Source organism: Oncorhynchus mykiss, chromosome 28 (assembly GCF_013265735.2).
Source record: "Oncorhynchus mykiss isolate Arlee chromosome 28, USDA_OmykA_1.1, whole genome shotgun sequence".
Lineage (NCBI taxonomy): Eukaryota > Metazoa > Chordata > Actinopteri > Salmoniformes > Salmonidae > Oncorhynchus > Oncorhynchus mykiss.
In genome coordinates, this window is record NC_048592.1 from 42,455,147 (window position 1) to 42,527,235 (window position 72,089).

At 45.5% G+C, this 72,089-nt stretch overlaps 2 protein-coding genes across 4 annotated transcripts; both read right to left on the reverse strand.

Annotated features, from left to right (window-relative positions):
- Nucleotides 1-16,744: 16,744 nt before the first annotated feature.
- On the reverse strand, nucleotides 16,745-38,691 carry LOC110509174 (protein THEM6). The gene is made up of 4 exons (XM_036965943.1): nucleotides 38,119-38,691; nucleotides 29,865-30,089; nucleotides 20,874-21,153; nucleotides 16,745-19,896 (listed from the first exon to the last, which is right to left on the reverse strand). Exons 2-4 carry the CDS (start codon nucleotides 30,083-30,085, stop codon nucleotides 19,768-19,770), a joined length of 630 nt encoding a protein of 209 aa, XP_036821838.1. The 5' UTR covers nucleotides 30,086-30,089; nucleotides 38,119-38,691; the 3' UTR covers nucleotides 16,745-19,767.
- A 4,445-nt stretch (nucleotides 38,692-43,136) lies between these two features.
- them6 (thioesterase superfamily member 6) lies at nucleotides 43,137-53,059 on the reverse strand. Of its 3 annotated transcripts, none has more exons than XM_021590154.2 (6): nucleotides 52,910-53,059; nucleotides 52,665-52,749; nucleotides 49,091-49,312; nucleotides 45,854-46,042; nucleotides 45,247-45,337; nucleotides 43,593-44,103 (listed from the first exon to the last, which is right to left on the reverse strand). In XM_021590154.2, the coding sequence occupies exons 3-6, from the start codon at nucleotides 49,306-49,308 to the stop codon at nucleotides 43,975-43,977; spliced, it is 627 nt and encodes a 208-aa protein (XP_021445829.1). In that variant the 5' UTR covers nucleotides 49,309-49,312; nucleotides 52,665-52,749; nucleotides 52,910-53,059; the 3' UTR covers nucleotides 43,593-43,974. The 3 variants fall into 3 exon arrangements, with proteins under 3 accessions (XP_036821840.1, XP_021445829.1, XP_036821839.1); XM_036965944.1 differs by having other exon boundaries at nucleotides 52,919-53,004; XM_036965945.1 differs by having other exon boundaries at nucleotides 43,137-44,103; nucleotides 52,665-52,986.
- Nucleotides 53,060-72,089: the final 19,030 nt, after the last annotated feature.

The following is a 72,089-nucleotide window of genomic DNA, read 5'->3' on the forward strand; positions in this document are numbered from 1 at the left end:
GTAACACCCCTCTCCTCCTCTTTAATAATAGTAACACCCCTCGCCTCCTCTTTAATAATAGTAACACCCCTCTTTAATAATAGTAATACCCCTCTTTAATAATAGTAACACCCCTCTCCTCCTCTTTAATAATAGTAATACCCCTCTCCTCCTCTTTAATAATAGTAACACCCCTCTCCTCCTCTTTAATAATAGTAACACCCCTCTCCTCCTCTTTAATAATAGTAATACCCCTCTCCTCTTCTTTAATAATAGTAACACCCCTCTTTAATAATAGTAACACCCCTCTCCTCCTCTTTAATAATAGTAACACCCCTCTCCTCCTCTTTAATAATAGTAATACCCCTCTCCTCTTCTTTAATAATAGTAACACCCCTCTTTAATAATAGTAACACCCCTCTCCTCCTCTTTAATAATAGTAACACCCCTCGCCTCCTCTTTAATAATAGTAACACCCCTCTCCTCCTCTTTAATAATAGTAATACCCCTCTCCTCTTCTTTAATAATAGTAACACCCCTCTTTAATAATAGTAACACCCCTCTCCTCCTCTTTAATAATAGTAACACCCCTCTCCTCCTCTTTAATAATAGTAACACCCCTCTCCTCCTCTTTAATAATAGTAACACCCCTCTCCTCCTCTTTAATAATAGTAACACCGCTGCGTTAATAAAGAGATAGCAGATTTCTGTAATAAGGCTTTCTGTGGAACTGTTTTTGTCTAGATGGTGTGGGGTGATGTTCCTTTCTACAGTGACGCAAGCATCGTCAAAGCAACCCTCTACTTTCCACGTGGAATATCCAGAGGTGAGCGTGTGTGTAGCGACCTTAAAGACTATCTGCTCCTGGAGACTACTTACACTGACCCTAAACACATCCAACCCTTACAAACAAGCACACAACACACACACACACACGGTCAACGCTGCTGTTCTATTCTTTACTACTGATTAAACTGCGAGACCAAGACACTATCCACTTTGTTGGTAAATACAGTCATATTTGACACATTCATCATCTATACAGTATACTATATTGTATAGATGTCAGTTCATTACTAGGCTCCCTTCTAAGTACCTCATATTTTATTTACTTCTTTAAAAAATGTATTTATTTAAAAATATTTTTAAATATCGATATTGATTATTGTAGTGCAATGTTGAGCTAGCACACAAGCATTTCACCTTATATGCATATTGTCTACTGTGTGACAAATAACATGTTGTTTGATTTAGATTTTTGTTGTGTGTCTCTGTGTAACGAAGTTAGGTTTGTGAACCGAATTTACGTGTTAAACTCGCCTGACGACTCAATGCCTAGGCTTTAGTTTAACGGGCTAAAACACTTCACCTGCATGTGTTATGAGACTGACATGACGTCACCATTTTGTGTTGCAGATTGCCGTCACCTGATTCGCCGGTGCCTCGCTGTCAGTCCAGACGACCGGCCAACCCTGGAGCAGATACAGCAGCATCCCTGGATGCGATAGAATAGACTATATTTCATCTATAAATGTCCTAAATAAACATGGTCAGCATTCCTATTCATGTCATCCCTGACTGATAGTAGATAAAACGATAAGCAAGGGGATTCAAATCTTACCCTACGAGGTTCAGATTACTGCTGGTTTTCTACCTGATAATGAATTACACACAGCTGGTGTCACAGGTTAAAATCAGGGGTAAAATGGGAAAAGAAATCAGTGGAACTGGTTAGAGGTCCAGAGTTGAATTTGAGGGGTATATGGTATTGATGAATAGGGGAGTTCGTTATTTATCGTCTTTTTGAGGCATCAGAGTCCACCCAGCGCTATTTTTACAGGAACATCACACTGCGCACGGCTCGCACGCGCTGAAGGTTGAACGGAGCTTTACACGAGAGGTGAGTTGTAGCTGTGCACAGACCAACCAGGACATCCCAGATTGTACCTTTATGGCTGGTATCAGGATTAGCGTCTACCTAGCTAGCAAGAACAAACTAACAACGTGGCAAGCTCTAATAACAGGTCTGTGATCTGCATTCAAGTGCACTCAACCACGATCACGAGGATGATCATAACACACCTCTTCTTGTAATTAATTGTAGGCTAGGCTATTTGCTGGCAGATTATTTAAAATATTATTTTAACAGTAGGCCTACCAACACAATAACCTCATATGGGGTTACTGACCCCCATCCATTGAATTCATAATAAGAAGTGGTGATTATCTGGCCTTGGGGAGAGACAGCACATGGAAGAAAACACAGCGCTGCAAGAAGGGCTGCAGATTAAGTGAAATATAAATTACATTTACTTTTCATTAGCCTATGCTATTGGTTGTATTCAAAACATGGGTCGTTGGTTTTATTGATCTCAGTATGTAAATATCAGAGTAGCTGGTCATTTGTTGTAATATTATTGTAATGTCTGCAGTCATGTAAAATTTAGAAAAACATCCCCCCTTTTTTTTAGGACCCACAAAACCTCAGCCCCTGGTATTCAAGACTGAACCCTGAAACACCTCAGCCCCTGGTATTCAAGACGGAACTCTGAAACACCTCAGCCCCTGGTATTCAAGACTGAACCCTGAAACACCTCAGCCCCTGGTATTCAAGACTGAACCCTGAAACACCTCGACCCCTGGTATTCAAGAGTGAACCCTGAAACACCTCGACCCCTGGTATTCAAGACTGAACCCTGAAACACCTCAGCCGCTGGTATTCAAGACTGAACCCTGAAACACCTCAGCCCCTGGTATTCAAGAGTGAACCCTGAAACACCTCAGCCCCTGGTATTCAAGAGTGAACCCTGAAACACCTCAGCCCCTGGTATTCAAGAGTGAACCCTGAAACACCTCAGCCCCTGGTATTCAAGAGTGAACCCTGAAACACCTCAGCCCCTGGTATTCAAGAGTGAACCCTGAAACACCTCGGCCCCTGGTATTCAAGAGTGAACCCTGAAACACCTCGGCCCCTGGTATTCAAGACTGAACCCTGAAACACCTCAGCCCCTGGTATTCAAGACTGAACCCTGAAACACCTCAGCCCCTGGTATTCAAGAGTGAACCCTGAAACACCTCAGCCCCTGGTATTCAAGAGTGAACCCTGAAACACCTCAGCCCCTGGTATTCAAGAGTGAACCCTGAAACACCTCAGCCCCTGGTATTCAAGAGTGAACCCTGAAACACCTCAGCCCCTGGTATTCAAGAGTGAACCCTGAAACACCTCGGCCCCTGGTATTCAAGAGTGAACCCTGAAACACCTCGGCCCCTGGTATTCAAGAGTGAACCCTGAAACACCTCAGCCACTGGTATTCAAGAGTGAACCCTGAAACACCTCAGCCCCTGGTATTCAAGACTGAACCCTGAAACACCTCGACCCCTGGTATTCAAGACTGAACCCTGAAACACCTCGACCCCTGGTATTCAAGAGTGAACCCTGAAACACCTCAGGCCCTGGTATTCAAGACTGAACCCTGAAACACCTCGGCCCCTGGTATTCAAGAGTGAACCCTGAAACACCTCGGCCCCTGGTATTCAAGACTGAACCCTGAAACACCTCAGCCCCTGGTATTCAAGACTGAACCCTGAAACACCTCAGCCCCTGGTATTCAAGAGTGAACCCTGAAACACCTCAGCCCCTGGTATTCAAGAGTGAACCCTGAAACACCTCAGCCCCTGGTATTCAAGAGTGAACCCTGAAACACCTCAGCCCCTGGTATTCAAGAGTGAACCCTGAAACACCTCAGCCCCTGGTATTCAAGAGTGAACCCTGAAACACCTCAGCCCCTGGTATTCAAGAGTGAACCCTGAAACACCTCGGCCCCTGGTATTCAAGAGTGAACCCTGAAACACCTCGGCCCCTGGTATTCAAGAGTGAACCCTGAAACACCTCAGCCCCTGGTATTCAAGAGTGAACCCTGAAACACCTCAGCCCCTGGTATTCAAGACTGAACCCTGAAACACCTCGACCCCTGGTATTCAAGACTGAACCCTGAAACACCTCGACCCCTGGTATTCAAGAGTGAACCCTGAAACACCTCAGGCCCTGGTATTCAAGACTGAACCCTGAAACACCTCAGCCCCTGGTATTCAAGACTGAACCCTGAAACACCTCAGCCCCTGGTATTCAAGAGTGAACCCTGAAACACCTCAGCCCCTGGTATTCAAGAGTGAACCCTGAAACACCTCAGGCCCTGGTATTCAAGAGTGAACCCTGAAACACCTCAGCCCCTGGTATTCAAGACTGAACCCTGAAACACCTCGACCCCTGGTATTCAAGAGTGAACCCTGAAACACCTCGACCCCTGGTATTCAAGACTGAACCCTGAAACACCTCAGCCCCTGGTATTCAAGAGTGAACCCTGAAACACCTCAGCCCCTGGTATTCAAGAGTGAACCCTGAAACACCTCAGCCCCTGGTATTCAAGACTGAACCCTGAAACACCTCAGCCCCTGGTATTCAAGAGTGAACCCTGAAACACCTCAGGCCCTGGTATTCAAGAGTGAACCCTGAAACACCTCAGCCCCTGGTATTCAAGACTGAACCCTGAAACACCTCAGCCCCTGGTATTCAAGAGTGAACCCTGAAACACCTCAGCCCCTGGTATTCAAGACTGAACCCTGAAACACCTCGACCCCTGGTATTCAAGAGTGAACCCTGAAACACCTCAGCCCCTGGTATTCAAGAGTGAACCCTGAAACACCTCAGCCCCTGGTATTCAAGACTGAACCCTGAAACACCTCAGCCCCTGGTATTCAAGACTGAACCCTGAAACACCTCAGCCCCTGGTATTCAAGAGTGAACCCTGAAACACCTCAGCCCCTGGTATTCAAGACTGAACCCTGAAACACCTCAGCCCCTGGTATTCAAGAGTGAACCCTGAAACACCTCAGGCCCTGGTATTCAAGAGTGAACCCTGAAACACCTCGACCCCTGGTATTCAAGAGTGAACCCTGAAACACCTCAGCCCCTGGTATTCAAGACTGAACCCTGAAACACCTCAGCCCCTGGTATTCAAGACTGAACCCTGAAACACCTCAGCCCCTGGTATTCAAGAGTGAACCCTGAAACACCTCAGCCCCTGGTATTCAAGACTGAACCCTGAAACACCTCAGCCCCTGGTATTCAAGAGTGAACCCTGAAACACCTCAGCCCCTGGTATTCAAGACTGAACCCTGAAACACCTCAGCCCCTGGTATTCAAGAGTGAACCCTGAAACACCTCAGGCCCTGGTATTCAAGACTGAACCCTGAAACACCTCGACCCCTGGTATTCAAGAGTGAACCCTGAAACACCTCGACCCCTGGTATTCAAGAGTGAACCCTGAAACACCTCAGCCCCTGGTATTCAAGAGTGAACCCTGAAACACCTCAGCCCCTGGTATTCAAGACGGAACCCTGAAACACCTCAGCCCCTGGTATTCAAGAGTGAACCCTGAAACACCTTGGCCCCTGGTATTCAAGACTGAACCCTGAAACACCTCGACCCCTGGTATTCAAGACTGAACCCTGAAACACCTCGGCCCCTGGTATTCAAGACTGAACCCTGAAACACCTCGGCCCCTGGTATTCAAGACTGAACCCTGGTATGCATTCCTGTCTCAATACTACAACACTGAGTCATGATACACATTCCTGCTGCACTAAACTGTACAGTCAAGAACATGAAGCCTATAATTCTGGCACTTTTTGATGGCTCTGCAGTTTGAGACGGGTTGTTTGAAAATGCTATTTTTGAAATGTTTTATCATGTGATAAAACATCTAATACAGATGCACCAGGCACCAGGGCAATATGAAATGAAATGATTGAATTCAACTAAGGGCAGACGGACAGCTGTGTCACCATAGGACAGATGGATGCTTGTGTAGGCATACAGTTGGAGCATGTTGTTCTAGAGCCAATTCATCCAAACACTGGTTTACGTTGTAAAGATGAGACATGTGGGCTGTTAATGTTTGTGTTCCAGGCGCAGCCGTTGCATGCACGCGGCTGTAAACCCATCCTACTGATGGGAGGGCAGACCAGGAAGAGTAATGAGCAGTGGGGGATTGACATTGTCACAGCCATGGGGTCAGTTCAAGTGGGCCCACACAAACAAGTTTTAAAGAAGATGGTCTATCTCGGAGTACCTCCTGGAAAGTAAAAAATATTAATCTGTATATTGCAATTAAAGAAATCCGAGTTTAACGTCCTGCTTTTAAAAAAGTACAATTATTGGTGAAGGACTAGAGGTGATTTACTGCCAGGTCAATAATTACACAGCCCTTAATCAAATGTAATTTAGCACATGCAAATGATGGGGTTCACCTTGGGGTCATGAGAGGGGCTGCACCAAACGATTGATGTATTATAATAATTGATTATTCTTATGTTGTATTAATAGAAGGGGAAGGGCTATAAGACCCTCCCCCACTACATTTATAGGGTCCTAGACCACAGATTAGCAATATATGCATTCATTATAAGGTTTAATACTATTCCACAGTTCTTTACTAGTGTCTGCCTCTTATAAAGAAACGGTCTGAGCAGATGTGTGAGCCATTGCAGTCAAAACAGGGTGTCTGTGAGAAAACGCCTCAAGGCTAAAAGAGATTCATAGACACAGAACCCTGCAGGGGAGTGAAAGAGATAAGAGACGAGTCAGACATAACACTATGAAGCAACTTGGGGACATTTACTGCTGAGCACTGGAACTATTGTTTTCTCCTGCAGGTTTGTATAACTGTATATGCATGGGCTTGGTCTAATGAGTAGAAGGTATTGTTGTAGGCAGTCACATCACTAGGGGTTGACTGCAAGCATATTACATCAACTTGGACCCTTTCCTATTTTGCAGAACTTACTCTGAAACATGCGTGCTGTGTTCCCGTCGTCAACTTCTGTCTGCAATTACAATAATAAGGTTTTTGATTGATTTTCTTAAAGATATTGCCTGATTGCTGATTTCACCAACAAGTAAATGATTGACAAGTAACAAGGAACCTACCCCAACACGACAAATACAACACCGTGAAATGCTTACTGACAAGCCCTTAACCAACAATGTGGTTCAAGAAATATTAGTTAAGAAAATATTTACTAATTATTTAGAGACATCAGTATCAAACCGATCTCGACAAACCATTTCTGTATGGACCTCGCTTTGTGCACGGGTGCACTGTCATGTTGAAACAATCACTCTATTGAGACATATTGCAGACTGGTTGAAAAAGATGTTGGACATCTACTTAAAAACAAACAGGAGTCCAAATATTTCCATAATTTACCTCAGGATGAAAAACAAGCTTTGCTTGATTTACAATCCGATACGTCAGTCCTTACCCGTAAAGGACACCAGCAGTAGGGTCTCAGAACAGCTCCCCTCCTAAAGGACACCAGCAGTATGGTCTCAGAACAGCTCCCCTCCTTTGTAAAGGACACCAGCAGTATGGTCTCAGAACAGCTCCCCTCCTAAAGGACACCAGCAGTCTGGTCTCAGAACAGCTCCCCTCCTAAAGGACACCAGCAGTCTGGTCTCAGACCAGCTCCCCTCCTTTGTAAAGGACACCAGCAGTCTGGTCTCAGACCAGCTCCCCTCCTTTGTAAAGGACACCAGCAGTCTGGTCTCAGAACAGCTCCCCTCCTAAAGGACACCAGCAGTATGGTCTCAGACCAGCTCCCCTCCTAAAGGACACCAGCAGTATGGTCTCAGAACAGCTCCCCTCCTAAAGGACACCAGCAGTATGGTCTCAGAACAGCTCCCCTCCTAAAGGACACCAACAGTATGGTCTCAGAACAGTTCCCCTCCTTTGTAAAGGACACCAGCAGTATGGTCTCAGAACAGCTCCCCTCCTAAAGGACACCAGCAGTCTGGTCTCAGAACAGCTCCCCTCCTAAAGGACACCAGCAGTATGATCTCAGAACAGCTCCCCTCCTAAAGGACACCAGCAGTCTGGTCTCAGAACAGCTCCCCTCCTAAAGGACACCAGCAGTATGGTCTCAGAACAGCTCCCCTCCTAAAGGACACCAGCAGTATGGTCTCAGAACAGCTCCCCTCCTTTGTAAAGGACACCAGCAGTATGGTCTCAGAACAGCTCCCCTCCTAAAGGACACCAGCAGTATGGTCTCAGAACAGCTCCCCTCCTAAAGGACACCAGCAGTATGGTCTCAGAACAGCTCCCCTCCTAAAGGACACCAGCAGTATGGTCTCAGAACAGCTCCCCTCCTAAAGGACACCAGCAGTATGGTCTCAGAACAGCTCCCCTCCTAAAGGACACAAGCAGTATGGTCTCAGAACAGCTCCCCTCCTAAAGGACACCAGCAGTATGATCTCAGAACAGCTCCCCTCCTAAAGGACGCCAGCAGTATGGTATCAGAACAGCTCCCCTCCTAAAGGACACCAGCAGTATGGGCTCAGAACAGCTCCCCTCCTAAAGGACACCAGCAGTATGGTCTCAGAACAGCTCCCCTCCTTTGTAAAGGACACCAGCAGTCTGGTCTCAGAACAGCTCCCCTCCTTTGTAAAGGACACCAGCAGTATGGTCTCAGAACAGCTCTCCTCCTAAAGGACACCAGCAGTATGGTCTCAGAACAGCTCCCCTCCTAAAGGACACCAGCAGTATGGGCTCAGAACAGCTCCCCTCCTAAAGGACACCAGCAGTATGGTCTCAGAACAGCTCCCCTCCTTTGTAAAGGACACCAGCAGTCTGGTCTCAGAACAGCTCCCCTCCTAAAGGACACCAGCAGTATGGTCTCAGAACAGCTCCCCTCCTTTGTAAAGGACACCAGCAGTATGGTCTCAGAACAGCTCCCCTCCTAAAGGACACCAGCAGTCTGGTCTCAGAACAGCTCCCCTCCTAAAGGACACCAGCAGTATGGTCTCAGAACAGCTCCCCTCCTAAAGGACACCAGCAGTATGGTCTCAGAACAGCTCCCCTCCTAAAGGACATCAGCAGTATGGTCTCAGAACAGCTCCCCTCCTTTGTAAAGGACACCAGCAGTATGGTCTCAGAACAGCTCTCCTCCTAAAGGACACCAGCAGTATGGTCTCAGAACAGCTCCCCTCCTAAAGGACACCAGCAGTCTGGTCTCAGAACAGCTCCCCTCCTAAAGGACACCAGCAGTCTGGTCTCAGAACATCTCCCCTCCTTTGTAAAGGACACCAGCAGTATGGTCTCAGAACAGCTCCCCTCCTAAAGGACACCAGCAGTATGGTCTCAGAACAGCTCCCCTCCTAAAGGACACCAGCAGTATGGTCTCAGAACAGCTCCCCTCCTAAAGGACACCAGCAGTATGGTCTCAGAACAGCTCTCCTCCTAAAGGACACCAGCAGTCTGGTCTCAGAACATCTCCCCTCCTTTGTAAAGGACACCAGCAGTATGGTCTCAGAACAGCTCCCCTCCTAAAGGACACCAGCAGTATGGTCTCTATTATTGAATCGTTTGATCCTCTCCCTGAGAATACTTTGTTAGTTACTTTTGATGTTGATTCGTTATGGGATTTTTTTATGAAATGACTAAATGAGGTATACGGGCAAGAAATCTACCCTGTCTTTCTTGTCGTGTTAAATAATGTTTGTTCATTAGGAAGGGGTTATATGGCATGTACCTAGGAAGAAAGGAATGTACGTGGAGATAAGAGAGGACAGGGAGAGCCCCTCCAGAGCTCTAGTATCTGGGGGGGGGGGGGCTAGAACTGTCAGCTGAGGGGTTATAAACTGTGGTGAGACTCATGAGAAAATCCCTATGTTGGTGTGTTTGTATGTGCGTAGGTTAGGATGGTATAAGAAGGAATGTATTTGTGAAAACTGGAGAGCTCTCACAAATAAATCGGGATCTGATGAATTGTGAGCTGGGAACTCTGTCTGTTTTATTGAAGACCAGGACTTTACAACCTCTGGATATCAGACAGATAAACATAAATTGGAATTTGAACATTGATTACAAAATTACTTAAGTCGTCATACACAAATACTCCACACGAGGGCGGTATTGACGCTATGGAACATCTTCTTCTGCAACGTGACCCTAATGAACTACCTTCCAGTGCATGCATTATAACATTGTCTGAAATCGTACTCACAGACACAACTACTTCATGTTTCTAAATTATGTATTTATTCAGGTGAAGGGTACTGCTATGGGATCCCCTATGGCTCTTAACTATGCTAATGTGTATGTGGGTTACATGGAGTAACAGTCTATTTTCAATCCTCTGCAAAATGTTTTCTTGCCTCACATCATTATTTGGAAACGGTATATTGATGATATTTTTGTTCTATGGAGGAGTGATGCAAAACAGCTCCAGGCGTTCCATGCTTTTCTTAACTGCTGTTCTGAGCATCTGAGATTTACTAGGCAATCTGACACACAAATCAAATCAGCCTCCTTGATCTTCTGATCTTGTGTCAGGATAATGTTCTATACACTGATCTTTACAGGAAACCTACTGATCGTAACAGTTTGTTGAGGGCTGACAGTTGGCACCCACTTCCCTTGAAAAACAGTTTGCCCTACAGACAATTCTGTCGAATCAAAAGAATTTGCAAAAAAAAGAATCCGATTTTGACAGAAATATGGCTGAGATGCAAATAAAATTCAAGGAGAGGGGTACAAAAAATGGTCAGACTAATACAGCCGTTGAGAAAATTCAAAACAAACCGAGACGTGATCTTTTTCAAGGACAGTCACACAAAAAGCAGCCTTCTAACTACTCACTATTCAAAGTGCTCTGAACAAGTCAAGGGAATCGACCACAAACAATGGCACATTCTAAGATCCGATGGTCAGTAATGTGTTGTCTGACCTTCCCTTGGTCGTATTCTCACGGGGCAGAAACCTCAGAGATGAATTGGTACACTCTGATTTACCACCCCAAGATATCCCTGCACAACGTCTATCAAAGCCAGCAGCATAACACCATGCATACCACTGCTGGCTTGCTTCTGAAGCTAAGCAATGTTGGTCCTGGTCGGTCCCTGGATGGGAGACCAGATGCTGCTGGAAGTGGTTTTGGAGGGCCAGTAGGAGGCACTCTTTCCTCTGGTCTAAAAAAATATCCCAATGACCCAGGGTAGTGATTGGGGACACTGCCCTGTGTAGGGTGCCGTATTTCGGATGGGATGTTAAACGGGAGTCCTGACTCTCTGAGGTTATTAAAGATCCCATGGCACTTATCGTAAGAGTAGGGGCGTTAACCCCCGGTGTCCTGGCTAAATTCCCAATTTGGCCCTCAAACCATCACAGTCACCTAGTAATCCCCAGTTTACAATTGGCTCTTTCATCCCCCTCCTCTCCCCTGTAACTATTCCCCAGGTCGTTGCTGCAAATGAGAATGTGTTCTCAGTCAACTTACCTGCTGAAATAATGGATAAAAAATGTTTTGCGCCCCTAGTGGATGGAAACTACAAATGTAACGGCTGTGCTCAATGTATTGGCACTTATAAATGTAGATCCTTCAAACACCCTCAATCAAAGGTGTTTCCACGTGCTCCACTAAGGCAGTTATTTATCTTATAACTTGTCCTTCTGGTAAACATAATGTGGGTAAAACGAAGAGTGAATGAAAAGTACATATCTCAGAGGACCGTAGCACCATTAGGTGCAAAAACTCGACTTACCCAGTTGTGGCCCACTTTTTGGAAGCGAACCCCTCGATTTCGTCCCTGCGTTATATCGGCATCAAACATGTCACCCTCCCTAGGAGAGGGGGTGACCTTGATAATTTATTGTTAAAACGAGAGGCTGCCTGGATCTTTCATTTAAAGACCCCTTGCTCCCTTTGGTCTCAACGTAGACTTTGATCTGAAGCCATTCTTGTGATGACTGTGATTTTGCTATTCATTGTAAATGTTTGTAAGCTTGTGTACTTTACTGTATGTTATTTCATAGTTTTGATGTCTTCACTATTATTCTACAATGTAGAAAATAGTAAAAATAAAGAAAAACCCTTGAATGAGTAGATGTCTAAACCTTTGACTGGCACTGTAGGTTTAGGTCGGCCCTGTTCAAGTTTGTGTGTCAGATATCACCTATCCCTCACTGCCATTGGTAATGGAACAGTGACTATGTGTTCACAGAAACAGAAGCACATGAAGACTTGCAGGCTTGATACTGATGTCTCTGAATGGAGAGATACCAGACAGGCTTGATACTGATGTCTCTGAATGGAGAGAGACCAGACAGGCTTGATACTGATGTCTCTGAATGGACAGAGACCAGACACTCTGACAGACAGGCTTGATACTGATGTCTCTGAATCGACAGAGACCTGGCACTCTGACAGACAGGCTTGATACTAATGTCTCTGAATGGAGAGAGACCAGGCACTCTGACAGACAGGCTTGATACTGATGTCTCTGAATGGAGAGAGACCAGACACTCTGACAGACAGGCTTGATACTGATGTCTCTGAATGGAGAGAGACCAGACAGGCTTGATACTGATGTCTCTGAATGGACAGAGACCAGACACTCTGACAGACAGGCTTGATACTGATGTCTCTGAATGGACACAGACCTGGCACTCTGCAGACATGTTACTAGACCACTTTTCCTTGTATTGTCTTTATTTATTTGAATGGTATCAGTCAATATGGGGATGGAGAAACCCTGTGTATTCTGGACCAGGATCAGTCAATATGGGAGGGAGAAACCCTGTGTATTCTGGACCAGGATCAGGTATCAGTCAATATGAGGAGGGAGAAACCCTGTGTATTCTGGACCAGGATCAGGTATCAGTCAATATGGGGAGGGAGAAACCCTGTGTATTCTGTACCAGGATCAGTCAATATGGGGAGGGAGAAACCCTGTGTATTCTGGACCAGGATCAGGTATCAGTCAATATGAGGAGGGAGAAACCCTGTGTATTCTGGACCAGGATCAGTCAATATGGGGAGGGAGAAACCCTGTGTATTCTGGACCAGGATCAGGTATCAGTCAATATGGGGAGGGAGAAACCCTGGGTATTCTGGACCAGGATCAGTCAATATGGGGAGGGAGAAACCCTGTGTATTCTGAACCAGGATCAGTCAATATGAGGGAGAAACCCTGTGTATTCTGGACCAGGATCAGTCAATATGAGGAGGGAGAAACCCTGTGTATTCTGGACCAGGATCAGGTATCAGTCAATATGGGGAGGGAGAAACCCTGTGTATTCTGGACCAGGATCAGGTATCAGTCAATATGGGAGGGAGAAACCCTGGGTATTCTGGACCAGGATCAGGTATCAGTCAATATGGGAGGGAGAAACCCTGGGTATTCTGAACCAGGATCAGTCAATATGGGGAGGGAGAAACCCTGTGTATTCTGGACCAGGATCAGTCAATATGAGGGAGAAACCCTGTGTATTCTGAACCAGGATCAGTCAATATGAGGGAGAAACCCTGTGTATTCTGGACCAGGATTAGTCAATATGAGGAGGGAGAAACCCTGTGTATTCTCCCAATATGAGGGAGAAACCCTGTGTATTCTGGACCAGGATCAGGTATCAGTCAATATGGGAGGGAGAAACCCTGTGTATTCTGGACCAGGATCAGTCAATATGAGGGAGAAACCCTGTGTATTCTGGACCAGGATCAGGTATCAGTCAATATGGGGAGGGAGAAACCCTGTGTATTCTGGACCAGGATCAGGTATCAGTCAATATGGGAGGGAGAAACCCTGTGTATTCTGAACCAGGATCAGTCAATATGGGAGGGAGAAACCCTGTGTATTCTGAACCAGGATCAGTCAATATGGGAGGGAGAAACCCTGTGTATTCTGAACCAGGATCACTCAATATGAGGGAGAAACCCTGTGTATTCTGGACCAGGATCAGGTATCAGTCAATATGGGGAGGGAGAAACCCTGTGTATTCTGAACCAGGATCAGTCAATATGGGGAGGGAGAAACCCTGTGTATTCTGAACCAGGATGGGAGGGAGAAACCCTGTTTATTCTGGACCAGGACCAGGATCAGTCAATATGGGAGGGAGAAACCCTGTGTATTCTGAACCAGTCAATGAGGGAGAAATCCTGTGTATTCTGGACCAGGACCAGGATCAGTCAATATGGGAGGGAGAAACCCTGTGTATTCTGTACCAGGATCAGTCAATATGGGGAGGGAGAAACCCTGTGTGTTCTGGACCAGGATCAGGGAACTCCTGTTCTATATGGGACACCACACTGACATGTTACCATTGTACCCATTACCACCAGACAGGAAGGTATTTATTTGTATTTGTACCTTTTACCTTTGTACCTTTGTACCTTTGTACCTTTGTACCTTTTACCTTTGTACCTTTGTACCTTTGTACCTTTTACCTAGGCAAGTCAGTTAAGAACAAATTCTTATTTTCAATGACAGCCTAGTGGGTTAACTGCCTGTTCAGGGGCAGAACAGATTTGTACCATGTCAGCTCGGGGGTTTGAACTTGCAACCTTCTGGTTACTAGTCCAACGCTCTAACCATTAGGCTACCCTGCCGCCCCATTATGACCACTGACATGTTACCATGGTAACCCCATTACCACCAGACGGGAAGGTATGACCACTGACATGTTACCAAGGTAACCCCATTACCACCAGACAGGAAGGTACGACCACTGACATGTTACCAAGGTAACCCCATTACCACCAGACAGGAAGGTATGACCACTGACATGTTACCAAGGTAACCCCATTACCACCAGACAGGAAGGTATGACCACTCTGGCATGTTACCAAGGTAACTTCCTGTCTGGTGGTAATGGGGTGAGGATCACTCTGACATGTTACCATGGTAACCCAATGTTACCACACAGGGTTTCTCCCTCCCATATTGACTGATCCCTGATCCTGGTTTCTCCCTCCACATACTGACTGATACCTGATCCTGGTCCAGAATACACAGGGTTTCTCCCTCCTCATATTGACTGATACCTGATCCTGGTCCAGAATACACAGGGTTTCTCCCTCCTCATATTGACCGAAAGCCTTCCACAGGGATGCTGGCCCATGTTCACTCCAATGCTTCCCACAGGGATGCTGGCCCATGTTCACTCCAATGCTTCCCACAGGGATGCTGGTTTGCGTCGGACTGTCGTCTAGTGTTGAACACCGTAAATCAATGCAGTCAGGACTAAAAGTAACCAGGAGGTCGCATATGTGTTTTATTCAAAATTGCATTCAAAATAATTGACATTCAATTCCAATCATGATATACTCTGCATCCAATTCAATATTTAAAATCTACAGACAGCAACATAAATAATGTAAAAAATAAATAGACAATGAACATCATCATCAATAAATTATAGAAACACTAAATTGTAATAAAAACACAGAATGGAGAAGCTTTGGTGCATAATAGATAATAATAATAATAATTTATACACAAGATAGAGTTCCCTAACGTAAGGTTACCTGCGTAACCACGGTTCTCTGATATTACAAGTGAGACGTCTCACCGTGGAATTCACCAGAATCTCCTAAATAGCTCGGGGGAACCAATCATACACATCTGTCAGGGACAGTCTCAATTAGCAACCCTCAGATGCTCTCTGAAGCCAGGCAGTCTTCAATTACCATCCCTCAGATGCTCTCTGAACCTAAGCAGTCTTCAATATCATCCCTCAGATGCTCTCTGAAGCCAGGCAGTCTTCAATACCATCCCTCAGATGCCCCACCACCGAGGACAGTGTGTGCCAATGAAAGCGGAGTGACGTCTGGTTGGTAGAACCTCATAAATATATGAGGGGATGCCCAACAAGCCACATGGCAGATCTCCTGTTAGGAGATGCCCTTCAGCAGTGTCCAAGAGGTAGTGAGCCCTCTGGCCCTCCGGAGGCTGAAACTCCTTACTATTGAAGGCCAATATAAAAGCTTCCCCATCCAATGAGACAACCGTTGAGCCCTTGCAGGGGGGGCACCCAGGACAAAGAGTTGGTTGCGCTTGTGCAAAGCTGTCGTCCAATCCAATTATACGCACAGCGCGAGTACTGGACAGAAATGGGGTAGCCTATCCTCTTCCATAGAAGGGCCAGTCAGCATGTGGAAAACCACAAGCTACAAGGCCAGATGGCATGTGGAAAACCACAAGCTCCATGGACAGTCAGCATGTGGAAAACCACAAGCTCCATGGACAGACATTTGTAATTGCAGCCAACCTTGATTATAAAGGTGGGGTTGAGCAACAAGGTGACCTTGGAAAAGCCCAAGGCAAACTACAGACAGGAATGGAGAACTGACAGGGGATGTAGCTCACTGGCTCTACAGACAGGAATGGAGAACTGACAGGGGATGTAGCTCACTGGCTCTACAGACAGGAATGGAGAACTGACAGGGGATGTAGCTCACTGGCTCTACAGACAGGAATGGAGAACTGACAGGGGATGTAGCTCACTGGCTCTACAGACAGGAATGGAGAACTGACAGGGGATGTAGCTCACTGGCTCTACAGACAGGAATGGAGAACTGACAGGGGATGTAGCTCACTGGCTCTACAGACTTAAGGGGACCAGTAAAGAGGAGAGATAATGGATCTCCATGCTCTGCAACAGCTTAAAGTCTGCTGTGAAATAACCTCGAGCACAATAGACAAACCCCATGACGGGACTAACGGCTTGGGAACTGGACGTAAGTGACATGAAATAGGTATTTTCTCACCGTGTTATCGTCAAAGGTTATATGACAGGCAGAGAAAGCAACTAAATAGACCTTAACAGTAGAGAAAGCCTTGCTTCTGTCCAAAAGGTCCTGCAGGAAGCGTAAAACCTCAGATACAGAACATTGGTAAGGAATGATCTGTTTTTAGGTCACCATTTAAAAAAAAAACACCACTTGTTTCCATACAGTGAGCGTGTAGAATGAGCCCTAGCACTCTGGATAGACTCAATAGTCCACATTTAACCTCTCAAGGGCCAGAGGGCCATGGCTTCCGGGTGAGGGACAGTCTCTCAGTTCGCTTTGGTCAGCTGATCTCTGCGTAACAGGAGTTGCCCAGGCTTGTTGTACAGCGGGTGAATGATCTCCGCTATCCACAGCTTGCCTTGCCACCAAGGGGCTACAACGTTACTTTTATGCGGAATAAAGTCATCCCGTATAAAATATATGGTAGCCCAGCATGGGCACAGGCCTTGTTCGGTAAATCTTGGGCCGAGTTAGCATGTTCCATGGCTCCAAAAAAAGGCTAATTCGAGAACAAAGTAAAACGATGGTAGGCTAGCGTGGTAGGCTAGCGTGGTAGGCTAGCGTGGTAGGCTAGCGAGTGTGGTAGGCTAGCGAGTGTGGTAGGCTAGCGAGGTAGGCTAGCGAGTGTGGTAGGCTAGCGAGTGTGGTAGGCTAGTGAGTTAGCACAGTGCTGGCCGGAGAAGCCAATCCCTTTAACAATGTGAGCGCAGCTAGCGTTCGTCACAAGGGCTAGTAGCATGGCTAGCCAACGGCTAGCCAACGTTATGTTGGTCTTGTGATGAACAACAGTGTGCTTCTCGATCGATAAGCAGTGACGCTAGGATGGTCGGTCTGGTCAACATCGGTAGTGGGTTGAACTAAACGAGAGTTCAAACTTCCAGGTAGAAGAGCTAGTCGGTAGGGGAGCTGGCCTTGCAGCTAAGCTAGCCAAGTCTCCTTAGCTAGCTGTTTTACGCTAGCTGTTTTACGCTAGCTACAACAGGAGACGAATGAAGAAAAAGCAGTGAAGCGAAAACGTTCATTCTGCATTTTAGTAATTTAGCAAAAACTCTTATCCAGAGCGACTTACAGGGAGCAATTAGGGTTAAGTGCCTTGCCCAAGGTCACCCAACACAAAAGACGAATAACCCATCGCTCGGCTGTGTAACCGTTAAACCTGTGAACAGGAAAACAGATCTAGTGGTGCTGAGGAGAGCTGAGTAGAACTCCTCTGTGTGGAAGAGAGGTGAGAATGATCAGAGGGCAGGTGACTGGCTCTTTAGTATGATGGGAGGGGCTCCGTCATTCGCCACTCGACCCGTCAGTCTCCGACAGACATTTATGATTGGTCCTTCGAGCTACTTAGGTAATTCTGGTGAATCCCACAGATGTCGAAATGAATAATTGAAAGAGACTATCTCGAGATACATGCACACGTAACTAAAACTATTATGGTAAGAGTTTCATGTCAATGGGAAAAGGTTTTGCATCTTAGGTTAGGATGAATCCCTTAACAACACGATGGTCCTCTATCCTGCAGGCCAATGACCAAAGTGCTCTCTAGTGGCCTCATGGGTGAAATGTTTTTCATAATTAAGAAACATATATATATATTTTTAATGTAGAAATCCGGTGTTTCTATGTCAAGCAGTTTTGTTATATTTCAGTCTTCTGTGATGTATATAAAGTGTAATATTGGGATGCAAACTAAACATGTTATACATTTCAGCTCCATATCTGACATGGTACAGGTGTCTTTGTTTAAGCCCATAACCATGTGTGTGAGATGTATTCTTTTGTTTCAATGTAGATCTGTTTAAGACTACCCAGAATCACTCTGTGACCCTGATTTAGCCCACTGCAGTACAAGGTTAAAGCCACTTGGTCTGTAGTAGCTGTACTGATCTAGGATCAGTTTTGTATTTTAAAATCATAATGAATAAGTTCCTGTATTCGGAGGGAGGTGTCAGTCATGTCAGTTTAGTTCCTGTATTCTGAGGGAGCTGTCAGTCATGTCAGTTTAGTTCCTGTATTCTGAGGGAGCTGTCAGTCATGTCAGTTTAGTTCCTGTATTCTGAGGGAGGTGTCAGTCATGTCAGTTTAGTTCCTGTATTCTGAGGGAGGTGTCAGTCATGTCAGTTTAGTTCCTGTATTCTGAGGGAGGTGTCAGTCATGTCAGTTTAGTTCCTGTATTCTGAGGGAGCTGTCAGTCATGTCAGTTTAGTTCCTGTATTCTGAGGGAGGTGTCAGTCATGTCAGTTTAGTTCCTGTATTCTGAGGGAGGTGTCAGTCATGTCAGTTTAGTTCCTGTATTCTGAGGGAGGTGTCAGTCATGTCAGTTTAGTTCCTGTATTCTGAGGGAGCTGTCAGTCATGTCAGTTTAGTTCCTGTATTCTGAGGGAGGTGTCAGTCATGTCAGTTTAGTTCCTGTATTCTGAGGGAGGTGTCAGTCATGTCAGTTTAGTTCCTGTATTCTGAGGGAGGTGTCAGTCATGTCAGTTTATTTCCTGTATTCTGAGGGAGCTGTCAGTCATGTCAGTTTAGTTCCTGTATTCTGAGGGAGGTGTCAGTCATGTCAGTTTAGTTCCTGTATTCTGAGGGAGCTGTCAGTCATGTCAGTTTAGTTCCTGTATTCTGAGGGAGCTGTCAGTCATGTCAGTTTAGTTCCTGTATTCTGAGGGAGGTGTCAGTCATGTCAGTTTAGTTCCTGTATTCTGAGGGAGGTGTCAGTCATGTCAGTTTAGTTCCTGTATTCTGAGGGAGCTGTCAGTCATGTCAGTTTAGTTCCTGTATTCTGAGGGAGGTGTCAGTCATGTCAGTTTAGTTCCTGTATTCTGAGGGAGCTGTCAGTCATGTCAGTTTAGTTCCTGTATTCTGAGGGAGCTGTCAGTCATGTCAGTTTAGTTCCTGTATTCTGAGGGAGCTGTCAGTCATGTCAGTTTAGTTCCTGTATTCTGAGGGAGGTGTCAGTCATGTCAGTTTAGTTCCTGTATTCTGAGGGAGCTGTCAGTCATGTCAGTTTAGTTCCTGTATACTGAGGGAGCTGTCAGTCATGTCAGTTCTAGGCCCTCACCTGATTCAACTAATCAACAGCTGAATTATAAGCAGATTCGTTGAATCAGGTGTGCTTGGGGCCGGGCTACAACAATGTGTAATGTTAGGGCTCCTCAAGGAATGTGTGTATCACTTGTCTTTGTCTTCCTGCGCTCCAGTCTTGTCCTCTAGTCCACTCTGGGCTCTCAGGGCCTGGCTGCTGGCTGAGATGAAGCTGATCCAGTGCTGCAGATCCTCAGGGTAGTCGGGACACTCCACCTGAACACACAGAGAGAAGAGGACTGAGTCGGGACACTCCACCTGAACACACAGAGAGAAGAGGAATGAGTCGGGACACTCCACCTGAACACACAGAGAGAAGAGGACTGAGTCGGGACACTCCACCTGAACACACAGAGAGAAGAGGAATGAGTCGGGACACTCCACCTGAACACACAGAGAGAAGAGGACTGAGTCGGGACACTCCACCTGAACACACAGAGAGAAGAGGAATGAGTCGGGACACTCCACCTGAACACACAGAGAGAAGAGGACTGAGTCGGGACACTCCGCCTGAACACACAGAGAGAAGAGGACTGAGTCGGGACACTCCACCTGAACACACAGAGAGGAGAGGACTGTGGTCGGGACACTCCACCTGAACACACAGAGAGAAGAGGACTGTGGTCGGGACACTCCACCTGAACACACAGAGAGAAGAGGAATGAGTCGGGACACTCCACCTGAACACACAGAGAGAAGAGGACTGAGTCGGGACACTCCACCTGAACACACAGAGAGAAGAGGACTGAGTCGGGACACTCCACCTGAACACACAGAGAGAAGAGGACTGAGTCGGGACACTCCACCTGAACACACAGAGAGAAGAGGACTGAGTCGGGACACTCCACCTGAACACACAGAGAGAAGAGGACTGAGTCGGGACACTCCACCTGAACACACAGAGAGAAGAGGACTGAGTCGGGACACTCCACCTGAACACACAGAGAGGAGAGGACTGAGTCGGGACACTCCACCTGAACACACATAGAGAAGAGGAATGAGTCAGGACACTCCACCTGAACACACAGAGAGGAGAGGACTGAGTCGGGACACTCCACCTGAACACACAGAGAAGAGGACCGAGTGATATCCCATGCATCAAAGGCCCCCTCTCCTCCCTCTCATCCCTCCCTTCCTCTCATCCCTCCCCTCCACACCCTCTCATCCCTTCCTCTCCTTCATTCCTCTCCTACCTTCCTCTTGCAGAGCAGCTGTAGGATGCTCTCAGGGTTGCTACGGAGAACATTCTGTCTGCATAGCATCACCGCGGAGATGAACCCGTCGCCCTGGGAGACAAACCGCTGCTCCACGTAGAATGACTTGTCGTCCCATGCCACGATGCGAGTGCGCAAGTCAAATGCTTCCCCGAAGGCCAGCGAGCGTCGGTAGCGAATAGTGGAGGCCCCCACCACCATGGTGGCCTTCAGGGTCCGTAGGGCCTTAAAGATCCCGTTCCGCATGTAATGGTGGAACCTGGAGGAGGATAAGGAACCAGTACAGACATTACCTAATGCCTTACGTCTGTCTGAGTGATTCTCACAAAACCAGTTTCAAAATGTCTGTAGCAAATTTGAGTTACAGAACCATGATGCATCTGCAAAAAATCAACTGTCATTCTGAGAACTAAGAAGTCTTAGGTGTCATTCTGAGAACTAAGAAGTCTTAGGTGTCATTCTGAGAACTAAGAGGTCTTAGGTGTCATTCTGAGAACTAAGAAGTCTTAGGTGTCATTCTGAGAACTAAGAGGTCTTAGGTGTCATTCTGAGAACTAGGATGTCTTAGGTGTCATTCTGAGAACTAAGAGGTCTTAGGTGTCATTCTGAGAACTAAGAGGTCTTAGGTGTCATTCTGAGAACTAAGAGGTCTTAGGTGTCATTCTGAGAACTAAGAGGTCTTAGGTGTCATTCTGAGAACTAAGATGTCTTAGGTGTCATTCTGAGAACTAAGATGTCTTAGGTGTCATTCTGAGAACTAAGAGGTGTTAGGTGTCATTCTGAGAACTAAGAGGTGTTAGGTGTCATTCTGAGAACTAAGAGGTCTTAGGTGTCATTCTGAGAACTAAGATGTCTTAGGTGTCATTCTGAGAACTAAGATGTCTTAGGTGTCATTCTGAGAACTAAGAGGTCTTAGGTGTCATTCTGAGAACTAAGAGGTCTTAGGTGTCATTCTGAGAACTAAGAGGTCTTAGGTGTCATTCTGAGAACTAAGAGGTCTTAGGTGTCATTCTGAGAACTAAGAGGTCTTAGGTGTCATTCTGAGAACTAAGATGTCTTAGGTGTCATTCTGAGAACTAAGAGGTCTTAGGTGTCATTCTGAGAACTAAGAGGTCTTAGGTGTCATTCTGAGAACTAAGAGGTCTTAGGTGTCATTCTGAGAACTAAGAGGTCTTAGGTGTCATTCTGAGAACTAAGAGGTCTTAGGTGTCATTCTGAGAACTAAGAGGTCTTAGGTGTCATTCTGAGAACTAAGATGTCTTAGGTGTCATTCTGAGAACTAAGATGTCTTAGGTGTCATTCTGAGAACTAAGAGGTGTTAGGTGTCATTCTGAGAACTAAGAGGTGTTAGGTGTCATTCTGAGAACTAAGAGGTCTTAGGTGTCATTCTGAGAACTAAGAGGTGTTAGGTGTCATTCTGAGAACTAAGAGCTGTTAGGTGTCATTCTGAGAACTAGGATGTCTTAGGTGTCATTCTGAGAACTAAGATGTCTTAGGTGTCATTCTGAGAACTAAGAGGTCTTAGGTGTCATTCTGAGAACTAAGATGTCTTAGGTGTCATTCTGAGAACTAAGAGGTCTTAGGTGTCATTCTGAGAACTAAGAGGTCTTAGGTGTCATTCTGAGAACTAAGAGGTCTTAGGTGTCATTCTGAGAACTAAGAGGTCTTAGGTGTCATTCTGAGAACTAAGAGGTCTTAGGTGTCATTCTGAGAACTAAGAGGTCTTAGGTGTCATTCTGAGAACTAAGAGGTCTTAGGTGTCATTCTGAGAACTAACAGGTCTTAGGTGTCATTCTGAGAACTAAGAGGTCTTAGGTGTCATTCTGAGAACTAAGAGGTCTTAGGTGTCATTCTGAGAACTAAGAGGTCTTAGGTGTCATTCTGAGAACTAAGAGGTCTTAGGTGTAGGGGAAGTGTCTTCATTTAAATAAATTTGCCAGATCATGTTTTTGTTTTTTACAATTTTCACCACAAATTCTCATTTCCGTAATATATCCAGATTCAAAGGAGTTATTTTATTCAATTTGACTTTACAAAAACCTAACTTATTTGAATACAAAATATGTTGCTTTAGTTTGTCCATAAATCATAAAAATGGTATACTAGGTGAAGTTGACATTAAAATAAGTTTATTACATAAAAGCACACCCAGGATGCATCATCTACATCAGGGGTTCTTAAACTATTTCAGCTCCAGACCCGAGACATTGACCGTCCCCCCGTGACCCAAATGAGACATTGACCGTCCTCCCGTGATCCAAATGAGACATTGACCGCCCCCCCCCCCCCCCCCGTGACCCAAATGAGACATTGACCGCCCCCCCCCCGTGACCCAAATGAGACATTGACCGTCCTCCCGTGATCCAATTGAGACATTGACCGCCCCCCCCGTGACCCAAATGAGACATTGACCGCCCCCCCCCCCCCCCCCGTGACCCAAATGAGACATTGACCGCCCCCCCCCGTGACCCAAATGAGACATTGACCGTCCTCCCGTGATCCAATTGAGACATTGACCGCCCCCCCCGTGACCCAAATGAGACATTGACCCCCCCCGTGACCCAAATGAGACATTGACCGCCCCCCCCCCATGACCCAAATGAGACATTGACCGCCCCCCCCCCCCCCCCCCCCCCCGTGACCCAAATGAGACATTGACCGCCCCCCCTCCCCGTGACCCAAATGAGACATTGACCGCCCCCCCCCCCCCCCCGTGACCCAAATGAGACATTGACCGTCCACCCATGAAATGAGACATTGACCGTCCTCCTGTGACCCAAATGAGACATTGACCGTCCTCCCGTGACCCAAATGAGACATTGACCGTCCACCCATGAAATGAGACATTGACCGTCCACCCATGAAATGAGACATTGTCCGTCCACCCATGAAATGAGACATTGACCGTCCACCCATGAAATGAGACATTGACCGTCCTCCCGTGACCCAAATGAGACATTGACCGTCCTCCCGTGACCCAAATGAGACATTGACCGTCCCCCCGTGACCCAAATGAGACATTGACCGTCCCCCCGTGACCCAAATTAGACATTGACCGTCCCCCCGTGACCCAAATGAGACATTGACCGCCCCCCCCCGTGACCCAAATGAGACATTGACCGTCAATCCCGTGACCCAAATGAGACATTGACCGTCCTCCCGTGACCCAAATGAGACATTGACCGTCCTCCCGTGACCCAAATGAGACATTGACTGTCCTCCCGTGACCCAAATGAGACATTGTCCGTCCTCCCGTGACCCAAATTGTCCTCCATTAACCCAAAGAAGAAAGTGTGTGAATATAGATGTATTCTCAGGACTCACCTGCCCAGGGTCACTCTGGGAAACCTGGTCTAGAGTAGTCCTCAGGTCAAGTTAACCTTCCGAATGAGGAGCTCATTCTCTAAACACCCCCTTTAACTCACTTGGCCTTCTCATTACCGAAACGGCTAAAAAGCTAAATTGGGAAAAAGTCAGAGAGCCATTACCTTACCAACATGGAGGCATGAATGGGTTTCAGTGATGTGGTCAATTATTTGCAGATTCAAATTGGCTGTCTCCTTTTACACTGCTTAAAAAAATAAAGGGAACACTTAAACAACACAATGTAACTCAAAGTCAATCACACTTCTGTGAAATCAAACTGTCCACTTAGGAAGCAACACTGATTGACAATAAATTTCACATGATGTTGTGCAAATGGAATAGACAACAGGTGGAAATTATAGGCAATTAGCAAGACACCCCCAATAAAGGAGTGGTTCTGCAGGTGGTGACCACAGACCACTTCTCAGTTCCTATGCTTCCTGGCTGATGTTTTGGTCACTTTTGAATGCTGCCGGTGCTTTCACTCTAGTGGTAGCATGAGACGAGTCTACAACCCACACAAGTGGCTCAGGTAGTGCAGCTCATCCAGGATGGCACATCAATGCGAGCTGTGGCAAGAAGGTTTGCTGTGTCTGTCAGCGTAGTGTCCAGAGCATGGAGGTGCTACCAGGAGACAGGCCAGTACATCAGGAGACGTGGAGGAGGCCGTAGGAGGGCAACAACCCAGCAGCTACCTCCGCCTTTGTGCAAGGAGGAGCACTGCCAGAGCCCTGCAAAATGACCTCCAGCAGGCCACAAATGTGCATGTGTCTGCTCAAACGGTCAGAAACAGACTCCATGAGGGTGGTATGAGGGCCCGACATCCACAGGTGTGGGGTGTGCTTACAGCCCAACACCATGCAGGACGTTTTGCATTTGCCAGAGAACACCAAGATTGGCAAATTCGCCACTGGCGCCCTGTGCTCTTCACAGATGAAAGCAGGTTCACACTGAGCACATGTGACAGACGTGACAGAGTCTGGAGACGCCGTGGAGAACGTTCTGCTGCCTGCAACATCCTCCAGCATGACCGGTTTGGTGGTGGGTCAGTCATGGTGTGGGGTGGCATTTCTTTGGGGGGCCGCACAGCCCTCCATGTGCTCGCCAGAGGTAGCCTTACTGGCATTAGGTACCGAGATGAGATCCTCAGACCCCTTGTGAGACCATATGCTGGTGCGGTTGGCCCTGGGTTCATCCTAATGCAAGACAATGTTAGACCTCATGTGGCTGGAGTGTGTCAGCAGTTCCTGCAAGAGGAAGGCATTGATGCTATGTACTGGCCCGCCCGTTCCCCAGACCTAAATTCAATTGAGCACATCTGGGACATCATGTCTCGCTCCATCCACCAACAGCTCCGTCTGTTGCACCACAGACTGTCCAGGAGTTGGCGGATGCTTTAGTCCACGTCTGGGAGGAGATCCCTCAGGAGACCATCCGCCACCTCATCAGGAGCATGCCCAGGCGTTGTAGGGAGGTCATACAGGCACGTGGAGGCCACACACACTACTGAGCCTCATTTTGACTTGCTTTAAGGACATTACATCAAAGTTGGATCAGCCTGTAGTGTGGTTTTCCACTTTTGAGTGTGACTCCAAATCCAGACCCTCATGGGTTGATAAATTTGATTTCCATTGATAATTTTTGTGTGATTTTGTTGTCAGCACATTCAACTATGTAAAGAAAAAAGTATTTAATAAGAATATTTCATTCATTCAGATCAAGGATGTGTTATTTTAGTGTTCCCTTTGTTGTTTTGAGCAGTGTATTTGATTGATTGAGCCTCATTAAAGAAACACACATTTCGCATTACCACGTCCTTTTTTTAGGTCCGTTTCGGTAACGAGAACATTGTTTTCGGTAATGATAAAAAGCTAATTGTAATATATAGTCAATCGGTGTGCAGTGCAAGTAACGTTATGTATTCACTAAGACCACGTCTTAAACATACATGGATACATTTTGTTGTTGTAAAACAACAGTTATTTAATTAAAGTTTGTCAACAAATATGGTATAAACAGTTATTTAACTTTACGTCACAACTGTCAGTGTGTTTCAGCAAAGAGCAGCTTTACTACTTCCAGAGTATATCCCTCATTTTCAAGTGTACCAGATTTCAAACTTACCTATACTGTTTATAATATCCTACGGATGTTTTTGGTCCGTATTTTGAAACGTATAGATATGTGTCGTGCCATTTCAATCCCAAAATATCTAAAATACCTTGAAACCCCAAAATATCTGTGTCCTACCTCACCAATATTAACTGTAATGGATAGATGTTATTAAAAATAAAACACAAAAATACCTTATTTACATAAGTATTCAGACCCTTTGCTATGAGATTCGAAATTGAGCTCAGGTGCATCCTGTTTCCATTGATCATCCATGAGATGTTTCTACAAGTTGATTGGAGTCCACCTTTGGTAAATTCAATTGATTGGAGATGATTTGGAAAGGCACACACCTGTCTATATAAGGTCCCACAGTTGACAGTGCATGTCAGAGCAAAATCCAAGCCATGAGGTCGAAGGAATTGTCCATAGCGCTCCGAGACAGGATTGAGTCAAGGCACAGATCTGGGGAAGGGTACCAAAACAATTCAGAAGCATTGAAGGTCCCCAAGAACACAGTGGCCATCATTCTTAAATGGAAGTTTGGAACCACCAAGACTTTCTAGAGCTGGCCGCCCAGCCAAACTGAGCTCCAGAGATCCCCTGTGGAGATGGGAGAACCTTCCAGAAGGACAACCATCTCTGCAGCACTCCACCAATCAGGCCTTTATGGTAGAGTGGCCAGCCTGAATTCACTCCTCAGTAAAAGGCACATGACAGGCTGCTTGGAGTTTACCAAGAGTCACCTAAAGGACTCTCAGACCATGAGAAACAAGATTCTATGGACTGATGAAACCAAGTTTGAACTCTTTGGCCTGAATCCCAAGCGTCACATCTGGAGGAAACCTGGCACCATCCCTACAGTGAAGCATGGTGGTGGCAGCATCATGTTATTGGGATGATCGAGGGAAAGATGAACGGAGCAAAGTACAGATATCTCCTTGATGAAAACCTGCTCCAGAGCGCTCAGGACCTCAGACTGGGGCAAAGGACAATGACCCTAAGCACACAGCCAAGACAATGCAGGAGTGGCTTCGGGACAAGTCTCTGAATGTCCTTCAGTGTCGCAGCCAGAGCTCGGACTTGAACCCGATCGAACATCTCTGGAGAGACCTGAAAATAGCTGTGCAGCGACGCTCCCGATCCAACCTGACAGAGCTTGAGAGGATTTGCAGAGAAGAATTGGAGAAACTCCCCAAATACAGGTGTGCCAAGCTTGTAGCGTCATTCCCAATAAGACTTGAGGCTGTAATCGCTGCCAAAGGTGTTTCAACAAAGTACTGAGTAAAGGGTCTGAATACTTATGTCAATGTGATATTTTAGATTTTTATTTATAATACATTTGCAAAAATGTCTAAAAACCTGTTTTTGCTTTGTCATTATGGGGTATTGTGTGTAGATTAATGAGGAAAACAATGAATTTTATCCATTATAGAAAAAGGCTGTTAACAAAATGTGGAAAAAGTGGTCTGAATACTTTCTGGATGCACTGCATTTATACAGTACCAGTCAAAAGTTTGGACACATCTACTCATTCAAGAGTTTCTTTATTTTTACTATTTTCTACATTGTAGAATAATAGTGGAGCCATCAAAACTATGAAATATGAATATGTAGCAAGGGCCAGCCGACGAGAGCATACAGGTTGCAGTGGTGGGTGGTATATGGGGCTTTGGTGACAAAACGGATGGCGCTGTGATAGACAACATCCAGTTTGCTGAGTAGAGTGTTGGGAGGCTATTTTGTAAATGAAATTGCCGAAGTCGAGGATCGGTAGGATGGTCAGTTTTACGAGGGTATGTTTGGCGGCGTGAGTGAAGGATGCGTTGTTGCGAAATAGGAAACCGATTCTAGATTTAATTTTGTATTGGAGATGCATAATATTAGTCTGGAAGGATAATTTATAGTCTAGCCAGACACCTAGGTATTTGTAGTTGTCCACATATTCTAAGTCAGAACCGTCCAGAATAGTGATGCTAGAATAACCAGATGTATACAGAATGGTGTCGTCTGCGTAGAGGTGGCTCAAGGAATCATCTGCAGCAAGAGCAACATCATAGATATATACAGAGAAAATAGTCGGCCCGAGAATTGAACCCTGTGGTACCCCCATAGAGACTGCCAGAGGTCCGGACAACAGGCCCTCCGATTTGACACACTGAGCTCTATCTGAGAAGTAGTTGGTGAACCAGGCGAGGCAGTTATTTGAGAAACCAAGACTGTTGAGTCTGCCGATAAGAAAGCGATGATTGACAGAGTCGAAAGCCTTGGCCAGATCAATGAAGCCGGCTGCACAGTACTGTCTTTTATCGATGGCGGTTATGATATTGTTTAGTACCTTGAGCGTAACTGAGGTGCACCCATGACCAGCTCGGAAACCAGATTGCAGTGGAGAAGGTACGGTGGGATTCGAAATGGTCAGTGATATGTTTATTAACTTGGCTTTCGAAGAATTTAGAAAGACAGGGCAGGATGGATATAGGTCTGTAACAGTTTGGGTCTAGAGTGTCACCCCCTTTGAAGAGGGGGATGACCGCGGCAGCTTTCCAATCTTTAGGAATCTTAGACGATACGAAACAGGTTGAACAGACTAGTAATAGGGATTGCAACAATGGCAGAGGATTATTATAGAAAGAGAGGGTCCAGATACTAAAGGACACCAATACGAAGAGGAGACTTGGGCGAAGGACATTAGACCGGTGGAAATCTGTCCTTATGAGGACTCCAAATTTGAGATTTCTGGTTCCAACCACCGTGTCTTTGAGAGGCAGAGTAGTTGAACGAATGATCTCCACATGTGTGGTTCCCACAATGAAACATGGAGGTGGTGGTGTGATGGTGCTTTGCTGGTGACAGGGTCAGTGATTTATTTAGAATATTAAGGCACACTTAATCAGCATGGCTACCACAGCATTCTGCAGCGATACACCATCCCATCTGGATTGCGCTTAGTTGGACTATCATTTGTTTTTCAACAGGACAATGACCCAACACACCTCCAGGCTGTTTAATGGCAATTTGACCAAGAAGGAGAGTGATGGAGGGCTGCATCAGATGACTTGGCTGAGTTGGACCGCAGAGTTAAGGAAAAGCAGCCAACAAGTGCTCAGCATATGTGGGAACTCCTTCAAGACTGTTGAAAAAGCATTCCTCATGAAGCTGGTTGAGAGAAGGCTAAGAGTGTGCAAAGCTGTCATCCAGACAAAGGGTGGCTACTGGAAGAATAAAACATATTTTAATTTGTTTAACACTTTTTTGGTTACTACATGATTCCATGTGTGTTATTTCATAGTTTTGATGTCTTCAATATTATTCTACAATGTAGAAAATAGTAAAAATATAGAAAAACCCTTGACTGAGTAGGTGTGTCCAAACTTTTGACTGGTAATGTGCCTTTCACCACTCTCTCTCTATAAAACATACAAAACACTTAAATATGTTTTTAAAGTAAAGTAGTAAAGTAGCAGGCCTATGTGAGTGTGTTCGTCTAACCTGGCGAAGTCACACTCCCGGAGGTATCTGGCGTTATTCATGTGACCCATATAGTCCAGGTCATGAGGTAGGACCCTCCCAGCAACACTCTGTTCTGCCAGGACATCCCAGACCGGGGGTTGGAACCAGGCCTGCACCACCACCACCACCCCCCGCAGGAAGTACCACACATCCAGACAGGAGAACAGCAGCAGCAGACCCACCAGAGCACACAGCAACATCTCTCTGGAGGAGAGAGAGAGGGATCGAGGAGAGCGACAAAGGGTTTGAATTTCCAGGTGAACAGAAGAGAAGTCAGATAAAGTCAACAAAAAAAATGGTTTATGACAAGTTTCTAACTGGCTTTTTTGAGACAGGCCCTTTATATCCTATTCAGACAGTACCAAATGTTCTGTAAACACCAGCCAGGCCCTCTATATCCTAATCAGACAGTACCAAATGTTCTGTAAACACCAGCCAGGCCCTCTATATCCTAATCAGACAGTACCAAATGTTCTGTAAACACCAGCCAGGCCCTCTATATCCTATTCAGACAGTACCAAATGTTCTGTAAACACCAGCCAGGCCCTCTATATCCTAATCAGACAGTACCAAATGTTCTGTAAACACCAGCCAGGCCCTCTATATCCTAATCAGACAGTACCAAATGTTCTGTAAACACCTGCCAGGCCCTCTATATCCTAATCAGACAATACCAAATGTTCTGTAAACACCAGCCAAGCCCTCTATATCCTAATCAGACAGTACCAAATGTTCTGTAAGCATTGGGGTAAAACAAGGATAACATTCTAGTGACCATCAGCACCTTAAAGTGTCACAAACAGAACACTGGAAATTGTACAGAAACCCCAGATGTGCTAAACATTGTGTTGATCTAAACTAAATATGAACTTTAGTGATCTTCCATTTGAAATGGTTAAATAGAAAGAGAGGGAGAGACAGACAGGTGTTACACGAGACCAGCTCTGAAGTATCTATCTCACATGTCAGGTTTCACTTTAGGCCAGGAAAGACAGGGCCTCTGGTTTCAATGGCCTTGTTCTAATGGGACTTCATGAAATGAACAATATATTTTTTAGTAGGATTTTTTTCTGCACTTCTTTTTGAAAGCAGCCAGCTGGTTGATCAGCCTACATATACTCCATATGGGGAGGCAGGTAGCCTAGTGGTTAGAGTGTTGGACTAGTCACCGAAAGGTTGCAAGATCGAATCCCCGAGCCGACAAGGTAAAAATCTGTCTAAGGAGCTAGCCTCGGGAGGCTGTAAAGATTTGGCATGGGCCGTCAGATCCTCAAGAAGTTCCGTTCTGTGAGCTTGTGTGGCCTACCACTTTGCGGCTGAGCCATTGTTGCTCCGAGACATTTTCACTTCACAATCTCAGTTGACCGGGGCAGCTCTAGCAGGGCAGAAATTTGACAAACTGACTTGTTGGAAAGGGGTCTCATACTGCTGTATATATAGTGGATGAAGGGGTGTCCTGTATATATAGTGGATGAAGGGGTGTCCACATACTGCTGTATATATAGTGGATGAAGAGGTGTCCACATACTGCTGTATATATAGTGTATGAAGGGGTGTCCTCATACTGCTGTATATATAGTGTATGAAGGGGTGTCCTCATACTGCTGTATATATAGTGGATGAAGGGGTGTCCTCATACTGCTGTATATATAGTGGATGAAGGAGTGTCCTCATACTGCTGTATATATATATATATATATATATAGTAGATGAAGGGGTGTCCTCATACTGCTGTATATATAGTGGATGAAGGGGTGTCCTCATACTGCTGTATATATAGTGGATGAAGGAGTGTCCTCATACTGCTGTATATATATATATATATATATATAGTAGATGAAGGGGTGTCCTCATACTGCTGTATATATAGTGGATGAAGGGGTGTCCTCATACTGCTGTATATATAGTGGATGAAGGGGTGTCCTCATACTGCTGTATATATAGTAGATGAAGGGGTGTCCACATACTGCTGTATATATAGTGTATGAAGGGGTGTCCACATACTGCTGTATATATAGTGTATGAAGGGGTGTCCTCATACTGCTGTATATATAGTGGATGAAGGGGTGTCCTCATACTGCTGTATATATAGTGTATGAAGGGGTGTCCTCATACTGCTGTATATATAGTGGATGAAGGGGTGTCCACATACTGCTGTATATATAGTGGATGAAGGGGTGTCCTGTATATATAGTGGATGAAGGGGTGTCCTCATACTGCTGTATATATAGTGTACTTCCACTTTCTATCATACATCCTGTTGCCTAGTCACTTTTTAAATAATTTTTTATACCTTTATTTAACTAGGCAAATCAGTCAAGAACACATTCTTATTTTCAATGACAGCCTAGGAACGGTGGGTTACCTGCCTCGTTCAGGGGCAGAACGACAGATGTTCACCTTCTCAGCTCGGGGGATCCAATCTTGCAACCGTACAGTTAACTAGTCCAACGCAATAACGACCTGCTCCACAAGGAGTTACGCAAATACAGTAAGCCAAGGTAAGTTGCTAGCTAGCATTAAACTTATCTTATAAAAAACAATCAATCATAATCACTAGTTAACTACACATGCTTGATGATATTACTAGATATTATCTAGCGTATCCTGCTTTGCGTGTAATCTGACTGAGCATACAAGTATCTATGTATCTGACTGAGCGGTGGTAGGCAGAAGCAGGCGCGTAAACATTCATTCACACAGCACTTTCGTGTGTTTTGCCAGCAGCTCGTCGTAGTCCGTCAAGCATTGCGCTGTTTATGACTTCAAACCTATCAACTCCCGAGATGAGGCTGGTGACCGAAGTGAAATGGCTGGCTAAGGCTAATAGCGTTTCAAACTTCACTCGCTCTGAGCCTTCTAGTAGTTGTTCCCCTTGCTCTGCATGGGTAACGCTGCTTCGATGGTGGCTGTTGTCGTTGTGTTCCTGGTTCGAGCCCAGGGAGGAGCGAGGAGAGGGAGGGAAGCTATACTGTTACACTGGCAATACTAAAGTTACTATAAGAACATCCAATAGTCAAAGGTTAATGAACTACAAATGGTATAGAGAGAAATAGTCCTATAATAACTACAACTTAAAACTTCTTACCTGGGAATATTGAAGACTCATGTTAAAAGGAACCACCAGCTTTCATATGTTCTCATGTTCTGAGCAAGGAACTTAAACGTTAGCTTTTTTACATGGCACATATTGCACTTTTACTTTCTTCTCCAACACTTTGTTTTTGCATTATTTAAACCAAATTGAACATGTTTCATTATTTATTTGAGGCTAAAATGATTTTTATTGATGTATTATATTAAGTTAAAATAAGTGTTCATTCAGTATTGTTGTAATTGTCATTATTACAAATACATTTTTTTAAATCGTCCGAATAATCGGTTTTGGCTTTTTTGGGTCCTCCAATAATCGGTATCGGCGTTGAAAATCATAATCGGTCGACCTCTAATTTGCACTGTTGAATACAGCAAAATGTTGTATTTGTACTGTTGAATACAGTGAAATGTTGTATTTGCACTGTTGAATACAGTGAAATGTTGTATTTGCACTGTTGAATACAGTGAAATGTTGTATTTGCACTGTTGAATACAGTGAAATGTTGTATTTGCACTGTTGAAAACGGTGCATTCGGAAAGTATTTCCGATTTTTCCCTCATTTTGTTACGTTACAGCCTTATTCTAAAATTGATTAGTTATTTCCCCCTCAATCTACAAACAATATCCGATAATGACAAAGCTAAAACAGGTTTAGACATATTTGCTAATTTATTAAAAATTTAAAAAACGGAAATATCACATTTACATAAGTATTCAGACCCTTTACTTAGTACTTTGTTGAAGCACCTTTGGCGATTACAGCCTCGAGTCTTCTTGGGTATGACGCTACAAGCTTGGTACACCTGTATTTGGGGAGTTTCTCCCATTCTTCACTGCAGATCCTCTCAAGCTCTGCCAGGTTGGATTGGGTTAGTCGCTGCACAGCTATTTCCAGGTCTCTCCAGAGATGTTCGATCGGGTTCAAGTCCGAGCTCTGACTGGGCTCACTCAATGACATTCAGTGACTTGTCACGAAGCCACTCCCGCGTTGTCTTGGCTTTGTGCTTAGGGTCGTTGTCCTGTTGGAAGGTGAACCTTTGCCCCAGTCTGAGGTCCTGAGGCTCTGGAGCAGGTTTTCATCAAGGAACTCTCTGTACTTTGCTCCGGTCATCTTTCCAATCCCTGCAGCTGAAAAACATCCCCACAGCATGATGCTGCCACCACCATGCTTCACCGTAGGGATAGTGCAAGATTTCCGCCAGACGTGACACTTGGCATTCAGGCCAAAGAGTTCAATCTTGGTTTCATCAGACCAGAGAATCTGGTTTCTTATGGTCTGAGAGTCTTTAGGTGCCATTTGGCAAACTCCAAGGGAGCTCTGCTCTTTGCTCTGACATGCACTGTCAACTGTGGGACCTTATATAGACAGGTGTGTGCCTTTCCAAATCATCTCCAAGCAATTGAATGTACCACAGGTGGACTCCAATCAACTTGTAGAAACATCTCATGGATGATCAATGGAAAAAGGAGTTTCATAGCAAAGGGTCTGAATACTTACGTAAACAAGGTATCTGTTGTTTGTTTTTAATACATTTGCAAACATTTCTAAAAACCTGTTTTCACTTTGTCATTATGGGGTATTGTGTGTAGTTGACTGAGGATTTGTTTTTGTTTTTAATCCATTTTAGAATAAGGCTGTAACGTAACAAAATGTGAAAAAGGTCAAGGGGTCTGAATACTTTCTGAAGGCACTGTATTTTACAATGTATGAAACCTACTTTAATGCAGGGGGTTTAAATCAACGTGGGAAAAGAGGGGGAATGTGTCAAGGGTGGGCAAGTACACAGCACATTATTTACATATACAGTGCAGCCTGTATATCTAGCCAAGCTATCATTGACTAGGTACTGGTACTCTGTATATAGCCAAGCTATCATTGACTAGGTACTGGTACTCCCTGTATATAGCCAAGCTATCATTGACTAGGTACTGGTACTCTGTATATAGCCAAGCTATCATTGACTAGATACTGGTACTCTGTATATAGCCAAGCTATCATTGACTAGGTACTGGTACTCCCTGTATATAGCCAAGCTATCATTGACTAGATACTGGTACTCTGTATATAGCCAAGCTATCATTGACTAGATACTGGTACTCCATGTATATAGCCAAGCTATCATTGACTAGGTACTGGTACTCCCTGTATATAGCCAAGCTATCATTGACTAGATACTGGTACTCTGTATATAGCCAAGCTATCATTGACTAGATACTGGTACTCCATGTATATAGCCAAGCTATCATTGACTAGATACTGGTGCTTCCTGTATATAGCCAAGCTATCATTGACTAGGTACTGGTACTCCATGTATATAGCCAAGATATCATTGACTAGATACTGGTACTCTGTATACAGCCAAGCTATCATTGACTAGATACTGGTACTCCCTGTATATAGCCAAGCTATCATTGACTAGATACTGGTACTCCCTGTATATAGCCAAGCTATCATTGACTAGATACTGGTACTCTCTGTATATAGCCAAGGTATCATTGACTAGATACTGGTACTCTCTGTATATAGCCAAGCTATCATTCACTAGATACTGGTACTCCATGTATATAGCCACGCTATCATTGACTAGATACTGGTACTCCATGTATATAGCCAAGCTATCATTGACTAGGTACTGGTACTCTCTGTATATAGCCAAGCTATCATTGACTAGGTACTGGTACTCCATGTATATAGCCAAGCTATCATGGACTAGGTACGGGTACTCCCTGTATATAGCCAAGCTATCATTGACTAGGTACTGGTACTCTCTGTATATAGCCAAGCTATCATTGACTAGATACTGGTACTCCATGTATATAGCCAAGCTATCATTGACTAGGTACTGGTACTCCATGTATATAGCCAAGCTATCATTGACTAGGTACTGGTACTCCCTGTATATAGCCAAGCTATCATTGACTAGGTACTGGTACTCTGTATATAGCCAAGCTATCATTGACTAGGTACTGGTACTCCATGTATATAACCAAGCTATCATTGACTAGGTACTGGTACTCCCTGTATATAGCCAAGCTATCATTGACTAGGTACTGGTACTCCATGTATATAGCCAAGCTATCATTGACTAGGTACTGGTACTCCCTGTATATAGCCAAGCTATCATTGACTAGATACTGGTACTCCATGTATATAGCCAAGCTATCATTGACTAGATACTGGTACTCTCTGTATATAGCCAAGCTATCATTGACTAGATACTGGTACTCTGTATATAGCCAAGCTATCATTGACTAGGTACTGGTACTCTCTGTATATAGCCACGCTATCATTGACTAGATACTGGTACTCTGTATATAGCCAAACTATCATTGACTAGGTACTGGTACTCTGTATATAGCCACGCTATCATTGACTAGATACTGGTACTCTGTATATAGCCACGCTATCATTGACTAGGTACTGGTACTCTCTGTATATAGCCAAACTATCATTGACTAGGTACTGGTACTAGTATATTTTTTTATTGTATTCTGCCTTGTTTGAAAGGCCCGTAAAGTAAGCATTTTAATGTTAGTCTACACTTGTTTACGAAGCATGTGACAATTAAAATGTGATGTGACTAGAGAGAGAAGGTAATGTCTATTGGGATTATGGCTACTCGCTAGCTAGCTAGGTCATTTGCAAAATCAACATTAGCGTGGGTTAAATCACCGGGGAAGCCAATCCAGAAGATAATGCCATATTACAACGTATGTGTTGTGATCAATGTTCCCCCTAAGTGGCGAGTGCGCAGCTCCCTGGTACTGCTGCACAGACAAGCACCAGCCCACGCAGAGAAGCACGAGATTGAACTTCACTCAACTTTCTAGCTTTCCCCCTTAGTTAACACTATCAACATTCCCCTCCATTGTGGGAATTGTGATCAAATCAAAGCCCTATTAGCTACTTTCAATGCAACATACCAAAACAAACGATGAAACAGACTTTGTTGTAAGCAGAACGCATCAGTTGGATTCTATTGCATGACAAACCCACACCATTTCAGCATCTAATCACCTCCTCTTAGTCTAATACAGTGACAACTAAAAGATACCAAAACTATTTAGTCCAATCAAAGTAAGCTAAATATGATGTGGCTGTCCATGGTACTGATTTTTGCGCGTCTACATGTTGACTCACCCTACTTGTAGAGAAACACCGATGCCATCCTCATCTTTCATGTTGTCTAAACGGTCTATGACTCTGTCATACAGTACAACCTTTCAGTTTTGTTGTCCTAAGCTACCTGTCTAAAATGCTTGCTCGCATACTACCTCCAGCTACATATTGAACTTCCATCCTCCCAGACCAGGGGCACAATGTATGAATTAATGGTTGGATCTGAATCGCCGTTATCATCATTGGCCAGTACAGAGAATTAAGTAAAACTGTACAAATCCCTGGCTGTAGCCCAAACACTTATAAGACACACCCTATCCCCTCAGCCCTCAAATGAAGTGGACACTTCTAATGAGGTATCATGACGTCTGACGAGTATACACTTGCAGGACGAGAGAAAAGAACGCTGATTGGCTATTATTTTATATGTTTTTATCAAGGGAGGCCAAATGCTCACTGGCTTCCCTTGCATTTAATGCTACGGGTGTCTTCAATGTCATACTCTTTCTGACCAGACAGCATCAGATAGATACACTACACATACTGAGACAGAGGGGCGTTGTTTCGTTCGCATTCTCCGGTGAGACACATTCAGCCTCTTGCGAATTGATTGGACATTTATGAAACACAAGAGATTCCCGAAATTATTATATATATATATGGTTGTTTAAAATATATATATTATTTGGGGAAACATGGCTTTCCCTTGGCAACCACTGTAAATCATCAGCAGCGTAAACTACACATTCAACATGAAATCAAACACTGAGCAAAATGTAATTGAATTACTAGCTGACTAGCGTTAGCTTGTTCAATAACGTTCAAGTACAGACCAACAAACGTTAGCGCGCTACCTCAGGTAATCTGCTAGCTAAATTAGCTAGCTCAAATGTGGTGTCGGGATTGTATTGACCCTTATTTTATCATTGAAGTTGTATTATATATATTTCTAGACAGATGTTAACATGTACAAGGTATGTTTTTAATTTTCACAATTGAATAGCCGGTAAACTTACAGCGTTTATCTGGAGATGTGCTGCGAAGTGGAAGAAGCCGTAAATGACGAGCCGGTATTCTGCCAGCAGCACAAACGATGACTTCCGGGTGGTATGGTAATGAGGAAATGTTCAAAATAAAAGCCCGCATTTCAAAACATTGCAACGTGTATAACTAATTCAAAGAATATACAGGCCACCAAGTCCTCCCCTACAGTGATTTGGATAGCCTATGGCACCATAATGCATTCAGTGCAGCTATAAGTACTGCTTATGGTTATGTACGACACCGTTCCCCTCTAAAAATACACATAAGAGAAACCTTACTGATTATCTCCCACCCCACTTTAGCTGAGACAGTAGACCACTTCTCTACAGCCCACTATTCTCAACACAACGGTGTCAACATTTTCATTATTGGTATAAAAAAAGTTACAACTAACACAATGAACGCTAACTGGTGAAAACATAAGGATGCCCACTGGCCTTGGCTAACACAATGAAAGCTAACTGGTGAAAACATAAGGATGCCCACTGGCCTTGTCTAACACAATGAAAGCTAACTGGTGAAAAGACAAGGATGGCTGGAGCTTTCTCTCACTGATCTCTGGGCTGGAGATCACCCAGCATGCTCTGCTCCACTTCACCGGTGGGCGGAGCTACAGCTCGTATATATTGAACCCACATTACTGATATGATTAACTACAAATACTAAACAGCTTTTTTTTACAGGCACGTTCATTTGCAGTTCAAGTAGACAGTTATCAATAGTTAGTTTCTTTGTTATTGTTGTTAGTCATTCAAAGTGTACAGGCCTACATTTCATAAAAATAAATAATCATCATGGTCCTGTTTTGTTCTAAATTCATGAGGAATCACCTTCAGTCGTCACTTGGCAAATTGTGTTGTTCTAGTGATATGTAGGCCAAAATCATATGAATTACATTGCATATTTCAGTCTTACCAGACTTTCTGTATGCTTTTGGGTTCTACCATAGTGCAGCACAGCCCCCTTCAAAACTCTACATATTTGGTTAGTAGAGACCCTACTGAGTATTTCTCAGACCAATTTAGCTGAGGCAGGGAGAAAGGTTCTCTCTCTAGAAGCCAATTTTATTTTATTTTACCTTTAACTTCACCTTCATTTAACCTTGTCAGCTCGGGGATATGAACTTGCAACCTTTTGGTTACTAGTCCAACGCTCTAACCACTAGGCTGCCTGCCGCCCCGACACTCTAACCACTAGGCTGCCTGCCGCCCCTACACTCTAACCACTAGGCTACCTGCCGCCCCTACACTCTAACCACTAGGCTACCTGCCGCCCCTACACTCAAACCACTAGGCTACCCTGCCGCCCCTACACTCTAACCACTAGGCTACCTGCCGCCCCTACACTCTAACCACTAGGCTACCTGCCGCCCCTACACTTTAACCACTAGGCTACCTGCCGTACCTACACTCTAACCACTAGGCTACCTGCCGTACCTACACTCTAACCACTAGGCTACCTGCCGTCCCTACACTCTAACCACTAGGCTACCTGCCGCCCCTACACTCTAACCACTAGGCTACCTGCCGCCCCTACACTTTAACCACTAGGCTACCTGCCGTACCTACACTCTAACCACTAGGCTACCTGCCGTACCTACACTCTAACCACTAGGCTACCTGCCGTCCCTACACTCTAACCACTAGGCTACCTGCCGTCCCTACACTCTAACCACTAGGCTACCTGCCGTACCTACACTCTAACCACTAGGCTACCTGCCGTCCCTACACTCTAACCACTAGGCTACCTGCCGTCCCTACACTTTAACCACTAGGCTACCCTGCCGTCCCTACACTCTAACCACTAGGCTACCTGCCGTCCCTACACTCTAACCACTAGGCTACCTGCCGTACCTACACTCAAACCACTAGGCTACCTGCCGTCCCTACACTCTAACCACTAGGCTACCTGCCGTACCTACACTCTAACCACTAGGCTACCTGCCGTCCCTACACTCTAACCACTAGGCTACCTGCCGTCCCTACACTCTAACCACTAGGCTACCCTGCCGCCCCTACACTCTAACCACTAGGCTACCTGCCGTCCCTACACTCTAACCACTAGGCTACCTGCCGCCCCTACACTCTAACCACTAGGCTACCCTGCCGCCCCTACACTCTAACCACTAGGCTACCTGCCGTCCCTACACTCTAACCACTAGGCTACCTGCCGCCCCTACACTCTAACCACTAGGCTACCTGCCGCCCCTACACTCTAACCACTAGGCTACCTGCCGCCCCCTATAATAAGTATCCCTTATACCGCGTCCTGCGGTGCAGTGAAAGGAGTGGGTGGAGTAAAGGCTCACCAGTACTCTGTCAGCACAAGAGACCCATTTAAGTTTTGCAGACTGCATTGAGTAAATCTAATAACACATATTTGTATTTTATTAACAGTGTATTTCTTTAAATATAGCCTACCCAATAGCTTTCAACATATGAGTATTTATGTAAACTTGAAAAAAACAAACAATTCTGGGTTAAATAATACGATAATAAAATATATCAAATTTCCCATTGTCTTTTTAAGAGGTGGTTGCAATGTTGTGATTAAACGTTGTACTGCACTGGAGTGAAAAAATATATCGATATTCTCAAATGTAGCTTGTGTTTTCCAAAGGGACTCTTATTTCGAAGAGGAATAAAAAAAAAAAAGCCTCTATCGTGCTGTCAGCATAATATCCTGCTGCCAGGAGAACGGTAATATACGGTGTGCTTACTTTCAGCCGGTCACCCTGCCACAATTCGATTGGTTCAAACAATGTCTTCTTCGGGTTTGTTTGCGAACTACACGCAAAATGTATATTCTCGCCACCAACTGGACGGGGGTGAAAAAAATAAACACTAAAGAAAAGTGAATTATACTACTGGTGTGAGAAAATGAACATTAATCTACACAAAATAATTTAATAAAATATATTGCCACTCCTTTAGTCATTCTAAACTTCAAATCCCTTGTTCAGGCTCTGGGGCCTGTGAGGGTGGGACTGCACGAGTCAGTAATGCATGTAGTCTTCCCAGAAACAGCTCAGCTGACTTTTTCCCTCCAATTTGAGCATTGCTTTTAAAGCAATAAAGTCCACGTTCTTCACTTGAAGCCTGTCTGGATCCTGCTGGTGACACGCAGGCCTTGGTGCATATTGCTGTTGAGCTCCTCCAAGTGCTTGACTTGGACTGAAAGAGTTCCCATACTCATTTTCAGTGCCGGCAGATGTAGGAGCAGGACCTACATCTATTCTATAACAGGAACAGCAGCTACATCCATTCTATAACAGGAACAGCAGCTACATCTATTCTATAACAGGAACAGCAGCTACATCTATTCTATAACAGGAACAGCAGCTACATCTATTCTATAACAGGAACAGCAGCTACATCCATTCTATAACAGGAACAGCAGCTACATCTATTCTATAACAGGAACAGCAGCTACATCTATTCTATAACAGGAACAGCAGCTACATCTATTCTATAACAGGAACAGCAGCTACATCCATTCTATAACAGGAACAGCAGCTACATCTATTCTATAACAGGAACAGCAGCTACATCTATTCTATAACAGGAACAGCAGGACCTACATCTATTCTATAACAGGAACAGCAGCTACATCTATTCTATAACAGGAACAGCAGCTACATCTATTCTATAACATGAACAGCAGCTACATCTATTCTATAACAGGAACAGCAGCTACATCTATTCTATAACAGGAACAGCAGCTACATCCATTCTATAACAGGAACAGCAGCTACATCCATTCTATAACAGGAACAGCAGGACCTACATCTATTCTATAACAGGAACAGCAGCTACATCCATTCTATAACAGGAACAGCAGCTACATCCATTCTATAACAGGAACAGCAGGACCTACATCTATTCTATAACAGGAACAGCAGCTACATCCATTCTATAACAGGAACAGCAGGACCTACATCCATTCTATAACAGGAACAGCAGCTACATCTATTCTATAACAGGAACAGCAGCTACATCTATTCTATAACAGGAACAGCAGCTACATCCATTCTATAACAGGAACAGCAGCTACATCTATTCTATAACAGGAACAGCAGCTACATCTATTCTATAACAGGAACAGCAGCTACATCCATTCTAACAGGAACAGCAGCTACATCTATTCTATAACAGGAACAGCAGCTACATCTATTCTATAACAGAGGAACAGCAGCTACATCTATTCTATAACAGGAACAGCAGCTACATCCATTCTATAACAGGAACAGCAGCTACATCTATTCTATAACAGGAACAGCAGCTACATCTATTCTATAACAGGAACAGCAGCTCAAGCAATCGAACATTTGATGTGCCGGTACTCAGCTCCGATGAACTCCTGCCCAAGTCAAGCACCGTCTTCCGCTACACCACTGCCCTGATTTTGGCATTCCAAGGATCTCCCCTCATGTTCTCCTCCACAGTTACTACACTTTCCTTACACCTATTCCTTTGTAATTCTCTTCTGCTACACAATCAACATCAAAGTGATCTTCCCCAGACATCCTACAGCTCAGCTCCTGTCTGCCAACACTGTCTACATGAGAAAACATTGACTGCAATGGCCTGGATACAAACGCTCTGACAGGGTAGTACACATTCCAGCTGAACCAGGGAGCAACTCCACGAAGCAAATCATGTCACATGCTTCGCTGATTTTTAATCACAACAAAAACCCTGACCTTTTCTCATTTGTGGGAAAGTCCATCCTCCATCTCTCCTCCGTGACCCGGAAACCGATGAGTGGTCGAGGAGAGTCTGGCCTTCTCTCAATTGCGTCCTCTTTCCTCATCCTCAAAACCCATTGGATGAGAAAATCAGAGGTCCCGCAGGAGGCGAGAGGACACGAGGAGTTGAGAAAAGACCCCACTGTCTGCATCAAGAGAATCTTTAAATTCTCCCGATTAGATCTTAAACTATAATACATTTTAACCAGGTTTCTATTCCCAATATTTCACAATCAACCTTAGTTACCATTTTATCAGGAGATCTTTATTAAGTAAGCCTATAACAAACAAACAAACAAACTCAAATCAATTGATTTTTATTTTACAACATAGAAAATATAGATGAATTCATTTGACCTCTTTCCTATAGATTCCTATGTTCCAATTCCTATATGGAATGGTCAGTAGTAACAGACCGTTGTGCATGCCACCCTCCACAAGGAGTATCCAGGATACAGCAGAGGGTCGATAGACAGGTCTGTCCTATTTGACTCTAGGTCCAGTCCCACAACGGACCCTACGCCCTAGTACAGATGTGAGATGATTGGTCAGATGCAATCGATATGGAAATGGATCCAACTTCCACTTTGATAGGCTCGGTAGAAGTTTCACCGTATCGCTTATACCAATCAAATTCTCTCAGATCTCCACAAGTACATATGGCGTATGGTCCATTTGGGACTGGGCCTAGAAGAGAGAAGGCACCAGTGAAGTGAAGTCTCATGGGCTGTGTTTACACAGGCAGCCCAAATCTGATCAGCTCCGAAACATTTCTGATGTGAAAATATATGATTGGTCAAAAGACCAATTAGTGGCAAAAAATATCAGAATTGGGCTGCCTGTGTAAACGCAGCCTTAGTCAGCAGGAGGTCAGAGTGGAAGAGATAGAGCGTCCAGCAGTCTGAAGCTTGGGTGTATTCACTAGGAACCAAACGGAACAAACCTACCTACATTAATCTAATAGTAACTCGTATTTTCAAATGAGAAACGTTTTCCTACAGTTGACACTAATGAATACACCCCAGATCTGTCAGAGAGAGCCTTCATGCTCCCATATCGTCGACAACAGCACAGCACTCAATCACTTGTCTTTGTCTTCCTGCGCTCCAGTCTTGTCCTCTAGTCCACTCTGGGCTCTCAGGGCCTGGCTGCTGGCTGAGATGAAGCTGATCCAGTGCTGCAGATCCTCAGGGTAGTCGGGACACTCCACCTGAACACACAGAGAGAAGAGGACTGAGTCGGGACACTCCACCTGAACACACAGAGAGAAGAGGACTGAGTCGGGACACTCCACCTGAACACACAGAGAGAAGAGGACTGAGTCGGGACACTCCACCTGAACACACAGAGAGAAGAGGACTGAGTCGGGACACTCCGCCTGAACACACAGAGAGAAGAGGACTGAGTCGGGACACTCCACCTGAACACACAGAGAGAAGAGGACTGAGTCGGGACACTCCACCTGAACACAGAGAGGAGAGGACTGAGTCGGGACACTCCACCTGAACACACAGAGAGAAGAGGACTGAGTCGGAACACTCCACCTGAACACAGAGAGGAGAGGACTGAGTCGGAACACTCCACCTGAACACAGAGAGAAGAGGACTGAGTCGGAACACTCCACCTGAACACAGAGAGGAGAGGACTGAGTCGGGACACTCCACCTGAACACACAGAGAGAAGAGGACTGAGTCGGGACACTCCACCTGAACACACAGAGAGAAGAGGACTGAGTGAGAGAAGAGGACTGAGTGATATCCCATGTATTTTAGTGTCAAAATACACTAGGAAGTGGAAATAGGATCATTTTGGTCATAAAGTCAGGTCTCGTCCAAAGTGGAGATTTGCCAGACAGATGAAGGGTAGACTATGTGTAAGTGTAACCCTGGGTTGAGTTGATTTCATTCCTGCCCACATGCTCAAAGCTGTACCCAAGTTATCATCCATTTGGAGCTGAAGGCAACCCGATCATAATGCCCAACACCTGGGAATGGAACGCACACTGACTGTGGTATGCTGGATATACCAGGCTACTTCCTGGTTAGACGGTTTAAAGTTCCAGGCTACATCCAGACTAGACCTGGTTAGACGGTTTAAAGTTATCTAGAAGGCTGAGTGCCTGTAACTGTAGTGTTTTGGCAGATGTCCCAACTCTTCCCACGTTCAAACATACACACACAGGAGAGAGCCACGCCTCCAAGCCCTTATTTCCTTATGAGGACTAAAACTTATATCAGCCCTCCTTTAAAATTCTCAACTTCTACATCAGTCGCTCGTCCTCCCATCCACTCATTCATCTTCCTCCCCTCCACCATCTCCCCCACACCCCTTCTTCCCTTCCACCTCCTCTTACTTTTCTCTTGCAGAGGAACTGTAGGATCTTGTCAGGACTGCTGCGCATGACGTTCTGTTTACACAACATGACAGCTGCCACCAGACCGTCCCTGGAAGAGGAAAGAATGATAGACTGATTAATATGGGATGTAACACATGAAGCCAAAACAGGTTGTAAACAACACAGTTGTCCCCACGCCATACACAGTTGTCCCCACGCCATACACAGTTGTCCCCACGCCATACACAGTTGTCCCCACGCCATACAGTTGTCCCCACGCCATACACAGTTGTCCCCACGCCATACACAGTTGTCCCCACGCCATACACAGTTGTCCCCACGCCATACACAGTTGTCCCCACGCCATACACAGTTGTCCCCACGCCATACACAGTTGTCCCCACGCCATACACAGTTGTCCTCATGCCATACACAGTTGTCCCCATGCCATACACAGTTGTCCTCATGCCATACACAGTTGTCCCCATGCCATACACAGTTGTCCCCATGCCATACACAGTTGTCCCCATGCCATACACAGTTGTCCCCATGCCATACACAGTTGTCCTCATGCCATACACAGTTCCATTGAAGTCCATAAGGCATTATACTAGCAGACACACACCTGCAGGAGACGAAACGCTGCTCTAGGTAAAAGGCCTTCTCATCCCAGACCATGATTCTGGTGCGCAGCTCAAATGCTTCCCCCAGGCACAGGGCCCGGCGCAGGCGGATAGTAGTGGCCCCCACCACCATGGTGGCCCTCAGGGCTCTGCAGGCTTTAAACACCCCGTTACGACTGTACAGGGAGAACCTGAGAGAGGACAACATTTCCACATCACCATCATCATCATACACCCTGTGTGGGTGTACTGGGGAAGTACAGGACGTTACACACACACAATCGTCTTGGGGTTAGGAGCTACTGAGGTAAAGGAATCCTCTAGGGGTTAGGAGCTACTGAGTTAAAGGAATCCTCTAGGGGTTAGGAGCTACTGAGGTAAAGGAATCCTCTAGGGGTTAGGAGCTACTGAGGTAAAGGTATCCTCTAGGGGTTAGGAGCTACTGGGGTAAAGGAATCCTCTAGGGGTTAGGAGCTACTGAGGTAAAGGAATCCTCTACGGGTTAGGAGCTACTGAGGTAAAGGTATCCTCTAGGGCAGGGGTGTCAAAGTCAAATGGACGGAGGGCCAAATAAAAAAATCAGCTACAAGACGAGGGCCGGACTGTTCGAATGTTCATTGAAAAATTTTTAAATGACGCATATAGTCTAGTGAACCTAATTGAACCTACTGAAAACCTAACAAATATATTACAATATGATCAGATAAATAAAGCAATATTTTCTTATGGCTCTGTCAGTAATCTTTAATTTTCAACAGACACAAAAGACAAATTTCCTTTATATAAATATCCCCATAACATGAACATTAAATGAAAGAAACCGGTATTCAAGGCACCATCAGTAGACTATATTTTCTATTTTAGCAAAAGTGGGCTAAATTTACTTCAAAGAAAAAACAATAATAGCAATTTTCTATCATCCACTCAACTGAAATATTTTTAAAATATAATTGGATTGAAAGACAAAAAAATAAAGTGCAAAAATCTATTAATCAAAAACAACACTTTGTTTAAGGAGAAGTAACATGCAGTGAAAACAAATATTAAATTTTAACTTTTAAACTTGAACTGAGTAAAAACTCTAAATATGTGATTGCACAGTAATGTTCACTTGTTTGAGGTTGAGGGTGATACTTGGTGGTGTCCCATCTTTTCCACAAGTTCATCAATGTTCGGGGTAAGGCTCTGAGCTGAAGAAATCCTCAGAATTGAGTGGAGGTGTTCAGCAGTAAGTCGACTTCTGTGTGATGTTTTGTTCAGGTTCATCAAAGAAAACAGTTGTTCACACAGGTATGTGCTGCCAAACATAGACAACATTTGAGCAGCCTGGATGCGCAGCTGGGGCATTGTGCCGGGGAGGAAACGGGCGAACTCCGCAGCACCCACTGCCGCATATTTTGCCCTCAGTGCATCATTGCATTGGAGGTCAATCAACTCCATTTGGAGGTTTGGTGGTGAGCTTTCCACGTCAACAGCAAATGGGTTACCGAGCAGTTCCAACCTGCTTTTTTGTGCTTCAAAGTCAGCAAATCGGCGTCGAAAGTCAGCGGCAAGCATACCTATTTTATCAGCCAACTGTGTGCTCGGGAACGCACTGGTAGAGAGCTTCTCTTTCATGGTCTGGCAGCTGGGAAAGTGGCTCAAATTTTCTTTCCGCATCTGCGTCTCCCACAGAGTCAGTTTGGTTTTAAATGCCTTCACTGTACTGTACATATCAGAGATGACACGATCCCGACCCTGCAGCTGCAAGTTTATTGCATTCAGATGACTCGTAATGTCACACAGAAAAGCCATTTCACACAGAAACATTTCGTCTCGGAGTTGTGTTGTGTCTTTCCCTTTGCTGTCCAAGAACAGACAAATCTCCTCACGAAGCTCGAAACATCTTTGAAGCACCTTTCCCTGGCTTAGCCATCGCACCTCTGTGTGATAAGGCAAATCACCATGCTCCGTTTCTAACTCCGTCAGAAATGCCTTGAACTGGCGGTGATTCAAACCTTTGGCTCTGATAAAGTTAACTGTGCGCGTGATGATGCTCATTACATGCTCCATTTTCAAGGCTTTACCGCACAACGCTTCCTGGTGTATGATACAATGATAAGCTGTCAGCTCACCTGTCGCGTTTTCCTCTTGCATCTTTTCCCGTATCTTCGCCACCAGTCCGCTCCTGTGTCCACACATCGCAGGTGCTCCGTCGGTTGTCAAACCCACGAGTTTTTCCCAAGGCAGCTCCATCTCATTTACACATCTTGACACCTCTTCATACAAATCATGCCCCGTAGTTGTGCCATGCATAGGACGTAAAGCCAAAAACTCCTCTGTCACGCTTAGGTTGGAGTCCACTCCGCGGATGAAAATTGACAACTGGGCAATGTCAGAAATGTCGGTGCTCTCATCCACAGCCAAGGAATATGCAATAAAATCTTTTCCCTTTTTCACAAGCTGCTCTTTTAGATTGATGGACAACTGGTCTACTCTCTCGGCAATGGTGTTTCTGCTCAGACTCACATTTAAAAAGAGTTGCCTTTTTTCTGGGCAAACTTCGTCACAAACTTTAATCATGCAGTTTTTGATGAAATCCCCCTCCGTAAATGGCCGGGCTGATTTAGCGATCTCTTCTGCCAAAATAAAACTGGCCTTGACAGTTGCGTCCGCGTGTGTGTCCGCGTGTTTCGTTTCATAATGTCGTCTCAGATTATACTCTTTCAGTACCGCCACACTTTCTCCACACAGAAGACACACAGGTTTTCCAGCTACCTTCGTGAACATATACTCCGACTCCCACCTTGTTTGAAACCCCCGGTTCTCAGTATCCACCTTCCGTTTTGCCATTTTTGATGGGTATCTGAAAGTTAATTTTACTGTGATGCTGACGACTGCTGTGCCAATAAATATTGAAATGAAGCAGCCTACTGCTCGGTGCGTCACCTTTGCATTGTGGGAAATGTAGTATTGGTGCGTGTAAAAGATCTGCGGGCTGCCGGCTTGCTGCGGGCCGGTTCTAATAATAAATCAAGATCATCCCAGGGGCCGTAAAAAACCTTCTTGCGGGCCGGATGTGGCCCGCGGGCCTTGACTCTGACATATGTGCTCTAGGGGTTAGGAGCTACTGAGGTAAAGGAATCCTCTAGGGGTTAGGAGCTACTGAGGTAAAGGAATCCTCTAGGGGTTAGGAGCTACTGGGGTAAAGGAATATGTTAAAACTAACAGAGAACTCAGCTTCCTGGGACCCATCTAACCTGGCGAAGTCACACTCCCGGAGGTATCTGGCATTGTTCATGTGTCCCAGGTCGATATCGTGAAGCAGGACGCGTCCCGACACACTCTGTTCCCCCAGGACGTCCCACACCGGCTTCTGGAACCAGGCCCTGACCACCGTGACCGCCGCACGCACGAAGTACCACACATCCAGACAGGAGAACAGCAGCAGCAACACCCCTAACACCCACAGTAACATCTCCCTGGGGAAGGGGGAGAGGTAGTGTTACACGACAGCAATACAGACCAGACAGACAGACAGCAATACAGACAGCAATACAGACAGCAATACAGACAGCAATACAGACAGCAATACAGACAGCAATACAGACAGCAATAGAGACAAACAGACAGACAGCAATACAGCAATACAGACAGACAGAAATACACCAATAGAGACAGCAATAGAGACAGCAATAGAGACAGACAGACAGCAATACAGTCAGGCGAATAGTTTCAGCAGGGTCACCAGGGTGTAGACAACTACACAGACAGGTCTGGCTGCCTTCATTACAAGGGCACATCAGCTATATGGGGATTTGAAATAAATAAGAACAGGTTCAGCTTGAAAGGTGGTTTGTAGAAACCTGGTAGGTGTGAATGATTCATGGACAGGGTTAGCTGGAACAGTATGTACATCTATCGCCCCACAAGTTGTCCGGGATACTGGCCACATACCCTGCAGAGGTCTAGAAAATGAGCCGATACAGCTTCAGCTAAAGAATCACAGTTCAGCCTCTCACTGACAGCAAATACATTCAGCAAACAATTTCTCCTACTTTAGATTAGCTCTCAAGAACCCAAGTGGGGTATACCCAGCTTCCAGCCGGCCCACCTCGAGTTCCCAGCTGATGGTACTGATCACAGCTGGCTCACTCGTAGTGGTGTAAAGTACTTAAGTAGTACTTTCAAGTATTTTTACTGAAGTAGTTTATGTATTTATCTGTACTTTACTATTTATATTTTTTGACAACTTTTACTTCACTAGATTCCTAAAGAAAATAATGTACTTTTTACGCCATACATTTTCCCTGACACCCAAAAGTAATGTTTTGAATGCTAAGCAGGACAGGAAAATGGTCTAATTCACACACTAATCAAGAGAACATCCCTGGTCATCCCTACTGCCTCAGATTGTATTATCTAACCTTTATTTGATATGATCTGGTGAACTCACTAAACAGTGTGAGTGTTGGAGCCCCTGGCTATCAGTAAAAAAAAAAAAAAAAAATACGAACATTTGAAATGATTTATACTTTTACTACGGAAGTATATTTAAAACCAAATACTTTTAGACTTTTACTTCAGTAGTATTTGACTGTTTACGAGTCGTTTTCTATCTTTCCTTTTACTCAAGTATGATCAGTTGGTATTTTTCCACCGCTTGACCCTCGTGAACTACAATCCCAATGCTCGGCTTAATGCCCAAGCGCTGTCTCAACGCACATACGGTTTTGGAAACATTTTGAATTTTCATATAAGCAACAAATAATTGTTTAAATACAAAATATTACAGTTTAGCAAAGTTGCACCCGGTTGTCACTGGCGTAACGCAATTTCTCCCCCCCCCCCCCCATCATTTCCTCATGTTAAGCCTAACACAACGAGGTTATACACGGTGTCACAATGCTACCATTTTTAGACTGCTGCCAAGAATGTAATTACTTGTTCAGTAATTCAAACATTGCAGATTGGAAAATACTTTTTATGCAACACACTGATCAGCTACCAATAGATTGTTTTGAATATATAATCTAGCTGAACCTGAGTGACATGAGTCGTCCTCAAATTATCTCCCAGCTTGGTTAGAAAGTTGTCGTGCGTAAAACCAATCTATTAACGCCAAATAATACCGTTAGTTCACCCTCAAAACACTAGCTGACTAGGGAGTGTTTGATTATGCAGTATATTATCTATATACGGTATTTAGCTTCCATTTATAAACCTTTATAAAGATTCCACATCAAATAGTCTAACAATTAGGAAAAAGTGGTCGCCTGGTGGATAAATTCAGTCTCTATTGTTAAACTCAGCAGGTTGTCTGGATAATAGTCTACACAAATGGGTTGCAATATTCAAGGTAAATCATATCCAACTTGAGACTCACCTGAAGTCGTTTTTTGTATGTACATTTTTAAAATACTTATTTTCCACCATAATTTGCAAATAAATTCATTCAAAATCCTACAATGTGATTTTCTGGATTCTCTCTCTCTCATTTTGTCTGTCATAGTTGAAGTGTACCTATGATGAAAATTACAGGCCTCTCATATCTTTAAGTGGGAGAACTTGCACAATTGGTGGCTGACTAAATACTTTTTTGCCCCACTGTATATATAAATAAGGTTAAATTGATATATGGTTAGGTTTAGTGTTAAATTGATATATGGTTAGGTTTAGTGTTAAATTGATATATGGTTATGGTTAATGTCCCAACACAGTCATATGTCCATATAAGAGCGTGTTAATGGAAGACAGAGTGGACTACCGATGCCAGTTAGCCATCTGCGTCTCCTAGACAGGAGAATGATGCCACCAACGTGTTGTCACAGAAAAATACTGTTGGCACCAACCGGTAAGAGTGTATTTTTCAGTTGTGAAATTATTTTGATGTGATAAGAAAGTAAAGGGATTTTTGCTTCTAGAACCGAACCGCAATTGAGAATCGATTCACGTTCAGGATGAAGTATTTGTCCGTTTCGGCTTCCAGAGCCAAATTGGCCTTTAAACAGAACATGCAGCTAGCTAAGGTCCTTGGACTATACGGAGTAACGATAAGCTCCTGTAGTCCAGTATTGGGCTAGCCTAATACAGTGGTTCTCAACTGGTTTTGCCTCGGACCCAAATTGAACCAGGTTGTCTGTCGTGATCCAATTTTTGGGAGGGGAGGGGAGGGGGGGGGGGGGTCAAAATGCAATCTGGAAAACTAGATAGATAGTAAATGTACCAATTACATGACAAGGGAACAACTTTTCCATTGTCAATAATTCAGTTTTGCCCATATACTTGAATGTTAAATTCACTGGTTTGAGATCAAAAATCTACCACATTCACTAAATAGTGCTGCTAATAACTGTTGAAAATACTAATGGAAAGAAAGAGTTCAGAGGTTAAATACAATTTAAAAAAGTTTAATTATCATTTCTACACACTTTCTACCTGGTTTTAGTCATTCAGACTATTGTCTTGGCCATTCACCCTTAATGCCACATACACAATCCATGTTTCAAAGCTTAAAAATCCCTCTTTAACCCGTCTCCTCACCAAATGTACACTGATTTGAAGTGGATTTAAGTGACATCAATAAGGGATCATAGCTTTTACCTGGATTCACCTGGTCATAGAAAGAGCATGTAATGTTTTGTACACTCAGTTTGTATTTAAAGGGGAAAATGTAGATTAGCCTCCCCTCCATATAAAAGTGGCACAGTAGAGATGTTATAGTCTTCCAAATGTGAATGAGATATTAACACATTTTTAAGCAAACTTAGAAATGACATGAACTCACAGTGGACAGCGCAGACCAACGTTGAAGTTTAGTAGTAACAAACTTACCTGACTGTTTTGATCAGAAAGTTGTTGTCCGAAATCAACACTGCACGTTCACCGTCTTATCCTGAAACTCCGGGCTGCAGTTCCGCTGAGAAACAATTACAGAAATAGATTTGAAGAGGATATATTTATCAAACAAATCTGTGTAGCTGTCACTCTCCCTCGACAAAAAAAATCAGTCACGTGTGGAATTCACAACTTCCCAAGTCAAGTAAAACCTATTCTAAATGTTTAAATAGTTATGTTACATTTGATACCGGAGCTCCGACGTATGCGTTGAAATCACTAAGCAGTATTCCGTCTTCTTCGGTGGGGTTTATCGGCGGTTCGCATCCAATATTATGGTGCATTACCGCCACCTACTGTACTGGAGTGTGGGCCAGAGACACGGAGAAACTAAATCCTACCTGTCAGCCCCGTTGCTCTTAAAAAATATACAATATTTGCGACTATATCTAATGACGTTCTACTCAATATACTCTTTAAACTAATTTCCTGTATCCCCCTTCTCCCTCATACTAGATCTCATCCTCTCTCTTTCTCTACAATAATGTCCACACTGTATCAATACACGCTCCACTGTCTCTGTTTTCTGGCAATACTCACATTTTCCTGTTGGATGCTTTCATTTCACATGTCTTATTCTACTGGCTGTGTCCCAGCCTTAATCAACTGGCTGTGTCCCAGCCTTAATCAACTGGCTGTGTCCCAGCCTTAATCAACTGGCTGTGTCCCAGCCTTAATCAACTGGATGTGTCCCAGCCTTAATCAACTGGCTGTGTCCCACCCTTAATCAACTGGCTGTGTCCCAGCCTTAATCAACTGGCTGTGTCCCACCCTTAATCAACTGGCTGTGTCCCACCCTTAATCAACTGGCTGTGTCCCAGCCTTAATCAACTGGCTGTGTCCCACTCTTAATCAACTGGCTGTGTCCCACCCTTAATCAACTGGCTGTGTCCCAGCCTTAATCAACTGGCTGTGTCCCACCCTTCATCTTGTAAATATAGCCTCCTTTCTTCTGTCCCTTCCTGCCGTTCTCCCCTCCCCAACTTTCCTCTGTACTTGAAATAAATGCCTGCCCTTAGTATCTCTAATCCACTGCTCCTGCCATCTCTGCACCCTCACTGTCCATATCAAGCTTTTTGCCTCTGCCTTCCTCATTGAAACTACCACATCAACATCCCCACTACTTAGTGCTTGTTTAGCCAGTACATCAACTGCCTCGTTCCCTGCCACTCCCACATGAGCTGGGACCCATGTAAACATGATCTGTATACCCATTTGTTTACTCCTGCCATGGGTTTGTAGCACCTCATACAGCAGGTCTTGTCTGCTACGTGATATAAAGGACAGGAGACTCCGTAACACTGCACATGAGCTGTAATACATTTCCTGACTGCCACCCAACATTCCTGCACTACAAATGCTGCCCCAGTACATCCTGTCCTTGGATCCTTTGAACCATCTGTGTAAATGGACACAACATCCTGATACACAGTATCCAGACATCTCTTAAACAAATCAGATGGATCAACACCCTCCCTATCTTTCTGTAGTCTCTCCAGATGGATCAACACCCTCCCTATCTCTCTGTAGTCTCTCCAGATGGATCAACACCCTCCCTATCTTTCTGTAGTCTCTCCAGATGGATCAACACCCTCCCTATCTTTCTGTAGTCTCTCCAGATGGATCAACTACTGCAAGTGGAAGCAGTAATCCGACAGTTGTATCACTTTATCTGAAGCACGTGTTCAATGACGTCAGAAGCTTCGTTTGTTTGTTGAACAACCAACTGATTGGTCGATATAAAAGGGATCTCTGTTGCTGACAGAGATATTATCATCAGTCAGCTAGCAGATGACACCACCCTCTTTATTAAAGATACTGACCAGATTCCTAGAGCAGTCGATGTGATAAATATAAGGCCATCAGACTGTTAAACAGCCACCACTAACACTGAGTGGCTGCTGCCAACACACTGACACTGACTCAACTCCAGCCACTTTAATAATGGGAATTGATGGGAAATGATGTAAATATATCACTAGCCACTTTAAACAATGCTACCTTATATAATGTTACTTACCCTACATTATTCATCTCATATGCATACGTATATACTGTACTCTATATCATCAACTGTATCCTTATGTAATACATGTATCACTAGCCACTTTAAACTATGCCACTTTGTTTACATACTCATCTCATTTGTACATACTGTACTCGATACCATCTACTGTATCTTGCCTATGCTGCTCTGTACCATCACTCATTCATATATCCTTATGTACATATTCTTTATCCCCTTACACTGTGTACAAGACAGTAGTTTTGGAATTGTTAGTTAGATTACTTGTTGGTTATTACTGCATTGTCGGAACTAGAAGCACAAGCACTTCGCTACACTCGCATTAACATCTGCTAACCATGTGTATGTGACAAATAAAATTTGATTTGATTTATATTTTCCAAAGCATCTGGTCTTTGCCTAAACCTTAAACCTGTTGTGACTAGGTTGCAGTATTTTCATTTTTGGAAAAATAACGTACCCAAAGTAAACAGGATATTTTGTTAGGATAAGATGCTAGAATATGCATATAATTAACAGCTTAGGATAGAAAACACTCTAAAGTTTCCAAAACTGTAAAAATATTGTCTGTGAGTATAACAGAACTGATATTGCAGGCGAAAGCCTGAGAAAAATCCAATCCGGAAGTGCCTCGTGTTTTGAAAGCTCTGCGTTCCAATGCGTCCCTATTGGGCAGTGAATGGGCTATCAACCAGATTACTTTTTCTACGTATTCCCCAAGGTGTCTACAGCATTGTGACGTAGTTTTACGCATTTATGTTGAAGAATACCCGTAAGCGGCTACATTGTGTAAGTGGTCACCTGATGGCTCCGAGTGATTCTTGCGTAAAATACAGAGGTAGCCATTTTTCCAATCGGTCCTACTGAAAAACCAATTGTCCCGGTGGATATATTATCGAATAAATATTTGAAAAACACCTTGAGGATTGATTATAAACAACGTTTGCCATGTTTCTGTCGATATTATGGAGCTAATTTGGAATATTTTACGGCATTTTCGTGACCGTAATTTCCGGTCGATTTCTCAGCCAAACGTGAAGAACTATTTCGCCTACAAAAATAATATTTTGGGAAAAAATGAACATTGGCTATCTAACTGGCAGTCTCGTGAGTGAAAACATTCGAAGCTCATCAAAGGTAAACGATTGAATTTGATTGCTTTTCTGATTTTCGTGACCAAGTTACCTTCTGCTAGCTGGACATAATGCTATGCTAGGCTATCGATAAACTTACACAAATGCTTGTCTAGCTTTGGCTGTAAAGCATATTTTCAAAATCTGAGATGACAGGGTGATTAACAAAATGCTAAGCTGTGTCTCAATATATTTCACTTGTGATTTTCATGAAAAGGAATATTTTCTAGTAATATTTATGTCTGTTGCGTTATGCTAATTAGCGTCAGTCGATGATTACGCTCCCGGATCCGGGATGGGGAGTATCAAGAGTTAATAAGTGTGAATTGTTTGCTGTTAAGACTGTGTGATACCCTCTATATGCAATTTTCCAGTCAAGGAAAAGGTACCATGCATTGGGATTACCATGTCTGAGGATCAACAGGAAAGATGCTCATTACATTTCACAACTATTATTGAAAAAAACTAAAAGAAGATGAAACATTGGTTGCAGAGGGATTTATCCTTGAAAGGTTGAGTATTGCTTTCTAAAGATGAAGGTATCTCCAGTCCCCTACATACAGCCCAGTCCCTCCATACAGCCCAGTCCCTCCATACAGCCCAGTCCCCTACATACAGCCCAGTCCCTACATACAGCCCAGTCCCTACATACAGTCCAGTCCCCTACATACAGCCCAGTCCCTACATACAGCCCAGTCCCTACATACAGCCCAGTCCCCTACATACAGCCCTGTCCCTACATACAGCCCAGTCCTCTACATACAGCCCAGTCCTCTACATACAGCCCAGTCCTCTAAATACAGCCCAGTCCCCTACACACAGCCCAGTCCCCTACATACAGCCCAGTCCCTACACGCAGCCCAGTCCCTACACGCAGCCCAGTCCCTAAACGCAGCCCAGTCCCTACACACAGCCCAGTCCCCTACATACAGCCCAGTCCTCTACATACAGCCCAGTCCTCTACATACAGCCCAGTCCTCTAAATACAGCCCAGTCCCCTACACACAGCCCAGTCCCCTACATACAGCCCAGTCCCTACATACAGCCCAGTCCCTGCATGCAGCCCAGTCCCTGCATGCAGCCCAGTCCCTACATACAGCCCAATCCCTACATGCAGCCCAGTCCCTACATGCAGCCCAGTCCATACATACAGCCCAGTCCCTACATACAGCCCAGTCCCTACATGAAGCCCAGTCCCAACATATAGCACAGTCCTTACATGCAGCCCCTACATACAGCCCAGTCCCTACATACAGCCCAGTCCCCTACATACAGTCCAGTCCCTACATGCAGCCCAGTCCCTACATGCAGCCCAGTCCCAACATATAGCACAGTCCCAACATATAGCACAGTCCGTACACACAGCCCAGTCCCCTACACGCAGCCCAGTCCCTACACGCAGCCCAGTCCCTACACACAGCCCAGTCACTACACACAGCCCAGTCCCCTACATACAGCCCAGTCCCCTACATACAGCCCAGTCCCTAAATACAGCCCAGTCCCCTACATACAGCCCAGTCTCTACATACAGCCCAGTCCCTACATGCAGCCCAATCCCAACATACAGCCCAGTCCCCTACACACAGCCCAGTCCCTACACGCAGCCCAGTCCCTACACGCAGCCCAGTCCCTAAACGCAGCCCAGTCCCTAAACGCAGCCCAGTCCCTACACGCAGCCCAGTCCCCTACACGCAGCCCAGTCCCTACATACAGCCCAGTCCCTAAACACAGCCCAGTCCCTACACACAGCCCAGTCCCTACACACAGCCCAGTCTCCTTCACACAGCCCAGTCCCCTACATGCAGCCCAGTCCCTACACACAGCCCAGTCCCTACACACAGCCCAGTCCCCTACATACAGCCCAGTCCTCTACATACAGCTCAGTCCCTAAATGCAGCCCAGTCCCTACACACAGCCCAGTCCCCTACAGCCCAGTCCCTACATGCAGCCCAGTCCCTACATGCAGCCCAGTCCATACATACAGCCCAGTCCCTACATACAGCCCAGTCCCTACATGAAGCCCAGTCCCAACATATAGCACAGTCCTTACATGCAGCCCCTACATACAGCCCAGTCCCTACATACAGCCCAGTCCCCTACATACAGTCCAGTCCCTACATGCAGCCCAGTCCCTACATGCAGTCCAGTCCCAACATATAGCACAGTCCCAACATATAGCACAGTCCGTACACACAGCCCAGTCCCCTACACGCAGCCCAGTCCCTACACGCAGCCCAGTCCCTACACACAGCCCAGTCACTACACACAGCCCAGTCCCCTACATACAGCCCAGTCCCCTACATACAGCCCAGTCCCTAAATACAGCCCAGTCCCCTACATACAGCCCAGTCCCTACATACAGCCCAGTCCCTACATGCAGCCCAATCCCAACATACAGCCCAGTCCCCTACACACAGCCCAGTCCCTACACGCAGCCCAGTCCCTACACGCAGCCCAGTCCCTAAACGCAGCCCAGTCCCTAAACGCAGCCCAGTCCCTACACGCAGCCCAGTCCCCTACACGCAGCCCAGTCCCTACATACAGCCCAGTCCCTAAACACAGCCCAGTCCCTACACACAGCCCAGTCCCTACACACAGCCCAGTCTCCTTCACACAGCCCAGTCCCCTACATGCAGCCCAGTCCCTACACACAGCCCAGTCCCTACACACAGCCCAGTCCCCTACATACAGCCCAGTCCTCTACATACAGCTCAGTCCCTAAATGCAGCCCAGTCCCTACACACAGCCCAGTCCCCTACAGCCCAGTCCCTACATGCAGCCCAGTCCCTACAAGCAGCCCAGTCCCTAAACACAGCCCAGTCCCTAAACGCAGCCCAGTCCCTAAACGCAGCCCAGTCCCCTACATACAGCCCAGTCCCTACATACAGCCCAGTCCCTACATGCAGCCCAGTCCCTACACGCAGCCCAGTACCTACATACAGCCCAGGCCCTACATGCAGCCCAGTCCCTACATACAGCCCTGTCCCTACATACAGCCCAGTCCCTACATACAGCCCAGTCCCTACATACAGCCCAGTCCCTGCATGCAGCCCAGTCCCTACATACAGCCCAGTCCCTACATGCAGCCCAGTCCCTATATTCTGCCCAGTCCCTACATACAGCCCAGTCCCTACATACACCCCAGTCCCTACATACAGCCCAGTCCCTACATGCAGCCCTACATACAGCCCAGTCCCCTACATACAGCCCAGTCCCCTACATACATCCCAGTCCCCTACATACAGCTCAGTCCCTACATGCAGCCCAGTCCCTACACGCAGCCCAGTACCTACATACAGCCCAGTCCCTACATGCAGCCCAGTCCCTACATACAGCCCTGTCCCTACATACAGCCCAGTCCCTACATACAGCCCAGTCCCTACATACAGCCCAGTCCCTGCATGCAGCCCAGTCCCTACATACAGCCCAGTCCCTACATGCAGCCCAGTCCCTATATTCTGCCCAGTCCCTACATACAGCCCAGTCCCTACATACACCCCAGTCCCTACATACAGCCCAGTCCCTACATGCAGCCCTACATACAGCCCAGTCCCCTACATACAGCCCAGTCCCCTACATACATCCCAGTCCCCTACATACAGCTCAGTCCCTACATGCAGCCCAGTCCCTATATACAGCCCAGTCACTACATGCAGCCCAGTCCCCTACATACATCCCAGTCCCCTACATACAGCCCAGTCCCTACATGCAGCCCAGTCCCTATATACAGCCCAGTCACTACATGCAGCCCCTACATACAGCCCAGTCCCCTACATACAGCTCAGTCCCTACATGCAGCCCCTACATACAGCCCAGTCCCCTACATACATCCCAGTCCCCTACATACAGCCCAGTCCCCTACATACAGCCCAGTCCCTACATACAGCCCAGTCCCTACATACAGCCCAGTCCCTACATACAGCCCAGTCCCTACATACAGCCCAGTCCCCTACATACAGCCCAGTCCCTACATACAGCCCAGTCCCTACATACAGCCCAGTCCCTACATACAGCCCAGTCCCTACATACAGCCCAGTCCCCTACATACAGCCCAGTCCCTACATATATCCCAGTCCCCTACATACAGCCCAGTCCCTACATGCAGCCCAGTCCCTATATACAGCCCAGTCACTACATGCAGCCCCTACATACAGCCCAGTCCCCTACATACAGCTCAGTCCCTACATGCAGCCCCTACATACAGCCCAGTCCCCTACATACAGCCCAGTCCCCTACATACATCCCAGTCCCCTACATACAGCCCAGTCCCCTACATACAGCCCAGTCCCTACATACAGCCCATTCCCTACATACAGCCCAGTCAATACATACAGCCCCTACATACAGCCCAATCCCCTACATACAGCCCAGTCCCCTACATACATCCCAGTCCCCTGCATACAGCCCAGTCCCTTCATACAGCCCAGTCCCTACATACAGCCCAGTCCCTACATACAGCCCAGTCCTCTACATACAGCCCAGTCCCCTACATATAGCCCAGTCCCTACATACAGCCCAGTCCCTACATGCAGCCCAGTCCCTATATGCAGCCCAGTCCCTACATACAGCCCAGTCCCTATATACAGCCCAGTCCCCTACATACAGCTCAGTCCCTACATGCAGCCCCTACATACAGCCCAGTCCCCTACATACATCCCAGTCCCCTACATACAGCCCAGTCCCCTACATACAGCCCAGTCCCTACATACAGCCCAGTCCCTACATACAGCCCAGTCCCTACATACAGCCCAGTCCCTACATACAGCCCAGTCCCCTACATACAGCCCAGTCCCTACATACAGCCCAGTCCCTACATACAGCCCAGTCCCTACATACAGCCCAGTCCCTACATACAGCCCAGTCCCCTACATACAGCCCAGTCCCTACATATATCCCAGTCCCCTACATACAGCCCAGTCCCTACATGCAGCCCAGTCCCTATATACAGCCCAGTCACTACATGCAGCCCCTACATACAGCCCAGTCCCCTACATACAGCTCAGTCCCTACATGCAGCCCCTACATACAGCCCAGTCCCCTACATACAGCCCAGTCCCCTACATACATCCCAGTCCCCTACATACAGCCCAGTCCCCTACATACAGCCCAGTCCCTACATACAGCCCATTCCCTACATACAGCCCAGTCAATACATGCAGCCCCTACATACAGCCCAATCCCCTACATACAGCCCAGTCCCCTACATACATCCCAGTCCCCTGCATACAGCCCAGTCCCTTCATACAGCCCAGTCCCTACATACAGCCCAGTCCCTACATACAGCCCAGTCCTCTACATACAGCCCAGTCCCCTACATATAGCCCAGTCCCTACATACAGCCCAGTCCCTACATGCAGCCCAGTCCCTATATGCAGCCCAGTCCCTACATACAGCCCAGTCCCTATATACAGCCCAGTCCCCTACATACAGCCCAGTCCCTACATACACCCCAGTCCCCTACATACAGCCCAGTCCCTACATGCAGCCCCTACATACAGCCCAGTCCCCTACATACAGCCCAGTCCCTACATGCGGCCCAGTCCCTACATACAGCCCAGTCCCTACATACAGCCCAGTCCCTACATACAGCCCAGTCCCTTCATACACCCCAGTCCCTACATACAGCCCAGTCAATACATGCAGCCCCTACATACAGCCCAATCCCCTACATACAGCCCAGTCCCCTACATACATCCCAGTCCCCTACATACAGCCCAGTCCCTACATACAGCCCAGTCCCTACATACAGCCATGTCCCTACATACAGCCCAGTCCCTACATACAGCCCAGTCCCTACATACAGCCCAGTCCCTACATACAGCCCAGTCCCCTACATACAGCCCAGTCCCTACATACAGCCCAGTCCCTACATACAGCCCAGTCCCTACATACAGCCCAGTCCCTACATACAGCCCAGTCCCCTACATACAGCCCAGTCCCTACATACAGCCCAGTCCCTACATACAGCCCAGTCCCTACATACAGAACCAGTCCCTACATGCAGCCCCTACATACAGCCCAGTCCCCTACATACAGCCCAGTCCCCTACATACATCCCAGTCCCCTATATACAGCCCAGTCACTACATGCAGCCCCTACATACAGCCCAGTCCCCTACATACAGCTCAGTCCCTACATGCAGCCCCTACATACAGCCCAGTCCCCTACATACAGCCCAGTCCCCTACATACATCCCAGTCCCCTACATACAGCCCAGTCCCTACATACAGCCCAGTCCCTACATACAGCCCAGTCCCTACATACAGCCCAGTCCCCTACATACAGCCCAGTCCCTACATACAGCCCAGTCCCTACATACAGCCCAGTCCCTACATACAGCCCAGTCCCCTACATACAGCTCAGTCCCTACATGCAGCCCCTACATACAGCCCAGTCCCCTACATACAGCCCACTCCCTACATTCGGCCCAGTCCCTACATACAGCCCAGTCCCTACATACAGCCCAGTCCCTACATACAGCCCAGTCCCTTCATACACCCCAGTCCCTACATACAGCCCAGTCCCTACATGCAGCCCCTACATACAGCCCAATCCCCTACATACAGCCCAGTCCCCTACATACATCCCAGTCCTCTACATACAGCCCAGTCCCTACATACAGCCCAGTCCCTACATACAGCCCAGTCCCTACATACAGCCCAGTCCCTACATACAGCCCAGTCCCCTACATACAGCCCAGTCCCTACATACAGCCCATTCCCTACATACAGCCCAGTCCCTACATGCAGCCCAGTCCCTATATGCAGCCCAGTCCCTACATACAGCCCAGTCCCTACATACAGCCCAGTCCCCTACATACAGCCCAGTCCCTACATACACCCCAGTCCCTACATACAGCCCAGTCCCTACATGCAGCCCCTACATACAGCCCAGTCCCTACATACAGCCCAGTCCCCTACATACAGCCCAGTCCCTACACACAGCCCAGTCCCCCACATACAGCCCAGTCCCCTATATACAGCCCAGTCCCTACATACAGCCCAGTCCCTACATACAGCCCAGTCCCTACATACAGCCCAGTCCCCTACATACAGCCCATTCCCTACATACAGCCCAGTCCCTACATACAGCCCAGTCCCTACATACAGCCCAGTCCCTACATACAGCCCAGTCCCTACATGCAGCCCCTACATACAGCCCAGTCCCCTACATACAGCCCACTCCCTACATGTGGCCCAGTCCCTACATACAGCCCAGTCCCTACATACAGCCCAGTCCCTACATACAGCCCAGTCCCTTCATACACCCCAGTCCCTACATACAGCCCAGTCCCTACATGCAGCCCCTACATACAGCCCAATCCCCTACATACAGCCCAGTCCCCTACATACATCCCAGTCCTCTACATACAGCCCAGTCCCTACATACAGCCCAGTCCCTACATACAGCCCAGTCCCTACATACAGCCCAGTCCCTACATACAGCCCAGTCCCCTACATACAGCCCAGTCCCTATATACAGCCCAGACCCCTACATACATCCCAGTCCCCTACATACAGCCCAGTCCCTACATACAGCCCAGTCCCTACATACAGCCCAATTCCTTACATACAGCCCAGTCCCTACATACAGCCCAGTCCCTACATACAGCCCAGTCCCTACATACAGCCCAGTCCCCTACATACAGCCCAGTCCCTACATACAGCCCAGTCCCTACATACAGCCCAGTCCCTACATACAGCCCAGTCCCCTACATACAGCCCAGTCCCTACACACAGCCCAGTCCCCTACATACAGCCCAGTCCCCTATATACAGCCCAGTCCCTACATACAGCCCAGTCCCTACATACAGCCCAGTCCCTACATACAGCCCAGTCCCCTACATACAGCCCATTCCCTACATACAGCCCAGTCCCTACATACAGCCCAGTCCCCTACATACAGCCCATTCCCTACATACAGCCCAGTCCCTACATACAGCCCAGTCCCCTACATACAGCCCAGTCCCTACATACACCCCAGTCCCTACATACAGCCCAGTCCCTACATGCAGCCCCTACATACAGCCCAGTCCCCTACATACAGCCCACTCCCTACATGCGGCCCAGTCCCTACATACAGCCCAGTCCCTACATACAGCCCAGTCCCTACATACAGCCCAGTCCCTTCATACACCCCAGTCCCTACATACAGCCCAGTCCCTACATGCAGCCCCTACATACAGCCCAATCCCCTACATACAGCCCAGTCCCCTACATACATCCCAGTCCTCTACATACAGCCCAGTCCCTACATACAGCCCAGTCCCTACATACAGCCCAGTCCCTAGATACAGCCCAGTCCCTACATACAGCCCAGTCCCCTACATACAGCCCAGTCCCTACATACAGCCCAGACCCCTACATACATCCCAGTCCCCTACATACAGCCCAGTCCCTACATACAGCCCAGTCCCTACATACAACCCAATTCCCTACATACAGCCCAGTCCCTACATACAGCCCAGTCCCTACATACAGCCCAGTCCCTACATACAGCCCAGTCCCCTACATACAGCCCAGTCCCTACATACAGCCTAGTCCCTACATACAGCCCAGTCCCTACATACAGCCCAGTCCCTACATACAGCCCAGTCCCCTACATACAGCCCAGTCCCTACATACAGCCCAGTCCCTACATACAGCCCAGTCCCTACATACAGCCCAGTCCCTACATACAGCCCAGTCCCTACATACAGCCCAGTCCCTACATACAGCCCAGTCCCTACATGCAGCCCAGTCCCTATATGCTGCCCAGTCCCTACATACAGCCCAGTCCCTACATACAGCCCAGTCCCTACATACATCCCAGTCCCTACATACAGCCCAGTCCCTACACACAGCCCAGTCCCCTACATACAGCACAGTCCCCTATATACAGCCCAGTCCCTACACACAGCCCAGTCCCTACATACAGCCCAGTCCCTACATACAGCCCAGTCCCTACATACAGCCCAGTCCCTACATACAGCCCAGTCCCTACATACAGCCCAGTCCCCTACATACAGCCCAGTCCCTACATACAGCCCAGTCCCTACATACAGCCCAGTCCCCTACATACAGCCCAGTCCCTACATACAGCCCAGTCCCTACATACAGCCCAGTCCCCTACATACAGCCCAATCGCTACATACAGCCCAGTCCCTACATACAGCCCAGTCCCTACATGCAGCCCAGTCCCTACATACAGCCCAGTCCCTACATGCAGCCCAGTCCCTATATGCTGCCCAGTCCCTACATACAGCCCAGTCCCCTACATACAGCCCAGTCCCTACATAAAGCCCAGTCCCTACATACAGCCCAGTCCCTACATACAGCCCAGTCCCCTACATACAGCCCAGTCCCTACATACAGCCCAGTCCCTACATACAGCCCAGTCCCCTACATACAGCCCAGTCCCTACATACAGCCCAGTCCCTACATACAGCCCAGTCCCCTACATACAGCCCAGTCCCTACATACACCCCAGTCCCTACATACAGCCCAGTCCCTACATGCAGCCCCTACATACAGCCCAGTCCCCTACATACAGCCCACTCCCTACATGCGGCCCAGTCCCTACATACAGCCCAGTCCCTACATACAGCCCAGTCCCTACATACAGCCCAGTCCCTTCATACACCCCAGTCCCTACATACAGCCCAGTCCCTACATACTGCCCAGTCCCTACATACAGCCCAGACCCCTACATACAGCCCAGACCCCTACATACATCCCAGTCCCCTACATACAGCCCAGTCCCTACATACAGCCCAGTCCCTACATACAGCCCAATTCCCTACATACAGCCCAGTCCCTACATACAGCCCAGTCCCTACATACAGCCCAGTCCCCTACATACAGCCCAGTCCCTACATAAAGCCCAGTCCCTACATACAGCCCAGTCCCTACATACAGCCCAGTCCCCTACATACAGCCCAGTCCCTACATACAGCCCAGTCCCTACATACAGCCCAGTCCCCTACATACAGCCCAGTCCCTACATACAGCCCAGTCCCTACATACAGCCCAGTCCCCTACATACAGCCCAGTCCCTACATACACCCCAGTCCCTACATACAGCCCAGTCCCTACATGCAGCCCCTACATACAGCCCAGTCCCCTACATACAGCCCACTCCCTACATGCGGCCCAGTCCCTACATACAGCCCAGTCCCTACATACAGCCCAGTCCCTACATACAGCCCAGTCCCTTCATACACCCCAGTCCCTACATACAGCCCAGTCCCTACATACTGCCCAGTCCCTACATACAGCCCAGACCCCTACATACAGCCCAGACCCCTACATACATCCCAGTCCCCTACATACAGCCCAGTCCCTACATACAGCCCAGTCCCTACATACAGCCCAATTCCCTACATACAGCCCAGTCCCTACATACAGCCCAGTCCCTACATACAGCCCAGTCCCAACATACAGCCCAGTCCCCTACATACAGCCCAGTCCCTACATACAGCCCAGTCCCTATATACAGCCCAGTCCCCTACATACAGCCCAGTCCCTACATACAGCCCAGTCCCTACATACAGCCCAGTCCCTACATACAGCCCAGTCCCTACATACAGCCCAGTCCCTACATACAGCCCAGTCCCCTACATACAGCCCAGTCCCTACACACAGCCCAGTCCCAGAGATCCTCACTGAACTTCTGGAGAGAGTTTGCTGCACTGAAAGTAAAGGGGCTGAATAATTTTGCACGCCCAATTTTTCAGTTTTTGATTTGTTAAAAAAGTTTGAAATATCCAATAAATGTCGTTCCACTTCATGATTGTGTCCCACTTGTTGTTGATTCTTCACAAAAAAAATACAGTTTTATATCTTTATGTTTGAAGCCTGAAATGTGGCAAAAGGTCGCAAAGTTCAAGGGGGCCGAATACTTTCGCAAGGCACTGTAGGTAAAACAGTTGACCAACAACTTCATCTGGAAAAATCGTACACATTATATTCCGAAATCTGTCATTATGAAGAAATATGAATATGTTTGGCTCAATTATTTTTAGATGTTCCTACTTTGAATAATACTTTTAAGATAAATTGGGCTAAACATTTCTTAAAGAATCCAACTTCAATTTTAGATTTTCATCCCTCATTATATCTTCTCCTGTTTTGGTGGCTTCAATTTTACGTTACTTTGTAACTATAGTAACTATAACATCGATAAGATTCCTGCAAAATGATCTGCGTTTCATAGACAAGTATTCATAGCGTGGTCGTTAATATATAAACATGTTTTTCCCGCTTTAGTATTTCATTTGTAACAATAAGGACATTTTGTATAGAAACAAGTCTTTATTTTTAAAGAATTGTTTCAATAATCATATCCTGCTGGTGAGTCAACTTTTTAATGCAGAAGGATTGTTACTCAATTATGAGGACTTTAAAATAAAAATCTCATCACAATATCCCTGTAACACCTAGAGGGTTCTCCATAGTCTTTGATGCTGTTCCGTCTGGAACTCTCATGTTATTTAGAGGTGTAGCCAGACCTCACCTTGTTGACCTACCCTCCTAGAGAGTTCTCCATAGTCTTTGATGCTGTTCCGTCTGGAACTCTCATGTTATTTAGAGGTGTAGCCAGACCTCACCTTGTTGACCTGCCCTCCTAGAGAGTTCTCCATAGTCTTTGATGCTGTTCCGTCTGGAACTCTCATGTTATTTAGAGGTGTAGCCAGACCTCACCTTGTTGACCTACCCTCCTAGAGAGTTCTCCATAGTCTCTGATGCTGTTCCGTCTGGAACTCTCATGTTATTTAGAGGTGTAGCCAGACCTCACCTTGTTGACCTGCCCTCCTAGAGAGTTCTCCATAGTCTCTGATGCTATTCCGTCTGGAACTCTCATGTTATTTAGAGGTGTAGCCAGACCTCACCTTGTTGACCTGCCCTCCTAGAGAGTTCTCCATAGTCTTTGATGCTGTTCCGTCTGGAACTCTCATGTTATTTAGAGGTGTAGCCAGACCTCACCTTGTTGACCTGCCCTCCTAGAGAGTTCTCCATAGTCTTTGATGCTGTTCCGTCTGGAACTCTCATGTTATTTAGAGGTGTAGCCAGACCTCACCTTGTTGACCTGCCCTCCTAGAGAGTTCTCCATAGTCTCTGATGCTATTCCGTCTGGAACTCTCATGTTATTTAGAGGTGTAGCCAGACCTCACCTTGTTGACCTACCCTCCTAGAGAGTTCTCCATAGTCTTTGATGCTGTTCCGTCTGGAACTCTCATGTTATTTAGAGGTGTAGCCAGACCTCACCTTGTTGACCTACCCTCCTAGAGAGTTCTCCATAGTCTTTGATGCTGTTCCGTCTGGAACTCTCATGTTATTTAGAGGTGTAGCCAGACCTCACCTTGTTGACCTGCCCTCCTAGAGAGTTCTCCATAGTCTCTGATGCTATTCCGTCTGGAACTCTCATGTTATTTAGAGGTGTAGCCAGACCTCACCTTGTTGACCTACCCTCCTAGAGAGTTCTCCATAGTCTTTGATGCTGTTCCGTCTGGAACTCTCATGTTATTTAGAGGTGTAGCCAGACCTCACCTTGTTGACCTACCAACCTTAATCCAGTTGACTCTCCAATAGGGAAAATATGTTTCTCCTTGCTCCCTCAGAACAACAGGTCTATACGTGCTTTATTTCAAAGGGATATTGTATCCATTCCTTATGTCACAAGTTAGTGGAATACATTGGTCACTAATATCTGTTGGAAAAAAGTCTGGTTATTAAGACACAAATAGTTGCTTGTTAACAAGATCAACGAGGTCTCTTTCTCAATGATCCATGAGTATTACCCTGCGAATCATGACCTGAAGAAACTCAACAAAGACATTAACATTGATAGTACTTTTTGTGTTGAGCAGCCAGAAACAGTTTCACATCTATTTTGGCATTGTCTACATGTAAAACAATTATGGAAAGATATTCACAGTTTTATAATTATTCATATTCGTGATGACTTTTGTTTTGTTATAGGAGAATGTGCTGCTCTGTTTCCTTATTCAGAATTTCATATCCATAAAGATAAAGAAAAACAATTTTACCTCATAAATCTAATTGTGCTAATGGCAAAATTTCATATTCAGACATGTAAATTCACTAATATAAAACCACTCTTCCGTGTTTTCTATAAAGAATTCCAGCAGTACATTAAGACCATTCTACATTCTTCTAATCAAGAAAGCTGTTAAAACAATCAATATGGTTGTTTCTTTTAAGGTCTTTGTATAATCTGTAATTTGTTGTACCCCCTAGCACATTGTCTATTTGTGTACTTCTTGTATGTATACAGACTATTCTACATTATTATAAAATATAAAAACCTGATTGGTTTAGTATTGGTTTCCTTAGAACAGAAAAAGGCTACACTGCGCACGCGTTACGGCGTGTTCCACGTCATCTATAGTTTGTCTGTTCAAATGGTTTTGACCAGCAGGTGTCGCTGCTGTACACTGTGTTGACCAACGCCTCGAGTAATCAACCCATTTTCGACACAATTGGCTATAAATGCTCAATGCTTCAGAAAGCTTCGTTTCTCCATCACTGAACTTACGCTATCTCCATATTTAGATCTCTTCAGTCCAGTCCTGGGTCTCGTTTCCATCAGCGTCTCCTCAGCAACACCGCTGTGAAACGCTGCAAACCGAAATACAATATTCCTTCAGGGAAGCTCCCAAGCCATCAAGACACGGGCCTAAGGCACTGCATCTCAGTGCTAGAGGCGTCATTACAAAGCCTGGTTCAATTCCAGGCTGTATCACAACCGGCCGTGATTGGGAGACCCATAGTGCGGCGACAATTGGCCCAGCGTTGTCCGTTATTGTAAATAAGAATTTGTTCTTAACTGGCTTGCCTAGTTAAATAAAGATTAAGTAAAAAGAGCTGATCAAGAAATAACGGTGGCAAAGCACCGGAAAACGAATTTAGGCGCATTAGATAAATTCGTTCGGAAGGGGTTTAAACTCCATCTAATATCAGCGTTGCTTCTAGAAAACAATATCAAGCGAGGGGTTTTACGCATGCTCAGTTCTCGGGCCTCGAGTGGACATTCCAAATGGGAGTTGTGGAACTCCCTCTCCTGCTTCTGTTATGGGGAAAAGTTCACAATGAAACTGACATTACATCTGGAGAATGAAACATCTGTTGGCCATCAATTAGCCTGTTCATTTCCATGCCTATGTAGGCTACTGTAGCCTACCATTTTATACAATAAATATGTTGAAATGACGATATCACTGGAGTCATTGCAGACAATTTGTGCCACTTGCGTAGGCTACCTGGAGCTGACAAACAGATTTAATAAATAGCCTATAACTTCAGTTTTATTTTTGTCGTCGTAGCCTTGTTATAAATGAATTATTAATGGACATTTTTAATTAATTAAATTGGAAGTTATCAATTGTGATCATGGTCACAGTCCTATCACAACTGCCGATCAGCTATTAGAAAGGGTAAAGTGGATACCTAGTCCAAGAATACATTGCATTGAATGTAACAGTCAGTCAGATTAGGCTCCAGGTGATCAGCTGTTGTTAGAATGCATTAGAGCAGTGGTTCACAAACGTTTTATAGTCCCGTACCCCTTCAAACATTCAACCTCCAGCTGTACCCCCTCTAACACCAGGGGCAGCGCACTCTCAAATGTTGTTTTGCCATCATTGTAAGCCTGCCACACACACTATACGATATGTTTAATAAATGTAAGAATGAATGTGAGTTTCTGTCACAAACCGGCTCGTGGGAAGTGACAAAGAGCTTCTAAAGGACCAGAGCACAAATAATAATGATAAATATAATAATATAATAATAATATAATAGTGATAAATATAATAATAATATAATAGTGATATAATAATAATATAATAATATAATAATGATAAATATAATAATAATATAATAGTGATAAATATAATAATATAATAATAATATAATAATGATAAATATAAGAATATAATAATAATATAATAATGATAAATATAAGAATAATATAATAATGATAAATATAATAATATAATAATAATATAATAATGATAAATATAAGAATAATATAATAATGATAAATATAATAATAATATAATAATAATAATAATATAATAATAATATAATAATGATAAATATAATAATAATATAATAATAATATAATAATAATATAATAATAATATAATAATGATAAATATAATAATAATATAATAATAATATAATAATAATATAATAATAATATAATAATGATAAATATAATAATAATATAATAATAATATAATAATAATATAATATAATAATATAATAATGATAAATATAATAATATAATAGTGATAAATATAATAATAATATAATAATAATAATGATGCTGCAGTGTACCCAAGTGGCGTCAGGAGCAACTGCTTCTACACGCGTTACCTCTCCGCTATGTCTCCCTGTCATGGCTTTTTCTCCATCAGTACAGATACAAACATCAGCAGCAGCTACGTTTGGCTACATACGGAATGTGAATTCCCGCGAGAGAGTTTTTATTTTCACCTTTACTTAACTTAACCAGGTAGGCTAGTTGAGAACAAGGTCTCATTAACAACTGCGACCTGGCCAAGATAAAGCAAAGCAGTGCGAAATAAACAACAACACAGAGTTACACATGGAGTAAAACAAACATACAGTCAATAATACAGTAGAAAAATCTACATACAGTGTGTGCAAATGAGGTAAGATTAGAGATAGACGGTTAATGTGATTGGATGTTAATTATTTGACTACCTGTATTTGACATTGTGTTGTTATTTGGCTGAACTCTAGATGGTTACATTTTATTTTTTTTGCGCGTACCCCGACGGCATTGCGCGTACCCCGACGGCATTGGGCGTACCCCTGGGGAACAACTGCATTAGATTGAAGGTAACAGTCAAATTAGGTTATCAGGTGCTATAGGCTACCTGCATCTAGCTAACTAAACCATGGCAAGTTGAATTACAATCAAAAACCCTGATTTTAGTCAGTAGACCTAGCCTATGTCTGTTAAAATAACAAGTCAATCTCGCAAACAGGCCCTTTATAAACAGTCAGTAGTCTTAACATCAGGCACATATTAACAGCACAATTACCAGAAAATAGTCTAACATTCCTTTTTACATTTTCATAAGGGCAAATGGTCTTTTCTCTTGTGACATATTAGTCACATTAGCTCACAATAATTCTTATTTTGATGGAAAACTGAATTTAGCTTTTTAGA

Coding starts and splice junctions, on each gene's coding strand:
- LOC110509174 (XM_036965943.1), bottom strand. CDS start 30,085: ATGTTGCTGTGTGCTCTGGTGGGTCTGCTGCTGCTGTTCTCCTGTCTG. Junction 21,154..29,864: donor CGGGAGTGTGACTTCGCCAG/GTTAGACGAACA, acceptor ATCCTCCTCCAG/GTTCCACCATTACATGCGGA. Junction 19,897..20,873: donor AGCTGCTCTGCAAGAGGAAG/GTAGGAGAGGAA, acceptor CTGTGTGTTCAG/GTGGAGTGTCCCGACTACCC.
- them6 (XM_036965945.1), bottom strand. CDS start 49,308: ATGTTACTGTGGGTGTTAGGGGTGTTGCTGCTGCTGTTCTCCTGTCTG. Junction 46,043..49,090: donor CGGGAGTGTGACTTCGCCAG/GTTAGATGGGTC, acceptor GTCCTCTCTCAG/GTTCTCCCTGTACAGTCGTA. Junction 44,104..45,246: donor AGTTCCTCTGCAAGAGAAAA/GTAAGAGGAGGT, acceptor CTGTGTGTTCAG/GTGGAGTGTCCCGACTACCC.